Raw genomic sequence first — 72,089 nt, forward strand, 5'->3', positions numbered from 1 at the left:
TATTTCCGCTGTGTTGGTCTAGATGACAACCTAGCCGGGTGGGGTTTGGTTGGGTAAAACCTAGCAGGTCAGGCCCAACTAGTTGGCTGGGCAAGGGGGGCAGGTCTGTCAGCCCTTGGTAAGTGCTGACAGACTATGTCAGGCCCAACCGATTGTCTAAGCATGCAGTCTTTTTGATTTTTTTTTGCTTGGGCCAACGATCTAGACAACAGACCAATCGAGCTCGGTTCGACTGGCCAACAGGTTGACAGGCTCGACTTGCCAGACCTGCCAAGTCTACTGGGCTGGGCAGAGGGCTATAAAAATAATATTCTTGTTTAATCCTTTTTATTTTTTCTCTGGTCAGACTTGGCCAGATAGGGATAACACCATATGAGTGCTGACAGGCCTCCCTACCAGACCTATTGACCCTTTTTGGGCCCAGTCGAGTAGGCTCGGCTGGGCAGGCAGGTGCCTTCCCACGCAATATATATATATATATATATATATATATATATATATATACACAAGAGGGGTTTAAAAGAGTTTTTTTTTATACTCAGTGTTGGCTTAAATATGGAATTCTAAAGTTATAGGTATGTTAACTTTCAATTTGCTTTAAGTGTAGGTATTTTAATTATGCTTACATGCTAAGGATGGAACCTGGTTTCATATGCTTGGACTGAATATGATATGCTGTAGCAATATGTTATTGCAAGCAGTTTCAAGAGCAAATGCACATATAATAAAAGTGTGTTCAGTTATGTGATCTAGTTTCCAGATTTTACTGGGGTTTATCTTTATACATGCTGACATTGAAACTTTTCACATGCGTACTTGGCTCACCCTGCTTGCTTTTGTTTTGAATGCAAATTTGGTTGTCACATGTATACACAACTTCAAAGGTGGATTGTTACAATATGTGCTTATGTGGGAGTGTGTCTCATACTTACTTAATAAATGAAAGCATATACATGACATAGTGGGGCCCGAACCTCTAGCCGACGGGATCAGCAAGGCGATAGGCCTACTTAAAAAAAAATGTGTATATTTAACACCTTGTGTTTATTGAATCTGGAATTTGAAAGTAATAAGCACGATGATTCCCAGATTTACTACGTGGATGTATTACACGCTAAAAGTGAAAGATTTCACATGCTTGAACTTATGTGACATGCCTAAATATTATGCTGTTGTGAAAGTTGTTCCAGTGCATGTGCATACATGAAATCGATGTGTGTTTAGCATGCACAATCCTGTATAAATGTTCACATGTACTTATGAATCATGAATGAATGCATGTCTGTTAAGTGATTACATGAAAGCACTTTAACATCGATGGCGAACACATGCATATGATTATGGTAACTCATGCACATTGTTAAATTCGTATGAATGAATGCACATTTGGAAATATGTTGGTATCATTGCATATATTGCATATTGTTATGATTTTTGCATATGGTGCATCGCTGATCGAAGTGAATCATCGCAGGCCTAGAGAGCCTCAAGCACTTGACGCTTTTTCTTTATTTACTTTTTAAATGCATCACAAAAATCACATTTATTGCATTATATTGCACTATTATATGCTTTTCCACGGGCGGGAGTCCCTTGATGGTTCTTGCAGGGGTAGATGCAAGCTTTTGCCTTTTGCTTTTGTATGCTGAATTACAAAACTCAATAATTGGATTTTAATAAAAAGATAATGAATAAAAATAGTGTAATATACAATCTGAGATATCTCATCGAAAGAATGAGAATCTTAGAGATTTGGTTTTTGAGAACCACGAGTATACAAAAACTCTGTGTGCACTAATGATTGCCCCTGAACCCGATATTGAGGTTCTTTCTACTGACCACAGTTTTAGGGAGAGTCCACCACTTGACTTTGGAGTGATGTGTAGACACAAGTGTTATTTTGGTATACCAAGAAAATGACACTTATGGGCGTGGAGGGTCCCTAGTGTCCCAACATTAGATATGAAGGTCTAATATTTCGAAGATGATGCGGTCAAGGGATAAGTTTAGAACCCAGTAATAAAATATAACTTGTGTGCTAAGTTACCTTGAAAACCCTACTTGACCTCGAGAAATTTTATCCATTTAGTGTATCCGCGGGCAACGATAATTAAAAAAATGAGCTTAAATTGTATGTATTTAATAGGGCATGCATATGAAAAAAAAAACTTTAAGGAAAAATAATAAAGTGTTCATGCATTGCACATAAATCATGCATATTCCTGTTATGCATTAGATCATGCATGTTTACCTGTTCTCTTAACTGTTAAATGTTAGTGAATGCATACTTTTGTTCTTTAAAACATGTTAAATGATTGTTTTGCTTAAAATGTGATCCTTGTTACTTATTAAATATTTTTTCATGATTAACAATTGTTTTTTATTGCATGAATGCTTAATTAAACTATGTATTTGTCATAATTGCATTCCTCTAAGTTATTGCATGAACTCCTATCTGTATTCTTTATGATCATTTATTTTATTAGAGAGATTCGTGCACAATTTTTTTTGGATTATGACACCCTACTTATGTGGTTTTTCGTAGCCTCAGGTGATCAGTGAAGTGACTCGCTTCTGGGAGAGCCATGAGTGCTACACATTTATTAGACAGCTTCTTAGATGAACAACAGGTCTTTGCTTTTCTTTAATGTTCTTTACATTTAATTGTTCATGCACTCTGATTTTCCTTATGCAGTTGTCTTGGGACTATTCTTAATGATTTAATAAAATTTTGACTTACTATGATGTGAATGATAAATGTAAGATCCCTTGTGGTGTGATTGTTTTATCCAATTGGGACTGGAACTATAAAGACCCCGGATCTCTGGAAATATTTCCATAATTGATTTAAAAAAAATTACATTTTTGAGGGGTGTGAGTTGGGGTCGTTACAAAGACGGACCCTGCAGCTGGCGAGACATGGATACACGAGATATAGCACATTTTTCTTGTTCTGAATGTTCTGGAGGAGCTGAAGGTAAACTTCGGTACCTATCGCCTGAAAGACCACACTGAGAAGTGGTGGGACACAATCTATGTGGTTAGGTTCTAGAATGGGAATGTTAGTTGGAACGAGTTTGTGGAGGCTTTTAACTCTACATACTTCCCTTAGCATGAATGGAGTAAGAAGGTGTGGGAATTTCTAGACCTACAATAAGGGGCAACGACCCTGGCGGACTACATCACTAAGTTTCGTTGTCTAGAGCGTTATTGTTCAAATGTATACATCAGTGTTGTGAAAAGCATAGAGGCATAGCAAGGCACTCAATGGTATGATGTGAGTTAGCTTTATGTCGGTGCCATGATGGTATATTGAGATTTGGCTCTATGTTGGTGTCGTAATGGTACGATGCGAGTTGGCTTTATACTGGTGTCATAATGGTACAATGTGAATTGGCTTTATGCCGGTGCTATAATATATAGTACATTGAGATTTGGCTCTATATGTCATTATCGTAATGGTATGATGTGAGTTGGCTTTATGTCGGTGCTATAGTGATACGATGCGAGTTTGGCTTCACACTGGAGCTGTGATGGGATGTGTTTTAGCTTAATGTTAGTGTCATAGGTATGGTGATGTTAGTACTGAGGTGATATATTGTATAATGGTTTGATGCTATTACCTAGAGTGGTACGTTAGGTGATAGTGATGTTGGTATCATGAGGGTGCATTGTGTTGTGAAAAGAAGCACAGTGGGTTAACTTAGAAATTTGTTGAGGATCATTCCTGAAGCTAAGATGGTACATGGGTGGATGCTTTATGAGAGTCGACCCCCGATGAGTTTTGATCGACTCCTTCTTTGCTATTAGAAGAAATTTAGTACCTTGGTAAGGGTCGACACCTCTTGTGATCTTCTTAATTTATTGTGGTTGTCTCAAGGTTAACACCTATATGTGAAGGGTCAAATCTTTCTGTGTTAGGATTTAAGTTTTGGGTCATGATGGGCTTTCAACTGTTGATGCTTTATGATACTAGCTTAGTGATTCGTGTTGAGTGATTGGATCATACTTAGACATATATTGTCTCACTCTTTTACTTGTTTTGTTTTCTAAGGCTAAGTAGCAGGCAGAAAAATGGTACAACACGGAGGACTCGAGGACGACTATAGTACTGGACCTGAGACTGCTTTTAGGAGTTGTTTTTTGTTTTTGTACTCTGTCGTGTACAAATGATATATTTTGTAAACCTTTACATTAAGAAATGAATTAAAATAATTTGTGTCAAGATTTGTACATGATTGAAAGAAATGTTTGGGCTTTGAACGAGTGCCAGAATGGTATGTTAGGATTGGCTTAAGGCCGATGCCGAAATGGTATATCAAGAAAATAATTAAAATATTGATTTGCCAAAGATGCAAAGTGTTTGAAAAATTGTGGTCCAAGTTTGGAACTAGTATTTCAAAAAAATAAGTTTTAAAGAAAAAGTTTTTTTTTGTATGCTTGTCTTTAGAAAAAGAAAATTTTAAAACAAGTTTCCAAAAAAAAAAAAAGGATGCCAAAAATTGGTTAGCATGTCTACTCCTACCCATTCCCCTCCAAAACAGCTAGCAAAAATCCAAGAGAAAGCTATAGCATTATACATTTCGACATGGAGTCTTGCCCAAATAGGAACACACTAAGATTCCTCCAATTTCATCTTCGTACCAGGGGACCATATGCTCACAACCATTGTGCAATCTGCAAGATGCCATGCTCCCCTTTTCATCACCATCTTTAATTCTTCTTTAGAGAAGACTCAGATCAAGAAAAGACCCTTGGATATCACTGAGAGTTGAACCGAGGGAATAGACGCCTAGAGTTTCCTAAGATTTTTGAATATGAAAGAATTGTCCATGTTTTTCTTCGAATCACCCCTAGAAAAGCTTGCAACTGCAGCCCACAAAAGGGATTCTTCGTCAGTTTGTATTCACTGAAATAGACAACTTAATCAAAGACCCATTGGCACTGATCAATAAAGGATGGATATGTTGGGATAAGCCACGCATCGTGGCAGTTACCCACAATAAGGTAACTTTCCTTTTCGGTGTTCCTTTCGATACAATAGTGCCTGGACCCTTACTAGATCTAGGTCTAATCCAATTATAACTTGATCCAGATTTGACCCGGTTATCATCTGGATCCAGATCTGACCCGGTACTAACTGGATCTGGGTCAGACCCGATATTAATTGGATCTGGGTTCAACCCAAAAAATACTGGATTCGGGTCAGACCCGGTATTAACCGTATTCGTGCCTGACCCGGTTATCAACCGAATCCGGGTCTGACCAGGTATGAACTAGATTCAGGTTTGACCCGGTTATCAACCAGATCTGGGTCTGACCCAGAATGAACTAAATCCTGGTCTGACCCAGAATGAACTAAATCCTGGTCTGACCTAGAATGAACTGAATCCGGGTCTGACCCGACACTAATCGAATCCGGGTCTGACCCGATTTTAACTGGATCAGACCCATACCTGGACCCGATCTGGTTCCACCGACAAAAAAATATAAACAGAAACCCGACGGGTTTACAAAGTCGGTGGAAACAAGAAAAAAGGGGGGAGGGGTTTACCCTCTTAGCTTGAATTTTGTTATTGTTCATGCATTTATTTGTAATTATGCATGGATAAATGAATGTATAACATTGACATCAAGGATAGCTAGATGACTTAGTAAATTCATGTCACTAAAGTGACTGAGTACACGTATGTTGTCATTTTTTTTTGTACTATCATATAGATTTTGCCAATATTACTGTTGTACTTAGATTCATGAAACGATAAACGACCCAAAGGTAGTTTTATCATGTTTGAAATTTAGGTAGAGTAAAATGAGGCAAATGTGTTGAGATACACTGCACATGTGTATCCAAAGGTACCATGTGTTGATGGTCTAGCTTCACATGAGCCTCAGTTTTACTAACTATGGTCGGTAGGCATAGTTATTACGTGTGTCAAAGCGCTTAGCAAAGTAGGTTTCTGATGACCCTCTACACTCACCTGAAAATAAACATATTCAGGGCCTTTTATTTATTGCTTTTTCCATCGGGCTTGTCTCATATATGTTTTTTTTTATACATGTCTTTTGTCATGCAGTTTCTAGTTCTGTGATTTTAGATGGCTCAAGTTTTATACCTTTTCTTGATGGATCTAACTTTAGTGATTGGAAAGAAACTGTTCTATTTACATTAGGGTATATGGATTTAGATCTGGCCCTAAGGATAGATGAACCCGCTGTCCTGACTGATCAAAGTATTGTTGATCAAAAGATTGCTTTTGAGAAGTGAGAGCACTCAAATAGGCTTAGCCTATTGCTTTTGCAATCTAAAGTGACTAAGAATATTTGCAGTGCTATCACATAATGCACGATAGTGAAGAAATTTCTGAGTGCTGTTGAAGCACAATTTGTGAGTTCAAATAAGGTCAAAGCCAGTACCCTAATGTCAAAGCTTATAACTATGAAATATTTTGGAGGGGGTAATATTCGCCAGCACATTTTAAAAACGAGGAACATAGCATCTCAACTGAATGACATGAACTTGACTATTTCTGATTCTTTTCTAGTGCATTTGATTTTGGTGTTCTTACCTTTAGAGTATGGACCTTTCAAAATCATCCGTACTGTGACACTGATAATGTCGTATTATTCGGTGAAGCATCGCGGTTGTAAATCATCCGTACTGTGACGCTGCTCAAAGCATTCAAAAGGGTATCAGGTCTTTGGAAATCCGAAGAAAAATGTTTAACCATGCTCAACTCACCTCATGAGCTAATTTTCTTTTCTGAGCATATGTTTGGATGTCGTTGCGTGGACCTTGCTATTGAATACCTTGGGTTATCCATCAACCTTAGTAGGGCGGGTCCAGGTTTGTGGGCATAAGTAGAAAGCAAAATAGACAAAAAAAAATGCAAAACTGGAAGAGGAAATGCCTTTTCAAGCGAGGAAGGGATGTTTTAATTCAGTATGTTATGAATGGTAGCCCCTGCATTCGATGAGATTATTTCAGATCCCCAAGAAAAAATCAAGGACAAAATGAACCGGTCATTTAGATAGATCTTTTCTGTGGGGGCGATCCCAGCCCCACAAAAGCCCTGGTGGCTTGGAAAAGAGTCACTGCTCCAATTCCTAAGGGAGGTTTGGGGATTAGAAGGTTGGGTACGTTGAACCCTGCAATAATTTATGGGTGGTGGTGGGTGGAGGCTAACCACTAAATCGTCTCCAATAACTAGTTTCATCAAAGCATAAATACCACCTATCGAGCACAGTTGCTTCTTGGCAACCACATGCTTCTTGAAAGAAAGGGTCTGTTGTCTGGAAATACCTTGTAAAGGTATTTGAACTTTTTCAGCAGTGCACCAATATAGGGCCCAGAAATATCTTAGACCCTTAACAAGAAGGGAGACTTCACCGTATCGTCTGCATACATGGCTGACCTTGAAGTTGTAGCAGACTAGTTCCCACCCAAGGTGCTATGGACCAAGGGTCACTCCCCTCGTTCCATGTTATTCTTCACCTGGTTGCTGCTTGCAGGCAGCATCAACACACCCAGGATCGTTTGAAAAAAACTCGAAAACCATCTACCGAACTGATGCCCATTGTGTTGCCTCAATGAGGAAGAATTACCCATCCATCTGTTTTGTCATTCTCGTTTCTTCCAAGAAATTTTTCGTCGGACCTAGCTAGGTAGCCATCTCGTTCACCAGCGAGGTAGACTTCCGAATCATGCTGCTCGGACCTCCTTTGCTGCAGCACTGTAAGAGATGGCCGACACGGTGGATCTGCGCAGCTTGGTGGCGAATCTGTAAGGAAAGAAACTCCAGGATAAGAAGTCCATGCCATGTCAAGTGGTTCAAACCATCAAGAACGAGATCCTTTATGCAACTCGTGTGGCCTGGGCAGGACGTGAAAAGATCAGGTGCAATATGATTGAACAAATATTTGTGCATTAAGCACCTGATCACCCTCCACCTTGGGGACAGGGCCTGTCAGTTGTGAGAGCCAAGGCCTTGATGGAGGGCAATCAGGTGCTTAATGCACATATATCTGTGCAATCATGTTGCACCCCGATCCGGACTCTGGGCAGGACTGGGTTGTGCGCACCACCATCACCCACTGTTCACTCCCTACGGTCAGGTTCATGATTTGATTTCACACTTGTAATGTGGTGGTCGTTCATGGTTCGTAAGCCGTAACCACCACCTTATCATGAGGGGGGACCTCTCGTCGTGTCTCTGTACGCAATCCTTTTTTCAATATTATTTACACTTTCCCTGAAAAAAAAAAAGGGCTGAAGTAACTTTCTCCATTAATGGCGTTAGGAATTTTAGGTACTCAATTGAAAGAAAATTGAATGGAACATTGAATATTCACTTTCAATAAAGCCGCATACTCTAAAGTCTTATAAATGCCCCCAACAAATAGAACAAAATACTCCCAAACCTTTCTAAATGCACACCACGTGGACCCCAATTTTTAGCTAAGGTGATGGTCACCCTTCCTTCTACTGTCAAATAAAATTTAATGCCTTACATTGCCTTTCAAACTTTTTCCTTAGGGTGCGTTTGACACCGGATGAAACTTTTTCGTGATAAAAACATACAGGAAAAGTTCCTCGAGAAGAACTTTTTCGCTATAAAAACATCATGACAGAATTTTACTCTTGTTTGATACAGAATGGGGAAATAGATGTGGTGAAAAGAGAAGGGGGATGGAGGGATGGAGTTTGCCCAACCAGACAAGAAGAGAGAGAGAGAGAGAGAGAGAGAGAGAGAGAGAGAGAGAGAGAGAGAGAGAGAGAGAGAGAGTTTACTGATTCACTTGATTCAGTAGCTCGGGTTAGATTTGGTTGGCATGGACATTCTTTTTATTTTCAGATTTTGACATTATTTAGAATAGATATTAAGCTTTTATTTTGTTAGCATATAACCTTTTTAATAAACAGTAGACTCCATTAATTTACATATTTTTTATTGATGGGTAATTAGGCCTAGAATATTGATCATATCAAAACTCAAGCTGAAACCCGAATCGTTAAAACCCCAACTCGTTAACCTATATGGGTCTACTTTTTTAGTTATACCCAGACCCAAATCAAAATGGGTCTACTAAAGACTCGACTCGGTTATACCTGACCCAATGTATACCTGAACCCGTTAACCCAATTAGGTCCATAGTTTCTAGTTGTACCTGACCCCAAACCTAATTTGGATTGGGTAGGATTTAGGTCTTACTTTTAGACCCCCAAATGGGTCGCACGATACGATGGCAACTGTTTTTTTTAATAAGAAGTTTAGAGGGGCGAAAAAGTCATGGGGTGGGGGGACGCCCCCCCACTTTTTTAGAGAAATCCAGGGAGATCTTTCCTTGGAAATTAGTCATATGTTCATTGTCGCTGGTATGAATATGAGGGGTGGTTAGGTTATCGGGTAATTTACAAAGTACTCGGGGCTCACAAAACACAAAAAATTGCTATGCGCTACGATTTTGTGTAAAACACAGCACAGAAAATCCTACACGCGCCATGATTTTCTGTGTTTTGTGTGGTCCGAGTATTTTGTAAAACACAAAACACAAAAAATGGCTACATGCAAAAGTGATTTGTACTCGGGCTCAAACACGGTATCTGCTCTGATCATTTATTGGGCGTATGATCCCATTGAGTATCATACCTAACTGTCCGATCTGGCATGGGACCCATGCCAAATCTCTGGTTTTGCAAACACATGATCTCAGATCCTTGGTTCTGTGATCCCTAAATACATATCTCTGGCCTGACTTAGCAACAAAGCGGATCGGGTCAGAGATCCATATATTAGAGATCATACGACAGGATATCACCTTAGATATGAGATCCGAGGGCTTTACTAAGCTTGGTCCACATCGTACCAGATTAGGTATAAGATAAACTGCCCATCTAACACTGAATGTGATGGGCCTTACTGCCAATATATCAAATGCCTGCAATATTCTCAAAATATAGAAAGATAGCACGATAGGTCAATCTCCATTCTAAACGGTCAAATATCATGATATTTTCATAATATCACTGTAATATCATTTATTTTACATTTATATCAGCATAATATCTTTAAAAGATCAGTTTTTTTACTTTTGCCAAATTATTTAATTCCCCGTTCTTCTAGTAGTTCTTCATTTATTTATTGTTGCCAAGATTTCGCTGACAAAGGCGCGAGAAAAACAAAAGAAATTAAAATATCACAATATTATGATGGCCAATGAGTTGTTTAAGGGCCCGTTTGCTTGTCATGGAAAGTGGGTGCTTTCCGCTGAAAAGCATCGACGGGCGTACGTTTTCGTGGGGACCAAAATGTGCAAGCAAAACAAGAGAACGCGGATTTACCTCGATGGGCATGCAGAAACACACCCAGGACCCCCCTTTTCTGCGGAAAGCGTTCCCCATGGGGGGAGGGTCTGATTCTGTTTTTGCAGAAGAGAAAACTGCAGAAGAGGCGTCGTGGCTTCCTCTTCCGTGACATGCAAACGAGTGTCACTATGGTTAGTGCACTATAAACAGTACATACGCAGCAGCTGCGAGCTCAGGAGTGCAATAAGTTAGACCCATTCTTATGCCAGCACTATGCTGTTCGTGGGTACGCAATGAGCAACCTTCCAGTCTGTTGGACAACTCCAACTGATGTTCACTAGTCTCTACCGGTCGTTCCAACGCCAGGATAGCGTCAGTCTCTCGTCTAAGAGTAAAGGGTCGCGATAAGTTCCCCTTTTGCCTGTCAGCTATTTAATCTGGGACCGGATCGGAATCTAAAAAAAAGAAAAAAGAAAAAGAAGGGTGGCTCAATCGATCCAATGAGGCTGGGACCTGTGGTAAAGTCTCTGGTAATTGAAGATAATATCATGACCTAACACAGGTCTCACACTTCAAGGGGATCATCCCCTCCAAGATGACCGAGTTTACATCCGCAAAGCTCACTAATTGATTTAATGATTGAGCTTCAAGTGAACGAAAATATATTGCAACCAAACCTACACCTGCCTGTGTTGCCCGAGTGGTAGCGGGCTTGGGGAGAAGGTGCTGGCCCCTTCGGCCCAAGCTCAATTCCCACTGCGTGTGCGGGTGACTTTCACTAGTGAGCTCAGGAAGGGCTAAGGTATCAGAGACTCCACGGTGATTACCCACTTAGACAAAGAGCGCGCGCGCACACACACACACACACACACATATATATATATATATATATATATATATATATATATATATATATATATATATATATATATATATATATTGCATATTGCATATTGCAAACAAACCTTTATATAGCAAAACTCGAAGCAGGTTATATGTTCCCCCTCCCCCCCCTCCCCCCCCTCCCCCGAACAAGGGAGTTAGCTACATCTCATGTTCGGGGTCCCAAAGAGCACCACGTATGCAAGCATGTGTGTCTCGTATCCCCATGTTTGTCAGCATTAATTAGCGTTGGAGTTTGATGCGATTGGAAAGACTTAAGTACCCTCTCCTTCATTGGTGCCAAAAAAAATGACGATTCTTGAAAATGAGTGGTTGTAAAGACTTAAGTGTCCCGAAGATGATTATTTAAGACCCAGTCTGCACTGCAGGATTATCCGAGAAAGAAATCTCCCCTGGAGGAGGCCATGAACATCAACCCTCTCACTCTCTATCTCCCTTCTATTTTTGCTTTTGTGCACATCCAACAGAAGATCCTACATTGCTCCATCAAGCACTGACTGACCTGCACATTGACTGTTGTAGAGCCTGATTCAGAGTTTTTACCCTTACAAGAGGAGGGTTTGGAGGCTCATCCCAACATGGGTAGCATCATTCAACTAAATGAGTTGTAGATCCTGATTCATAGTTTTTACCCTTACAAGAGAGGAGTCTGGGGGCTCCTCTCAGTGTGGGTAGCATTATTCAACTTGAAGAGTTGTGGAGTCTGATTCAGAGTTTTTACCCTTACAGAAAGAGGGGTCTGAGGGCTCCTCCCAGCGTGGGTAGCATCATTCAACTTGATGAGTTGTGGAGCTTATTGATTTATAGTTTTTGCCCTTATAGGAGGAGGGTTTGGGGGCTCCTCCCAACGTGGATAAAATCGTTCAACTTGATTCATTATGGAGCCTGATTCAAAGTATTTGCCCTTACAGAAGAAGGGTTTGGGAGATCCTCCCAGCGTGGGTAGCATCGTTCAACTTGATTCGTTGTGGAGCCTGATTTAGAGTTTTTGCCCTTACAGAAGAAGGGTTTAGGGGCTCCTCCCAGCGTGGGTAGCATCGTTCAACTTGATTTGTTGTGGAGCTTGATTTAAAGTTTTTGCCCTTATAGGAGGAGGGTCCGGGGGCTCCCCCGGCACGGGTCCTGGGTGTCGTGGTGAGAAAGACATATGTTTGTTTTAAGCAAGGTTGGAAGAAATCAATGGAAAATCCAACAAAGAGCATGCCAGAATCAAGATGTGGATGTCAAACAAGAATGGTGTTGTGCAACTCAAATAACACAAAATAATAAGGGTCTGATTTTTAGTTAAAATGGAGAATGAAATGACAATAGAAATTGCTTAAAATTTACAAGAATAAACTAGACTCAATAACGAAGACACCACTTTTTACGGATTTGGAATATGACCTCCGGTTAGGGAGATATGACCCTGACAAGTTTGTCCTAATTCAGGTAGCGATTTACAGCGATTTGCTTATTGAATAACACTATAAATCGCTATAGTGATTTGCAAAAGACACTACAAATCGCTATAGTGAGATTCAAAAATACTATAAATCGCTATAGCGATTTGCGGAAGACATTACAAATCGCTATAGTGAGATCCAAAAATACTATAAATCGCAATAGCAATTTGCGGGAGACACTACAAATCGCTATAGTGAGATCCAAAAATACTATGAATTGCTATAGCGATTTGCAAAAGACACTACAAATCGCTGTTGAAAAGCCGGATAACACTATAAATCGTTGTGGGGCTCGTTGGAGGCCCCAAAAATACTACAAATCGTTGTAGGAAAGCCCGATAATACTACAAATCGCTGTTGAAAGGCACCAAAAAAATTTGGTACGGAGGGCGCTGCCCCCCGAGCCCCCCGCCAGAGGCGCCCCCCTTGGACCCTCGCCCGCTGACCGTGCAGCGGGATCCGTGCCGGGGGAGCCCCTGGACCCCCCTTCTGTAAGGGCAAAAACTCTAAATCAGGCTCAACAACGAATCAAGTTGAATGATGTTACCCACGCTGGGAGGAGCCCCCAAACCCCCTCCTGTAAGGGCAAAAACTATGAATCAAGCTCCACAACTCATCAAGTTGAACGATGCTACAGTTAGTGTGCAGGTCAGTCAGTGTTTGATGGAGCAATGTAGGATCGTCTGTTGGATGTGCACAAAAGTAGAGAGAGAAGGGAGAGAGTGTGAGAGGGTTGATGTTCATGGCCTTCTCCAGGGAGAACTCTTTGCCTCCCTTGATTTCTTCTCTAGAAAGAGAGAGAGAGGGTTTTACAATGTTTTACGTAGAAAGAAGAAGAAGACTTTGAAGAGTCAACATCATTCTCGACTTTCTGGATGAAGAACATGTTTGTCCTTTTTTTGAACTGTTTGTTTTTTCTTTTTTGAATGAAGGGCATTTTTTTTCATTTTCTCAAACCATCACTTTATGAGAAAAATAGCAAGAAAGGGTACTGAAGTCTTTGCAACCACAGCAGACTCCAATGCTTAGTGATGTCAACATACACGGGAATACGAGCCCCATGTGCTTGTATACGTTGTGTTCATTCAAAGCCCCGAACACAGACGTGGGATTCAGTGAATCATCGGGGGGGGGGAACATACACCACCCTCCCAGCAAAACTCGATGCCCATAAAGCAATTTAATTCTTCTTATTTTCTCTTTTTTTTTGTTTACTAAATTTCATGTGAAGGATTGATAATGACACAACTGCTTTTAAGATAAAAAACGCATGTCCATTTCTGGAAAAAGTAATCTCTTATAATTAGTAGATCTGTGGTTCTGCATTTAAGTTTTTTTTATCTTTAATGAAGATTATGCGTTATGTTAATTACTATCTTCCTAAGTGTTACGTACAATGTGGCAACTTGTGAATGTCACCAAGCTGAAGGGACACCACTTGTTCAAATCCCACAGGGAGCGTCCCTTGCCGCAAGGTCAAACTGGGTGTACTCTCCAGTGGATACAGAGAAACCTCAAGGGTTTACCAATAGGAGGTCTGCCAATATGCAGGCAGTGAATTTTTTTTTTGTTAAATTGCAATGCAAATACTGCCCACTGTTTTGCTGGTACAATTGAGAGGCTGACAACTTGGACTTGAAATTTTATTTTGGCCCTCCTTTAGCAGTTGGAAAAACAGCTAAAGATGTTTTTTTCATGGACTATAAAGCGTCCAAATTTCACGTGATTTCGTTTGTGATTCACGGGACAAAATTCTCAATTAGCTCCTTGATTTAGAATCTACAAATGAGATGGTTCCTTTGCTTTATGTTCTACAAGTGAAACGTGATGTTGCTTCACACACAATCACAAATGCATATTCAAGCTGGACTCCTTCACGCCAACAATTATATTACTCTTTTTAATATGCATACCACTAAACTTTCGTATGATGTGTTGCTCCACCCGTGAGGTGAGGCCATGCTAAGCCACATTGGGCAAGCACATGGCTCACATTCCAACTTATCGCTTCTGATGGACCGTATTCATATCCAAATTGGAGGTACGACAATAGATCTTGACCGTTGATTATCAGATCGGACTGCCCTGATAAAGAGTGGCCCCGTTGAAGATAAGATCTCAGCCATCCATCTTGAAGCTCACCAAACCTGATGGAGATTCCATCGAAAAACAAAGAAGGGCAAGTTGTTTGTATTCTAGGAAAATTTTGAAAATGGCAAATAATAAGGTTTTAACATAATTCAAAGTGTACCTAATGTTTTTCAAATTTTCAAAAAAGGAGATAAAAGTTTTGATTATATAGATAAAAAAACAAATCGTTTTAAATTAAACATAGTCTGGCGTTAATTAATTTATCTTAGGTTAGTATTAAAGTTTTAGTTTTTTACCCTTCTTATATCTGAAGTAGGTTTAGGAGTGCATATGAAGGCTCCTCTTATCTGGTAGGGACAACTGATCATCGTTCTCATTTCACAATACTCTCTAGGGAAAGAGAGGAAAGTGATCAATAAACTCTTAAAAGTCATATGTGCTTGTGATTTGCAACAAGTTTAATGTCAAAACTCTCTGTAGGTTGTTTATATATTATCCATAACAAACTTTAGGCCCATTTTTTATTTTTTTTTCAAAACATGTCTTTTTTTTTAAATTATGCTGAAAATATTGTGCCAATTTGAAAATACCCTATGTTCTTATTCCGACTAGGAGAGAGAGAGAACCGAGGGACAACATTAAAAAGCCTGCCACTTCACTTCGTCACAGCTACTTCTCAAACTCATTCCTCTCTCTCTCTCTGTAGGATGAACACTAAGAGTATGAAGATGGCCGATTTCTTCTGCCGGTCGCCATCGGGGACGGCGATTTGCTTGGCGACGGATCGACGCTCGGTCATAAACCCGATCCGCTTGGTCGACCACGCCAAGCTACTCGACGTCAAGTACTCGCGGTTGATCAAGCCCAGGCCCTTCGACGTCCAGCCCTTGGCCAACAAACCACCACAGCTCAGGCGATCAAGGTCCGAGAGGAGCCAAGCCTACCCACCAACCAAGAGGTCGGAATTCGCCCGGCCGACGGCCGATGCCTTGTTTCAGGTGAGCCTAGATACCGTTTTTTACTCAGACCCAGTGACTCAATCGGATTCCGGCTGCAGCTAAATAAATAATAATGGTGGAGTTATACTGCTTCAGGTCGTGGTCATGCGGGTCTCTCTGCACTGCCAAGGTTGTGCCGGAAAAGTTAAGAAGCATATCTCCAAGATGGAAGGTACAAAAATGGTGTTTGGTGATTCTGTTTTTCTTTTCTAGTGAGAGAATGGACTCTTTTTTTTTTTGAGGTCTAGAGAGCTAGAGAGAGAAGGCATCCACACTGGATCATTGGTACATTCTCCATACTTAATTATCTAAGAGAGGACAATCATGGACTCTCCTCACCTATGATACAGTGTGTGGACCGTTCATTGCAGAAACACTGAATTATTTAGCCCTCTCTCTCTCTCTCTCGTTCTTGGTTCTGTTAAGGGTAATGATCCCGGTGCTACTAGCCAGATCTTCTAAAACAACAGTTTCAAAATGAGCACAGAATGAACCCCTTCAGAACGGAATTCTTTAGATGCTGATGAGATGTAGAACAATAGCAGTTAAGAGTGAATAAACAAGGTGATCAACAGAGGGTTGCCGCCCAAAAAGACCCTTCATAAAGTGGGTCGGCTTGGACCACAACCAACTTTTAGCATTTTGGGTGTTAAGCTGTGAGAGCCACCGACCACATGAATGTCCTATTGATTTTCGTAGTGGGCAATTTAGTGCTCTCTGGCACCCCCTAATAACCAGATTGCTAACTCTTGGCCCTACATCTGTCACGTGAATACGGCTGTGGATACGGAAATACCGTAAAAATCATTTTTTTGTGGAGTTTTTTAATTATATTAGTAGCATATAAGGGGACATGGAACGGGAGACCAAATAGAGTATCCTTGTGAACATAGCCCTGAATGCAATTGAAGTGAAATTAAATGTTACTTTTTTTTCTTGACCGAAATTACTGTTGGTTCTGTGTTGAAGGGGTGACATCTTTTAGCATAGACTTGGAGACGAAGAGGGTAACGGTCATGGGACACGTCTCGCCGCTGGGGGTCCTAGAGAGCATCTCAAAGGTGAAGAAGGCAGAGTTATGGCACCCTGAGAACTGAGGCAACACCATAAATAGGAATATGGCAAGAATCTGCAGGATGGTACATTATTATCATTTAATTGACCTTGGATTTTAACGTTTGCCTGTTTTATTGGATTTTTTTTTTGTTTTTTCCTTGAGGGATGAAATGATGGGGTCGGTGTATAATGGGACTGTAACTGTTCTGTGATGATTGAGTCTCTCATGTCACCACCTTTCTCGAATAAGCAATTCTAGAATGTTTTAGTGGTTTGATGATGTTGGTGCTAATTAATACCAAATAAGCCAATAAATTACATCAGAAATTACCTTAAATTACATGATAATTTCCTAGTCAAAGACTATCAGAGTCTCCCCAATATCCGATGTGGGATGTGGGTGGCCATTTTTTTAAAGTGGGAAAAGCATTTATCTTTTCTGGATGTCTGGTTTCTTGGTTTCTTCCTATTGGAAATTATGGGAAGCCAGGTGATGTTGGTATTTCTGTCTACGTGCAGGGGTGGTTTGTGTGTGGACCCACCTATAATTAAAATTTAAAACTACATATGGCAATCTCGATGAGCATCATTGATTTGAACAATGCATAGTTCTCGACAAGTTGGTCCTTATTTTCATATTAAAAATTACAAAATCCTTGGATCTTTTGTCGGCAAAGTTTTGAAAATTTGGCACCAACATGAAGTAAAATTACAGCCCTAAGAGACCGGGAGAGAATTGGCTTGGTGCGGATTACAGCTGAAATCAAGGCCTAGAATCTGTTCGTACTTGGTCCCATGGTGATTTGCTCATACACAAATATGTTTTGTTGGCATCTCATGTTATCAAATGTGTTCAAATCGCATATTCCACAATGTGATTTGGAATCGCATGAGATTCACTTCAAATATGAATTCAGATAACATTTCGTTTCTCATCTGCATGAGATTTGAAATCACATGTTTGGTTATCTGTGTAAATTAGATTTATTCTCTCATTTGCATGAGATTCTAAATTACATGTTTGGTTAGTTGTGCAAATAAGATTCATTCTCTCGTTTGCATGAGATTCCAATTCACATTTGAATGGAACCAAGTCTTGAGGGAAAATGGCATAGTGTATTTTCATGTTTTGTTCAGGATTATTGTTTGGTGCAATGGCAAATTAAGCACTCCGGTTGTCAATGAGGCATCACAAGTTCGAGTCCACATCTTACAGAAAGCAGAAGACCGAAGTTAGGATCGCTTCAATTCTGACCCTTTCCATTACCTTACGATGCAGGACTGCACTAAGAATATAGCCTTCTATTTTTATTAGGGCCTGTATGTTTCACTCATTTCCATTGCATAATGTGCCGTTTTCATATGAAAATTGACCATTTTAACTCATGGCATGCATCGGGTCATAACCACATCTTTGTGACATATAATGCTCCCTTGGGATTTGAGTGGGGCATGTTTTCATATGAAAAGCGGATTTTAGTATGAAAATCTTTTTGTAAGCCCCTTGGGAAGTGGTTTCTCGTGGGGCTCACCGGGCTTTGTGCATTTTTTTTAAAGGCCATAGAAAAGTTCCTAGCCATTGAAACAAACCGGCACATAGTGTTTGGCATTTCTGAAAACATCATTTAGATTCTGAGAATGCAAATTTCCCATGCGACCTGAGAAAGCTTCTATTTGTAAGAAAAAGCCATAATAAATTTGACCAAAAGTGGATGTAGATCTTTGTTTTTCCATGAACAATACACTAGTGAGGCCGGGATCTTAATTCATCTGAACTGGGCTAGGATCCGATATATATGCTGATAGTGCCAAATTACCAATTATTATTATTATAGTTACAATGCCATGGAGATTAAAAAACAGCACATGATATACAATCAAATTGAGGAAAATACAAGTTAGCATAAATACATTTCTTTTGAAAAAAAAATTTGGTAGTCATTTTTAGACTTAGGTCTTCATTTACATTATATTTCATAAGTCTTGTAGCACTGCATTAAGTCATCTTTGTCATGTCTTTTGGTTGTCATGAAGTTTTTTAGCATCATGATTTGATTGTCTCATCAATAGCATTTATATTACAATCAATCATTCAGGTTGTGTCATTTGACCCATAAAGGTCTACAAGTGGATCTTATAACAAGATTTGTTTTGGTAAAATTTATTGTAATCTTTTATTGGTTTTATTCAAAATTGAGTTTTTTGCAATACATGAATCATTGTCATAGATTTTGCAAAAAGTATCATTTTGAGTTGGTTTTTCAAAATATGTTTTTATCTTATTGCATTTTATTTTGCTTGTTTTGTCTTGAGATTGATGGTTGATCATTGGCAAGACCTCCAACCTTGAACGACTACTCATTACGTTGAGGAAACCTTAGTATAAAACAAGGTTTTCTTTAGACCGATGATTGGTTGTCGGCAAGACCCTTCTGCCTTAAACGACTGTTCATTAAGCAAAAGAGTGAAGAACATCTAAAATTGAATTTTATCAATATAATAAATTTTCATCAAAAATGATAATATCAACTTCAAGAGAGTTGATTTCAAGTACCTTTCGCATAGTTAAGTTGATCTTCCATGGGTCAAAACATTTGTCGTAAGAACTTGTTTCATGAACACCTTGATCAAAATCGATCAAATCAAAGCATTTCATTATGCGTCATTATGTTATGTAATATGCATTTTTCTGCATATTACTAACAAGTTTTCTTGCAGTCAACTTAGTTTTTAAGAACTCAATTGTCCCAATAAGAAAAGTTAACCTAATCATATCTTAGGATCATCCTGTACATAGATGAACATTAGATCCGTAGGTTGCCCCATTGATTGATGGAGCAATCTGAAAACCCATTTGATGAGTGCATGGACCATCTCATTAACATGTATCTCTAAAGCCTGTTTAGACTAGGGATGTCATGTCATACGTCTTTGTTTTATCTTAATGCTTTTTACCCAAAAGTTTGTCTTTGTTCATATCTTTTCAAAGAAGCCTCTATCTTTTAAAAACTTGCCAGTCATCTTTTGTGCAACCTTATGTAATGAGGCATTTGTTTCATTTTTCGTTTAACTTTGCTTAGTAAAGACTTTTCATACTGAGTTCAAGAAAAAACCCTCATGTGAAATAAGGTATTAGCTTAGTCATTAGTCTGATCTCTCTCGACAAGGCCTTTTTGTCTATATAGACATACATCATAGAAAGATCCTCGTGTTAATCTATGTTGCATAACTTGTTGTCATTGTCATTCTTTTAAAGGACTTTTTCAAAAAGTACAGTTCTAGAGTTGATTCTTGGTCTTTCCAAAACTGGTGTGTCTACTTTCTTTGTTATTGACTGAGCTCGCACACTCGACAATAAAGTGGGGCATATGCAAAAACACCAATTTTGGCCGAATCATTTCGCATCAACAGTCATATGCCAAAATTCAGTATTTTTTACTTATTTCAGAGTTATTATAATTTTAATTGCATTTTTTGCCTCCAAAACAATATCCTTAATATTTTTGCCTAAAAATCAATTAAACTAGAGGATTTTAACTTTTCAACAACTCAAAGATTAGGTCAATAGGACATCAAACTAGAAAGTTATGATCAAAATAAGTTGACTTGTTCAGTAAAATTTTGTTTTTCAAGTTGGTCCTACTTTTAACAAATTTTTATTCACTAAAAAGATCGAATTAGGTTTTGCACTTAAAAGATGAATTAAAATATATTGTGTTAGTTTTTCAATACATCAAAATTTTTTCAAAAAGACATTGAGATATAAAGTTATGGTTAAAACAAGTTAACATATTGAGCCTATTTTGGACAGTTTTGCTAATGTCAATTCATGTGTCGTTAGGAAAATATTGACAACACATGAATTGTTGTTAGCAATTTTGTAGTGTTAGCAGTTTTTTATGTGTAGACATGAGGTTCAAAAAATGATGATCAATGTGTTATTAGCAATTTGAAGTGTCGTTAACAAAAGTGATGTGTCATCATCACTTTCCTAACGAAACAATGATTGATGTTATGAGATCTCAAGTGTCGTTAGCACTTCTGATGTATCAACAACACTTTCCTAACAACTTGACTGTTGTTACTAAATGTCAAGTGTTGTTAGTATCATGTGTCATTAGTGTCCTTAGTATCTGTCATCAATGACTCATTTGATTAAAAAAACATGTGCTATTTAGAGAGAAGCAACTCTAATCTTATCCTTGTCTCACAAAATCGTGAGATAAGACCTACCCTAATTATAGGACCCCTAACTCCTATCTAGCCCACCTAGTCATGGTTTCAGGCTAAAAAGAACTTTTGACACATAGTCGAAGCCCTTTCAAACTCAAACCAATAAGATCCTGCTACTCAATTCCTAGACAGATCGGAATATTCAAAAACTGTACTATGTACTAGGTTCGACCCAACTTAAAGAGTGGATCCCACAAAATCTCATATTCAGATCTAGTTTTGATCAAAATAAAAAAAAAACCATCTTTTTTTGTTCTTTTCAAATTTTGGGGATCCACAATATGTTATGGGTATCCTTGGTTTCTCAAACACCAAGGCCCATCATATAAAGGAGAGAGACTAAAATCCTGAATCTAAGAACAAATAGGTCTGGGTCTGTTCTCAAATCCTAGAATCTCAAATCCACTATCTCCCTTGGATTTGAAATATGATGAATTCAAACACACCCTAAAACAAATCTTGGTCCCATCTCATCATTTTAGCTAGAAAAATCCAAAGCTTCTCCATTTTAATGTGGAGCTTAAACAGGTCCAATGCAGTCTCGATCTTTGTTAGATTCTAATATGAATCCGAAATGTAAACTATAGATTTGAATCCGAATCTGAGTTCAAATAAGATCCAATATGGTAAGGTTGAATCTGGATCCAAAATACGTGGTAATACTGAATCCTGTAAAAAAAAATAATAAAAACTAAGCTCTATCTTCACTAAAAAAAATTCGGTTCGTATTTTGATTTGGATCCAAATCAGATTCAAGCTGAAATACTTATCCAAATCCGATCTGAGTCTCAAAAATTCTGGTTTATCAAATCCGAGTACACGTCCGGATCTTATTATAAGGATCCGAATCCGGAATCGTCGTGTCAGACTCCGACCGTATACCCGATTCGTTTGCGTCGCTAATCTAATGAGTCCCACACACACCTGACCTAACCTTAGCCAGTTCGGTCCGGACCGCAGCTCGGCCTAAACCGACCCTCCGTCTGCGCGCAACGAGAGAGAGAGGATGGGTGCTGAGGAGGAGAAGGAAGAGAGCGTGGAAGCGGTGACGAAGCCCGCCATCACCCATGCCCAGTTCCTCTCCTGGAAACGCCGAAAGGTCCTCCCTCACTCCCCTCATCCCCTTCTTCTCTCTATCTTTGAAGCGATGCTGTATGATACGACTCCCCAACAAACAATTGAAACTATTTGGGGTTGCTTTTCTCTTTTCTTCCTTTATTTCTGTGGAAGAGGTTTTTGTTCGTTTCTTGGCATTCGATTATTTTGGTTTTCAGTTTCTCATTATCCATTTTCACCATATTAGAATCTGGTGGTCTTCCTGTTCTCGCTGATATTTGAATGGGCTCAAGATTTGGTGGCAAAATCGTAAGAAGATGTTAGCAAATCCTGCAAACAAGAAAAGTTGAAAAGGAAGAAGAAGGAAAAACAAAAGAATCATGTTTGAAGAAGAAGGAAAAACAAAAGAATCATGTTTATGTCTTTTCTAATAGTATATAAAATGTCAAAAAATATAATTTATCAAATTAAAATGTATTAAAAGAAAAAGTATTACAAAAAATGGAAGAAACTTAAATAGCGAGGATGTGTTATGATAATTTGTTGATGGCATGCCTACTTTTTTTTTCTTTTCTGGAAAATCTTACCATGTTGCTGAGATATTCTAAAATATTACAGAAGTTGCCAAAATAAAGCCACATATAAATTTCCTTATCTTGGTCTCCGTCAAGAGTGCGTTTTCATCATTTAGCTACGATAGAGGCAAAGATATTCAAGAAGGTGAAGAAGATGGACTGGCTGAGGGAAGTCACCAGGTTTAAGGCAGTTGGTGGGAGGTTCAGTTAGAGAATTCCTTAGGGATACTGTTAGATTAGTGGTCATATACAGTTGTCAATTACCAAGTAGATTCTCAGGTTATGTGAGATGACCTTAATTCTTGTATGCGATATAAATAAGTGAAAATTAATTGGGAAAGGCAGCTCTGTTCTGGCTGACCTATTCTTTTCTTTTCTTTGGAGGCTGGTGGTCCTCTCAATTCCATCACTGCTATTACAAGATCCCAATCCAGAAATCAGACTTCTTCTTCCTCTCAAGGAAATAACAACTTTGAATCTATCAAATTGGTTTCTAAGCCACCTCCGATCCCTCGACAATTGGCCATGTTGCTGGAGGAATTTGAGCACCTGAAAGCATTAATCAAGGCTGAACTAAGAAAGGAGTTTTTGACAATGCACAACATCAAAGAAACAGAGGCATCCTCCAATAACAATGATAGAGCTTCTACGTGGCCAAAGAAATTTGATTTTCCGACATACGATGGAACTAGTGATCCATGGGAGTGGATCTATAAAACAGAGAATACTTTTCCTTCTATCAGATTGCTGAATGCCATAAGTTACCTACTGCCTCTTTCCATCTTTTAGGTGATGCCTTACAATTTTTTTGGTGGTAACTGGTTCTAGATCAGCATTTAGCTGGTCAGATTTGGTTGATGGATTAGAAAGAAGGATTAGCACTTCATTGTGTGAAGATCCTCATGGGGCTTTGAGCAAACTTCGTCAAACTGGTTCTTTCTTGGAGTATCTGCGTGAATTTGAACTATTGTCCAACAAGATCAAGGGTGTGTCTGAGCAACGTCTGCTGGGCACGTTCTTGAGCGGAGTTAGAGACAATCTTCAATTTGAGCTCAGATCTTTTAGTAACTTTATATTGTCAGAAGCAGTAGAATTGTCCTGATTGCAAAAATCAAAACTTCAGTCTCAAAAGAATCTTTTTATACCCAAGGGTTCTAATTCTGCAAAACCTTTGCTTCCTATTCCTTCACGTCAAGCTCTTCCTATCAAACAATGATCACAATCCAAATATGATGAGCGTTTGAAAAAAGGACTGTTTCAAATGTGGTGAGAAATGGAATAGAGCACATAGATGCAAATCTCTTGCCATCATCTAAGTCATCCCTGATTGCCTTGATAATAGTTCTGATGATGAGACTGAACCTTCAATTGAAGCAATTAGTGGTTCGGTTTCTCCTAAAACTATGAGAGTTTTGGGCAACTTATGGGGCCTTCCAGTTACAATTTTGATTCATTCAAGGAGTACTCATAATTTTTTAGATCCCAAGTAGCCAAGAAGGTGGGGCTACATGTTAATAAAGATAATCCTTTTCAGGTGATGGTTGCCATGGGTGAGCAAATTCAAATTGTCACTGGCAGTGCATAAATGTCTAAGCAAATGGATAAAATTTTTACTGTCAAAGAAACCTGATAACAGGTACTTGTTATCTTAAAACTATGAGAGTTTTGGGCAACTTACATGGTCTTCCAGTTACAATTTTGATTCACTCAAGGTGTACTCATAAATTTTTAGATCCCCAAGTAGCCAAGAAGGTGGGGCTACATGTTAATAAAGATAATCCTTTTCAGGTGATGGTTGCCATGGGTGAGAAAATTGAAAGTAATGGTACTTGTTATCAGGTTTCTTTGACAGTTAAGAATTTATCCATTTGCTTAGACATTTATGTGCTGCCATTAGGGGGTTGTGATGTGGTTATTGGGGCTACATGGTTGGAAACACTTGGTATAATTCAATGAAACTTTAAGAAAATGTTTATGAAGTTTTTGTTGCAGTCGGCTAGGGTTTCTAGCAAAACAGAGAAGAAGAAGAGAGAGAGAGAGAGAGAGAGAGAGAGAGAGAGAGAGAGAGAGAGAGAGAGAGAGAGAGAGAGAGATCGTATTTACTCATTAGGTCTAATCTCACTTAAATAGAGAGATTAGACTGAAACACCTTATTTATAATAATGCCGCTGACCTCTTGAGTAGTTACCAAACTACCCATACGCATATGCATATGTGCGGTGACTGCTTCTCAACACTCCCCCTCAAGCTGGAGCATATATATATCAATAATGCTCAGCTTGTCACAACATTTTGAAAAATGTAAACTCGCTAGGGGTTTTGTGAAGACATCAGCAATTTGGTTTCCTGAAGATATGTGCATGGTGCAAATGTACCCAGTCTGGACCAGGTCACGTACATAGTGACAATTCACCTCAATATGCTTTGTCCATTCATGAAATACTGGGTTATTGGCAATATAAGTAGCAACTCTATTATCACATATCATCTCCATAGGTAATAAGACTTTCACTTGGAGATCAGTCAACACAGATTTAACCCACATCATCTCAGCAACAGTTTGAGCCATAGCCCGATACTTTGACTCAACGCTCGACCTGGCAACAACAGTTTGTTTGTTACTTCTCCAAATAACCAGATTCCCTCCAACAAACACACAGAATCCAATTGTGGACATTCTATCAACAACCGACCCTGCATAATCTGCATCTGAATAGGAAGTAACATCTAAAGAAGGGTTTTGTTTAAACTATAGTCCTTTACCAGGAGAGAACTTTAGATATTTGAGAATCATCATTGCAGCATCCCAGTGAGTCTTTGTAGGTTTGTCCATAAATTGACTTATCTTGCTCACGGCTAAAGATATGTCAGGTCTGGTCACAGTCACATATAATAGCTTGCCAACCAAGGAGTGATAACGGTTACAATCCACATACTCGGTTTTTTCATCAAACAGATGAGACTTGGGATCCATAGGAATCCTTGCAGGTTTGACACCTAACATCTCTGTTTCCTTCAGCAGGTCCAAGACATATTTTTGCTGTGACAAAACCAATCCTTCTTTACTCCTTGCAACCTCTATGCCTAAGAGATATCTGAGTGGTCCCAGATCCTTAGTCACAAAGTGTTTCTGAAGATGGGACTTTGTGTCAGAAATGTCTTTTTCACTGCTTCCTGTGACTATAATGTCATCAACATATACTATCATGACAACAATCCCTGTGCAAGTCTTTTTAATAAAAAGAGAGTGATTCGAGGCAGATCAGACAAACCTAAATGCTGACATGACCTCAGCCAACTTGGAGAACCACGCACGAGGACTCTGTTTGAGACCATAGATTGCCTTGTTCAACTTGCATACCTTCTGACACTCCCCCAGAACTTCAAACCCCAGAGCTTGCTGCATGTAAACTGTCTCCTCTAAGTCTCCATACAGAAAGACATTTTTCACATCAAGCTGACATAGAGACCAACCATGGTGCACTGCGACTGACAAAACAAGACGAATAGTCCCAAGACAAGCAACAAGAGAGAATGTTTCAAAGAAATCCACCCTATAAGTTTGAGTATAGCCTTTCGCAACCATACGAGTTTTAAACCTTTCAATTGATCCATCTGAGTTATACTTAATAGTATAGACCCATTTACAACCATGGTGTTTCGAAAGATGATTAAAATTGATATTTTTTATAACATTAGTGTGTCTTCATTACAAGCTCTCTTACTTTTTGTGTTTCCTTCTATTATGCCTCTTATCTAAGTATCATTATATTAGACAAGAGATGTTGTTCACACCTTCATGTGTGTTTTTAACTCATCATTGGCATTATGCTCTTGATTTAGTCACTGATACACTTGATTTTTTAGTGTCATTATATGTAGACTATGTCACAGGGATTCGGCTAGCAGAGTGCCGCACCCGCATCGACGCGACTCGACGCGGGAGAGGGTGCGGGTGCGGCACCGGGTGCGGTCAACCCGTTCCTGGGTGCGTTGACCGCACCCAGGATCATTTAGGTCCATTTTCTTTTTTGGATTTTTTTATTTAAAAAAAATTGCCCTTTGAAATGGGCTGCGAAATTTTTAAAAAAAATTACTGCTGACAGCTGAGACAACAACTTCTGTCAGCTGCTGAGCTACGATTTTTTTTTTAAAAAAAAATCTGCTGACAGCTGAGACAGCAGCTTCTGTCAGCTGCTGACAACTGCTGAGCTGCGAATTTTTTTTTAAAAAAATTTCTGCTGTCAGCTGACTCTGCTGTCAGCTGCTGACAGGAGCTGTCAGCTGCTGACAGCTGCTTTTCAAAACCTTTTTTCGTAAAGGATTTTCTCTCTTATATATATATATATATTTACATTTTTGCCCCTGCCGCACCCCCGCACTCAGGTTTTTTGGAAGTGCCGAATCCCCGCACCCGCACCCGCACCCGCACCCGCTCCCGTACCCGCACCCATGTGACATAGTATGTAGACAAGAGATATTTATTCACACCTTCGTGTGTGATTTTAGCCCATCGTTGACATTATGCTCTTTTTCTAGTTATTGATACACTTATTTTTAAGTGTCATTATATGTAGACAATAGATGTTTATATACAACTTCGTGTGTGTCTTTGGCCCTTTAGTGGCATGATGATTATATTCTTGTTTTAGTCGCTGATACACTTAATGCTTGAGGTTTCAAAGCCTAGTGAGGTGATTGCTTGTGGTGGTCAAACTATTGTTGAAATTTGTAAAATATCACTTCTTGATATTTATGAGAATTTAAATCTCTTCATATTTTTCTCAAATTAGTGTTAATTTGCAAGTATCATTCCCTTTCTTATGAGGGATTTTTTAGAATCTCTCCATGAAATTTCAAAATGTTTTTTACTTGTGCTTCCTTATATAGGGAAAATTGTTTATTGATAAAGATTTCATGGATTTTGCATACTTGTGATGTTTAATAAAAATTGTATTCTTTATATTTGTGATCCTTCTTGCGCGTGCCCCTTTGTGGGTGTTGAGAGTGTATTCCTTACGAAAACACTTGTGTATTGTCCACTTGAATTGGTGGACAATTTTATTCATAATTAAAGGTTATTTGATTTTTTACATTAAAATCATGCATTTTACGTGCAATTTATTGATAAAAATAGTTATTTTTTATTGTCATCTTATGTGCATAAAATATGCTTTAATTGCATGTTGAATATATATGTGTTTGATATGGATTATCTTGTTCATATTGTTGCATGCATAAATTTAATTAACTCCTTTTTATTTGACAATTATTTTTTAGTGTTATACTTTATATGCATGTTGTTTTTTAGTATAAATTGATGATTTGTTTTAATTGAAGGGATTTTCTAAAATTTTGGAATATTATTAATACATCATTGTTTATCTCTTCTTGATAATTGATTAAGTTCCCTTATCATCAATATTTATGTTTTCTTGAAAAATATGTTGATTTTGAGTTTATGATTGTCTAAATTTGATTTCATAAAAACTTCTCTTTTGAGGTATGCTCCTGTCTTTCTTAATGGTTATCTAAGTATTTCTTAAAATTATCACCACTTTGCTTAAAATTTTTTCCTTAATGTTATTCTTTTTCAAATTATATATATTTATTTTGAAACTTCATAACTATTTTGTTAGAATACCTTCTTTTTGTAGTTGGGACCTGTGTTTTGTTTTCTCTGCAGGTTCTTAAAGATGTGATGGACTGAGAAAGGAATATCTTCAATGCATCATGAAGATGGAGATAGCCGACGAAGGCGATTGGGGATGATCACCAATAAAAGACATTTGAAGACTTGAGTTTGCAAAACTCTCTAATATGTCCTAAAAATGGAGATTTTCATTGAAGACACTTGAGACTTGGATCCTCCTCATTGAATCTTTGTTGTATTTTCAAACTTTTGGTATATCTCACTCTAAGTTTGAGGGAGAGTGTTAAGTTTATATATATATATATATATATATATATATATAATGATGTAATTGGTAAATACCCTCTTGGAGTATTTTTGTCATTTTATTCATGTAACTGTACTGTTCATTAGGAACAAATTTTCTCTTATTTATTATTTATTTTTTCTATCTTTTTATTTAATGTATTTTTTATAAAGAACATGGGCTTTATGGTCAAAATACCATAGATTTGTCGAGGGCTCCCCAATGGTCACATTTGTGACCGTTGGAAGCTCCCAACGACTCAATTGGGAGCCCCATGCTCTCCCCTTGTCTATAAATAAGGGTTAAATCCCTCATTTGTAACTAATGCTTCTCTTAAGCATTTATGCTCAATAAAAATTAATATTTTTTACATTTTGTTTTTTTCTATTTAATTCATTAATGTTTTATATGCACTTAGTGCTTGTGTTTGTCCTTTGTTGGCTATTGTTTTGTCCTATAATGGACTTGTGCATATTGTGATTGTGATCTTGTAAGCTCTTAGTGGCATTGGTTTGTGCTTATGCACTTTTATGATCGTAATCTTGTAAAGCGCTTAGTGGCATTGTTTTTTACTTTCCGCTATTTCATTATAGTAGAAAGGACCCCTCATAAGTTGCTTGGAAAGAGAATGGTCAAGGGGAACAACAGGGCAGTCAGCCAACTTCTCATCCAATGGGTAGGTCATCAAGTGGAGGATGCATCTTGGGTAGATTATGCTGATTTTGTGCTAGAATTCCCTGCATTTGACCTTGGGGACAAGGTCACTCTTATAGAGGAGGGAATTGATAGAGGCAAACATATTCAAGAAGGTGAAGAAGATGGACTGGCTGAGGGAAGTCACCAGGTTCAAGTCTGTTGAAGTTAGTCAGTTGCTAGGACCGTAGGAGGTTCTATTAGCGAATTGGTTAGTTGAAAACTGTAATAACAAACTCAGATCAGTAACTCGTAGGGATCCTGTTAGATTAGTGATTATATACAGTTGTCAATTACCAAGTAGATTCTCAGGCTATGTGAGATGACCTCAGTTCTTGTATGGGATATAAATAAGTGAAAATTAATTGGGAAATGCAGCTCTGTTCTGTCTGACCTATTCTTTTCTTTGGAGGCTGGTGGTCCTTTAAACTACTATTTGTCTCTTCTTTCTCTTCTCAATTCCATCACGGCTATTACAAGATCCCAATCCAGAAATCAGACTTCTTCCTCATAAGAAAATACCAACTTTGAATTTATCAAATCTTGCTTTACTTGATGCCTAATAATTGTAGACTGCAAGTTTTTGTTAGAACTATCGGCTTTCTTACTGTCATGCTATTGTAGCTTATAATTAGACTTGTTTTTCCAATGTCTTTTTGAAGTATCAGCTTTGTTGATGTTGTATCAATTCTTTGCCTTCTTACAGACATGTATGCATGCACTCATGCACGCTAAAATAAAATTTTGATCAATTTTCTTTTCAAGTTAATAGTTGATTGATACCTACTTCATTCTTCTTTTATTCCCTTATATTCATGGCATGCCACAGGATGCTGATGCTGCGGCTAAACAAGCTGAAGCTGCTCGTAAGCGTACAGAAGACATAACAGCAGGAAGAGTACAGATGAATGGCCGTGAGCTTTTCCTGAACGGGCCTTGGGTGTTTGATGATTCCTGTTTCTGAGCATTCAAGTTGGCGATGCCATACTATGCTTGACTATGTTACTATAGTATTTGTCAAATTAGAATTTGCAATTAGAGCTTAAATAAATTACATTCTGATATGTTACAATTTGATGTTAGTCATCTTTTCTCACCTCATCTTTCATTATTTGAACATCCTCTCTTACTCCCATCTCAAGTCAAGCGATACATAAATAGATCCATTCCTTTTCATCATTCTGATTGGACAGTGGATGGCATTTATTCAGCTTATACCATTTTCCTTCTCTTCACTCCATCTCCTGCATTTTGCAAAATCCTCAGCATAAATAAACTTTTCTTATTCATCCTGATCCATTTTTACAAAAATAAGACCATTATTTTTGGTTTGTAGATGTTTTGCGTTGTATACTTGTATGTTAACATTTGTAATGGAAAGGTTTCTTTATTGAGAATGCGTTCAGGAAATTGTTAAACATGATCTACATAACATCTCCAGAATCTTAAATTTGACATGTGCGGACCTCTGAAGCCCATAAATGCCTAATGTTCACAAAATTTAACAATTTTATTCAAAATTTTGTAGTTTCAGTTCTTGTGACTGACATTTACACTTAAAATGTTATTTGTTCCAACTATTTCACATACAATGGGCACCAGTAATATTAAGAACACCACAATAGTGCAGTTTCGGTTTTGAAGAACAAATAATTTTGTAGCATCTCAAGACATGAATTTATCTTTCAGATGCCTGCTTGGATGATTGCACTAAATATCTAAAAGTTGAATGCTGTAGCATTTTGTGATGAATAAACCACATTGGACAAATGGGTTTGGTAGCATGAAAGTTTTAGCAGCTGAGTTAGCACAGTATGTCCAGGTTAAGATCATTCAGCAGTTTACACATTAGCATTTTTTTCTTTGTGGATATATATCAATCACCTGTAATTTGTCCTTGTACCATCATTTAAATAGTTCTATGTTTGTTGTAAAAGCGAATTTAAAGTCCTAGTTCCTACAGATGTGCAATTGTTTTTTCATTTACTAATGCTGCTCTTATTTGAAAAATTCTATAACATTTCTTATTGGGAAAGTGCTTCTATCAACTTCATTGCAACCCCTTGTCCAAAAAAGTGCAATAAGCTGATATATTGCATTCTAGATCATAATATTCTCCCATCTTATTCCACTTTTCCTGATAAGTGGTTTTTCCCAAATACCCGTTGCAATTATTAGGCTAATTGTTGGTAGTTTATTCATTTCAAAGCCATCATGCTAGCTTTCTTTTTATTCTCATGAGACTCTTTTGGAGACATACAACTGAAACATGAAAACGAACATGCAAATGGGTTGCTTTTCTGCATTTTGTATGATTTCTTGATTTGTTGGCAACGTCATATTACTAGGCATGGACATAAAAAAGGTTAATGTTTCACTGAATGTAGGTGAGAAAATCAAATAAATGTAGTTGATTATTTGTTTGAATTGCCTACATAATAGGATTCTTTCAAATGAAACTTGGCTGAAATTTCTGCGGGTGTTAGGTCATCATAGTTATGTTAAATTGTATCCTATCTTTTATATATATTTGTATATATATATATATAGAGATACATATACATATCTCGTATATATATATATATATCCGTACCCGATAAAGGTATATTTGTCATTTCACCTAATTTTACGCATATTATTTTTTTATAAGAATGTGTATGTAATTTTCATTTTTATTATTTTTTCATTTTTTCTTTTTGTGCTTTTTGTTTTTTAGCACATGGAGGGGCCCACCCAACATGATCGTTGGGCCCTCCAAGGGTCCTAATTATGACCGTTGGAGGGGTCCCAACGATCATATTGGGAGCCCCTCCATGGTCTCCCATTTTGTATAAATAGGGGTGTTCCCCCTTTAGTTCTTTTATGCTTTTGTAAAGCCCCTTTTGGGACCCAATATATTGAAGTTTATATTTTTTATGCCCTTGTGTATGTGTATCCGTGCCTTTGTGCACTTGTGAGAGTTTTCCTTTGTGCCTTTGTGCACACTTCGTGCTTCTAGCATTGTGTTTATAAACCAAATCTCTTTTTTATAGAGATTTTTACATGGTATCAGAGCAAGGTCGCTTGGAGAAAGAAATTTGTGCCGTTCCTCACAATATAAAGTGCCTCGTGAAGCACGCCTTCAACTTTTTGGTGATTAGCTTAAAGACTTCTCTTCATTTAATATTTTAGAAGGTTACTACAAGTAAGATTTAAAATCTTATTGTGGTACGTCTCCTTTTTTCTCATTTTACCTCTCTAATGGGTGAAAAAGACTCCTATTTTTCTCTTGGTTTCAAGCTAAATGACTCCAATTATCACGTATGGGCAAAAAATATGGAAGCCCACATTAAAGGAAAAAAGCTTTGAGGTTATGTTCAAGGCTCGATTCTGGAACCCGACCTTAAAATTACATTGATTTAAGAAGGCGAAATCAAAATTCTTGAGGGAGATGAAAGAACTAAGGCTCTTGAAGAGTATAGTAGGAAACATGAGGAGTGTGAAATGAATAACTTCAAGATCTTGTCATAGATTTTTTCTTCCGTTGAAACAAGAATTAGCGTCAATGTTATAAAGTTTAAAAAGGCTTCTCAAGCGTGGGAGTATCTTGAGAAGATGTACACTTCTAGGGACTTGTCTCATAAGTATTACCTCTAAAAGAGGGTGCTAACGCTTCTTCAAGAGGAGATGACTATAATGGAGTATTTTGTCGAACTCTATTTCATTTAGGATGAACTTGTTATGCTCAAACCCAAGTGCAGTGGAGAAGCCATAGAGCTTCGTTATAAATAACTAGAAGAAGATTGATTTTTTAATTTTTTGAATGGGCTAAGGCCAGAGTTTGAGCAAATTAGATCATCTCTCCTATCCTCTTTTACCTCTCCCTCTCTTGAAGACGTCATTACTAAATTAAGTGGAGAGGAAACTCATATGGGCATTAGCAAGCAAAATCCAAGTGTTCTTGCAGTGCCCACAAATCAAGAAGATTGTGATGGAGCAAATGTCGTTTCTAGGCCCGGGAACAACTCGAGGACATATAAACCTCCTCATTTTAAAAGACAAAATCAAGGAACCAGTGGTGGTCAAGGCGGAAGAAGGGACTATAGCAAAATTGTGTGTCACTTTTGCAAAGAGTCGGGTCATATCAAACCAGTTTGCCCTAAATGAAAAAAATTACTAGCAATGACCACCACATCTCAACCACAAAAAGCGGAATCTACAAATGAAGCTCTCTCTCTAAATCAAATTATGGAAGCTCTTCAACCTCTTCTTAAGGGAGCTATTTTCGGTGCCGCCGTGTCTACTCCTTCTCTTCCAGGTAAAACTTCTTGACTTTTAGATTCGGGCGTTTCATTTCATATGACTCCAAATATTTCTTCTTTTTCCTAATATCTTGAAAGTTCGTCACCATCTTTTGTTTCAACCGCGGATGACACTTCTTTTGAAATTAAGGGAATTGAAAATTTTAAAACCCAAAACTTCTTTATTCCTAAAATTAGATTTATATCAAAATTGAATTTAAACTTACTTTCCGTCCGTCAACTCTCGGACCTTGAGTGTGATATTCAATTCTCATCTAATATATGTTTAATACAGGATCACCGGTTCAGGAGGTTGATTGGAGAAGGCTCTAGGAAGGGAGACTTATACTATGTGAACTCTCTTCAAATTCTTAACACCCCATTTTGTAATGTGGCCCAACATAAAGACATAAATGTTTGGCACAAAAGACTTGGTCATCCCAACATCACCAAGTTGTCTTATTTGAATTTTGTTAAAAATCTTTGTAAAAGTACTTTCTCTTGTAATGATTGCATTCTTAAAAAAATGAGAAGTATGCCTTTTGAACAAAGATCTATGTTTACCACTAAACCTTTTGAAATTATTCATTTGGATGTTTGAGGACCGGCACCCGTCATATCCAAGGGAGATTTTGCGTATTATGTGATTTTTGTGGATGATTTGTCTCGGTATTGTTGGATATATTTTTTCAAACATAAGCATAAAGTTTTTTCATGTTTTAAATCATATCATATGATGATTAAAAATCAATTTAATAGTAATTTAAAGATATTTAGGACCGATTCTGGAGGTGAATATCTCTCTAATGAATTTAAAAAATATCTTGAAGACTATGATATTGTCCATCAAATATCGTGTTCTAAAACCCCACAACAAAATGGTTTGGCCGAAAGAAAGCATATGCATATCATTAAAACCACTAGAACCCTTCTTATTTCCTAAAGTATTCCAAATTTTTTTGGGCTGAGGCGGCTCTTGCTTCCATTTATCTTATTAATCGTCTTCCATCCAAAAATTTAGATAAAATCTCTCTTTTTGAGGCTCTATATAAAAAAGAACCCAATTATAGTAGACTGAGAGTTTTTGGTTGTACGTGCCTTGTCCTTACAGATAAAAATGACAAACTCTCACCCAAAGCCATTCCTTGTGTTTTTCTTGGTTATTTTGAAACCCAAAAAGGGTTTCGATGTTACGATACTAAGAATGATAAGTTATATGTTTCAAGGAATGTAATATTTTTGGAAAATGATAGTGGTTTTAAAAAGAATGAATCTCATTTAGAAAATGCTGACTATTCATTTTTTTTTGATCTATTATCTAAAGATGATGATATCTCTAGTGATGATGAACCAACATATAACAGTTACAATGAAGTGGTTAAAATCAACAATAATTCTAATCCTATTACCTCTCAAGAATAAAATATAACTAGGGACCCTATCACCTATACTCATAGAGATAGACACACCTTTAGAAGTGCTATTGAGCAATATAGTGAACCTAGCGAATCTATCTCCTCACATGATTCAAACCCTAGAAGAACCAAAAGAACTAGAAAAACTTCCTCTAGATTCGTTTCCTTTGATTCTTTCTCTCCTAAATATCGGGCTTGCTTAAGTGCCGTTCAATTATATTTTGAACCAAATTTTTTTGAAGATGCCAAACGATGTATTAAATGGAGAGAAGCCATGGAGAGTGAACGCAAAGCTCTTAGGAAAGCCAACACTTGGGAATTTCAAACGCTTCTCAGTGGAAAGAAAACTATAGGATATTAATGGGTGTTCAAAGTCAAAACCAAGAGTGATGGATCTCTTGAGAGGTATAAAGCTCGTCTAGTAGCTAAAGGGTATAGTCAAGAATACGTGATTGATCATGAAGAAACATTTGCTCTAGTAGCTCGTATGGTTATTGTCAAATGTCTAATCACTATTGCTTCCATTAGAAAATAAAATATTTACCAAATGGATGTCAAAAATGCCTTTTTAAATTGTGATATTAATGAAGAAGTCTACATGGATGCTCCACCTGGTATGAAAATTTCAAAAAATAAAGTTGTTCGTCTTCGTAAAACTCTTTATGGCTTGAAATAAGCTCCCAAAGCTTGGCATGATAGGTTTAACAATGTAATGACTGAAAATGGTTTCTCTTCATGCTATATTGATACTGCATTGTTTGTTAAGAAATCTGATGCAGAGATTGTTATATTACTGTTATATGTTGATGATATGTTAATAACAGGTGATTATACCAAAGGAATCAAAAGCATTAAATCTATCTTGACTTCAAAATTTGAAATATCAGACTTAAGATTTCTGACATATTTTTTGTGAATTGAGGTTGCCTATTCTCACAGAGGCTATTTTTTGTTTCAAACAAAACTTGCTTGTGAGATTCTTGACAGATCAGGAATCATAGATGACAAGGTCTATGAAACTCCTGAAATAGTAGGTTCGAAGATAAAGATTGATGATGGGATTCTCCTAAAAGATCCCACACCTTACCGACAACTGGTTGGATCTTTAACGTATCTCTGCATTACGAGGCCTGATATTTCTCATGCAGTACATGTTGCTAGTCAATTTCAACATGCACTTACTACAGTTCATATGAGTGCCATTCTCGACATCATCAGATACATTAAGGGTACAATAAACAAGGGGGTATTTCTATTTTCTTCTTCTGAATTAAAGTTAATTGCTTATACTGACTCTGATTGGGAAGGTGACCCGAATAATCGTTACTCCACCACTGGTTTTCTGCATTTTTTTAGGAGAATCTTTAATTTCTTGGAGATGCAAGAAACAACAGAAGGTCTCATTGTCATCCACAGAAGCCGAATATAGAGCTATGACATTTACTACCATTGAGATTGTTTGGATTCACAGCTTGCTGAAAGATATGAATATTCAAGTTCAACGGCCCACAAAACTATGTTGTGATAATAAAAGTGCAATTTACATATTTCACTTTGATGAGATTTCAGAGCCTATATCAGTCATCTTTTTTTTTTCTTAAAACTGATCGGTTAGGGGACTATTATGGTTCACATAGAGGGGTTTAAGTCTGCTAGCATTCAACACAATGTTGTACCCCTATTTGTTTTTTGGCAAAAACCAAATCTTCTTACCGAAATTGAGGTTTTTTTTCTCGTAACTGATTTCAGGTATTTGCCGGATTAAGACCTATATCAGTCTCAAACTTGTTAAGGCTGATATTAGGTTCCAACATAAACTCTAAAACCCAAAAATATGCTCTTCTATATAGACTTTAGTCTACATGTATCATATTAGAACCCCTACCTTAAGAAAAAGAGATCGGTAGATGAAGATGTAAAATGTAAAATGTTGAAGACAGTTGCACCATCACCCGCTTGTCCTCCTTGTTGCACACTCCATGGCAGCCACATACACAACACCAATCTAACTTAGGAGAAAATGTGAGGAAGAGGGAAGAAGGAAGGAAAAAGAGGTGAAAAATGGCAGCCCTAAGGAAAAAAGGATAATGAATAACAAAAGTGGTAAGGACTCCTCCCTAAAATCGTGTGGGAGGAGAAGGCAAGTCCAAAATTTCCTCTTTTTTTTGTACCTTATGTATTTTAGCAACCCCTCTCCATTTCCTTGATTTATCAAAATGTGAGAAAGAAAGGGAAAGAGGGAGAGAGAGCAAAACGTATTGCCCTTTTTTCCTTTCTTTATTTCCTTGTTAAATTTATTTTTCTTATTCAATACTTACCATAATGATTTTTTTTTCTAATTTTTTCCTTTCCACCTTGATTCCCCTTTTCATTAAATTTTTTATTTAGTTACAACAAGGAAAATGCGTGCTATTTGGAGAATGTCTCCATGTTTTAAAATTGGAATTTTAAATCTCCATTTTGAATGCCAAAGTTTGACTTACCTGTAAACACCCCAAATTTTCCAGGTTCATTTCGGACACCCCCGCTTGCAGATGTCAACCCTTGTACTACAATGTAGGAGTGTAACCCCTAAGTCCATTCCAGTTTAGGTGTTATTTTCTCATTTTATCAAAAAAAATTATCATTTCACCCCTAGGTAACCTTAGATCTCTATTAGTTAGACCCAACCAAGCTCATTTTAAGCTTAAAAGAACTAGAATGTCAGTCATTTCTAACTCCCCTGAGCTCACGATGAGTAGATCCCATTCATTTTAGCTAAATTTGGTTCATTTCACATAAAATGAGCTCATTTCTAGCTCAAATTCAATTCCAGTAGATCCTATTCTTCTGAGTTTAACTTGAGCTCACCAAGAGTTCAAGTGGTCTAGTTCCATTTTAAATTTGTTTTCCACATTTTTGGAGTTTATTTTAGCTCAGTTCAACTCATTTCAGCTAAAATTGAGCTAACCTCTGTCAACCCAGCTAGGTCTGGATTTAGTTCACCTTAGTATACTTGAGTGGCATTTTAGCTCACACCCAGTACACTCTTGTTACTTACTTCACTCTATAGTGAATTTCTCATCATTTCATGTAGAATTGTGTTTGTTCTCAATCATCTGGTCTAAGAGTTTAGTTGAGCTAGTGTCTTTTTAGTTCACCTGAGTTCAGAAACCTTAGAACCCAATCCAAACCAGTGTTATTCTTCATTCCATTTCATGCCTCTGCCCAAGAGGGCAAAATTGTCCATACTTGTATCTCAATCGGGGGCAGTTCGGTAAATTTTTAAGTCAAAAGCAATTCCAGTCTGGACTTGGATCAATTCTTCTTTTGAGATTATATCTAAATCCGAGATCCAACTCATGTCTCAATTTGGACATTAGATCCAATGTTGGATCTGATGCCCAATATCCATTTTTCTATTTCAGACCTCGATCTTTTATTTAATTCATTCTATTATCTATATTCAGGATCCAATCCGTTTTCTGAACCAGGATTATTTTATCAGATATCCAGGGTTCAATTATCTATTATTCCAGATCCGTTCTTCAATTCTCATTTAATATCCATGATCCATTTCCACATAATTGTCTTGATCTGGATCCACTTTCTATCTTTGATTCAAGATCCATTCTTCAACTCTTACTTAATATCCAGGATCCACTTGCTAATTCTATCTTTGATCCAGGGTTCAGTTTTTAGTCTTATCTTTGATCCAGGATCTGTCCACCATTTTCAAACATGAATCCATACTCATTGTCTGAGATCCAGATCCATTTGTCACTTCAGATCCAGATTCGAATTCAAAACTTTCTTCCAATTTCAAACCTCGATTCAAAACTGATTTTACATTTTAATCTAAACCTAGTGTTTTATATTTGACATTTTGAAATACCTTTTTCAAAAAAACATCTTTTTCAATGTGTCAGATCTGGATCCGGATTGGATTCTGATTTGGATTTTTGTCTGGCTTGAACTTCAAAGTGAATCTTAGATCCAATCCAATTCATATTAGATGGGACCCATCTAGGTGGCATTATTTTTTGATCATTTCTTTCATTTGATTTTTCTAATTCTTGTCATTTCAGAAATATAGTTGATTTAGGAATTCATTTTTGCCTTTTGTCTTTCAATTTTATCATTGTTTTTAGGCTTTTAAAATCTTTATTTTAATTGCTTTAAAATCAAATATGGACCTCACTTAGGTGGCACCACATTTGGGTTTCTTTGTTTAGATTTTCAATTAGGTTGAAATAAGAAAAGTCAAAAAATAAATTCAAATAGGACTCCTTTGAGAAAATTATGTACCCCTCCCTAATTTCCTAATTATTTGCTAATTAAATGTTAATTAGAGGATCCCTATACTCTACCAATCTTCTCTATAAATAGGAGCCTAAGGGTGGACGTCCAACATGCTTTTCCATCCAGCCCATGCCATATGCCTTCCCTCTCTCTCCCTCTTCTTAATTCTTCTTTTTCTTTTCTTTCGTAAGTGTTCCCCCCTTCTCTTCCTTCTTTTTCTTTTTCATTTATTTCTCTTTTACTGTTGCAAGGGAAGATCAAGGTAATCCCTCTCACCCTCTCCTTTATTTTTATTTTATTATTCTATATCTGCTGTGTTTTTATTCTCTTGTTTCACAGCCACGTGAAGTAGGAACTCAATTTTTCATAAACCGAGTCTCACCTTCAATCGGCTACAACAAATCAATCTCATGCATTCATTGTTTTTATTTCTTTTTTTATTTTATGCATCTTAGATTTAGATTTATGTTATTATTTTCATCCATACATCATCAAGATCGTTTTGTCTTTTGTTTATTTTCTTTTTCTTTTATGCATGTTTAGATTAGGTTTTTTTAATCTTGTTAACAATCATGCATAAATCTTGATTCTGACATCACATTAGCATCCTTATTTTTTGTGATTATTTTTGATGTTTTGAGCTAAATTTTTTATGAGAGATATATTCATATGTTTACATGAATCAGGAAAAAATTTATAATTTTTTAGGAAAATTTGACCCATTTTTAAAATCAAGAACCAAAACCTATTTTTTGCACCATGAAAACGTTGTGTAGAATCTGTATCAACTTGCCAGAATCATATCTTCCCAAGCATAAATCATTTTTCAGATCCGTAAAAAGTGACTTCTTTGTCTGCATATATAGTTTCTTTTGAATGATTTTAGTGATTTTTGACATCTGTCTACTATTTTATTTTAACCTAAAACCAGAACCTGCTTTTCTTGCAACGTCAGGCATTGATCAGAATTAGGAGCATCTTGCCAGAATCATATCTCCCTAATCGGGGATGATTTTTCTAATTTGTAAGAATAGATTTCTTCATTATCATGTCTAGTTTATCTCTAAAAAAATTCATGATTTTTTATTTCTGTTTGATATTTTATTCTGATCTAAAACCATGATACGTATAGAATAGCTCTCTGCCAGGCCCTGGTTGGCCACCGAACCCAACCGAGTAGATGACTGGGCAGATACCTTTTAATTTTTTTTTTAAATATGTATGCTTTTGTGCCAGACAACTTCCATTACTTAAAATGTCCAGATTTCAGTCCATGCACCAAAAGTTGTTTTCATAACCAGTTTATGCTCAACTGAATTTTGAATTTGACACTTGACCAATTTTCCAGTTTAGGCCTATTGTTTGACACCTAATTGAGCTGAAATAAATTCAATTATGTATGCGAATTTTCAGATTTACTATCCACATTATGTTTAGCCATATGCATACAAAAGAATGATATCGTATATATGCCTAAACTTGTTATGTCATGCATGCTCATGATATTAATGCATAGTTGTTTCCTATGCATGAGCATACTTGAAATGAATATGGTTTGCATGCACATAACCGCAAGAGTGTTCACATATTTTAAATTGAATTGGTTCATGAATGAAAGTATGCATTTGGCATGGTGATGTGAATACATGCATATGAATATTGTTGTTTCATGCACATATCTAAATTGACATACATGATTGTGTATCAAAAGGTGTGTGATATGAAAAGAATGCATTGGAATGTTTCTTAAGATTTTTGCATATAAATGCATAGATGATCAAGATGGATCATTGTAGGCTGTGGAAGCCTTGAGCTGGTGTTGCTCTTTGTATTACTTGTTTATGCATTAAAAACATCTCATTTGATATTGTGATTCTAATTGCACTGTTCTATTGATGCCATGGGTGGACCGTGAAGAGCTTCGCACGTGGATATACGAACTTATGTTATTAATTTTGCATGATGAATTGCCAATAATGAAAATTGATATTAATAACAAGATATATAAAGAGAATAATGTAATTTGCATTCCCTTGATGTTTCTTTTGTAAAAAAGTAATATTGGGTTTAACGGTTTTGATGAACCTTAATGATACTAAAACTCCGTATGCATTATTGTTGCCTCTGAACTCGATATTGGGGTTCTTTTCCTGACTACAGTTTTATGAAGAATCCACCACTTTGCCTGGGGTGGTGTATAGACACAACTGTTGTTTTGGTATACCAAGAAAGTGACACTTATGGATTTGAATGTCCTTGGTGTCTCGACATTAAATTCAAATGTCTAATGCTCCGAAGGCTGTTTCGATCAAGGGCTACATTTGAAACCCAGTAATAAAATATAACTTGTGTGCTAAGTTATCCTGTGAATCTAATTTGACCTCGAGAATTCTTACCCGTTTGAAGTATCTGCGAGCAACGATAATTAAAAAGAGAAACTTAAATTATATACATTTAATAGCGACATGTATATGAAGAGAAAACTTTGATAAAAGATGATAATTTATTCATGCATTGTACTGAAATCATGCATATTCCTGCTATGCATTAGATCATGCATATTTACTTGTCCCCTTAATTACTATATATCGGTAAATGCATGATGTTTGTTTCCTAATACATGTTAAATGTTTTGATGGCTTAAATTCTGGTCTCTGTTATTTATTAATTGTTCTATCATGCTTAATAATTGTTTCTTATTGCATGAATAATTAATTGAATTATTAAATTTGTCATAATTGTATTTCTTTGAAATATTGTATTAATCTTATTTATATTCTTTTTACTTATTTATTTTATTAGAGTGACTTATACATATGATTCTTTAGATTCTGACACCTCTATTTTTGTATTTTTCGCAGTCTCAGATGCCCAATAAGGCGACATGCTTTGAAGGAGCTACGAGAGAACTATACAACCATTTGACAGATACCTTTGAACAACACGACTCTTCTTTTTGCCTTGTTTATAGTTTATTTGCTTATGTCCCAGACTCTATGTATTTTAATAAATAAAGTTTGTGCTTGGTTTGGTTTGAAAGATGAGTATAAGATTTCTTGTGGTAGTGCTTGTGTTTAAATTATAAAAGCCTCAGTTTTTTTAAAATGTTTTCGCACTTGTTTAAAAAAATTTACCACTTTTTTACGGATATGAGTTAGGGTCGATACAGAGGAGCTCACAAAATAGAAGGCAAGCACATTATCACAAAATACATGGCATAGAATTTCAAATGGGAGGAGCTCACAAAAGAAAAAGGTCTTCGTTTAAAAAGTCTATTGTTGAATATATTGAAAAGATAGAAGTTATGAAGAAATTACAAGCACAAACTATCAAGTTAAAAGACAATAACAATCTCAACCTCATGTTCACATGTAATGGGAAGTTTCAAGAAGTCCTTTGCAAAATGGCAACTGCATTTATGAAATCTCCCTTTCCATATGGATTTCCATCTTTATCACAAGTAACCAATAGCAGACATTGGATAAAAAAGAAAACAGAGAGAACAGCTTGGAGAAGCTTTCCAGTATGTGAACTTGTGATAACATATCGATAATACAGGCTTCAAAAAATGTGTGAACGCTCTGCAACTGTGCATGTTGATCAAGAACAGTTTCATCTGAGTGTAGTTCACTGAAACAAATGGATGGTTAGGTCACACTATCATAAACGAGGGATCTCGGGTTTGAAACCCATGTGGTTATTCCCCTCCATCTTGAAAAAAGCAGCAGTTCGTCGGAGCCTTATCTTGATTTGAGTCATCTTGTTCAGGAATAATCAGGTAAAACAGAGGCAGAGATAAGTAAACTGAAACTACCAACACGATATATCACATCTGATGTTAATGTTTAGTGTAAATGGTGGTTCCGAATTCCGAAAAAGAATGCTATGTTACAAGAGACACAAAAACATACAGAGATGCACATTCTTATGATCATCTTATTGTTTCTGGCGGTGGTATCCTCACTTCTGCTTCTTCCCTCCAGCCAAAATTCATGAAATTTGCAAGCCCCGGCTGAATGCTTGGTTGAAGAGGAGCCGTGTTTGAAACTCCGATACAAAAGGGAACCAGGCAAGAACAGAAAATTATAAGTCGCATAATATACTCATATCCCCTGCAAGTGCTTTTACCGAGCTCCAAAGGCCCTGCATTTTCATCAGGGGCCTGCATGCTTGTGCAATCTGTAGCAATATTTTACAAAAACGTGACAGATCAACAAGGGTTGCAATGCATAACACTTGTACAAGTCGGTCAAATAGTCAAAGGTGGACAACCATTATGATGAGGGCGGTTGACAGTTGGAACCAAAAGACTAGGTGGTCTGGAATAATGTTTGACCGCCTTTAATCCAGTCAACAGCGGTGACCTAAGCAGGCTAGGTTAAGGGCAGTGGTCAATCAAAGGTTAAAACCATCTCAGACAGTAAAAAGCTGAAGTCAAACTAAATATGGCCTGATCTGATCAAGACCATGCCAAACCGGCCAAGCTGAAACTAAATCCAAATTCAAATCCAAGACCAAGTTTAAAGCCCAAAGTTCAACGATATAAGTACCTAAGGGTCTTGCCCTCTAAAGTGGACTATCACAATGAACAGCAAGGAATGTGCACTTTGGCTCTTGGGGTTCTGCTCATCTGGTAGGGGCAGACAAGGCACGTCACAAAGGTGAAGGAACACCATGAGTTCAAAACTCAAGGGATGCAACTTTGGTCAGAAATAATTCTTCACTTTAATAGAGCAATATTTCAACCTGTTTGAGTCTTACAAGCCAAATGCAAATACTTGGCTGAAGTTGATCCTTCACCTAAAGGAAAACCCATCTTGACAATGCACTTCTATTTACATCCTACTAAACCATTTTGCTCATGCATAAATGGACATGAGACTTTGAGCCTGATGTTGTAAGAAATTAGTGTGTTGACAATACTGTAACTCAGCTCAAAAAAGGTTGGCATAGAGAGGCATTAGATGTGTTGATGCAGTGAGTTTTAATGCAACTTCACTTTCAGGATACAATTGAGCTTTATAATTACACAAAATTTGGCCCGTGTCCTAAGTAGGTGTGACAAAAAAACCTCGACATGATCACTTTAATAGCCTCTTCACACTATAAAAAGTCTCACAACATCAGAAGAATACGAGAGAGAGAGAGAGAGAGAGAGAGAGAGAGAGAGAGAGAGAGAGAGAGAGAGAGAGAGAGCTCTGTCAAAGGCAGCGGTCAAACAAGGGCTAAAATTGTTACAGACGATAAGAAGATAAGATCAAACTAAACCTGGCCTAACTTTACCAAGACCAAGCAAAAGGAGCCAAACCAAAACCAAAGTCAACTCTAAATTAAACTCAATTGATAAGTTTCCTAAATCCTAATAGCTTTTCCCTTTAAAGTGGGCCATGACAATATAAAAATGGTGGAGTTTCCTTCCGATGCCAAAGCTTAGGTAAAAAGGTGATGATGGACTGAATATACTAAGGTATCCCACATAATTTTAACATAACAGATGCTACAAAATTCCAAAAATTTGGAGACGGTTCTGTAATTTCTAGCCCAACCATATGGAGAAGCATAATTTTTCTCTCAAATTCCTTATTCACCTGCTAATTAAAGAACGAGCCTCCCTATTTTGCCAATCTTTGGAAAAGTTTGCTGGAGGATTTCGATGGCAGACAAAATTTTTTATAATCATATAAACGTGTAGAATATTGTCGAGGAAGTAGAATTTGCATTCGACAATTGCTGAACTTGCATTATTTCCCATTTTCACAATCTCATGGCAGTGTAGTTTAAGATTTTAACAGATTTGAGGCAAATTGATAAGTTGCTCTTGAGCTATGCACCAAATCTTATCATGGATCTTTATTGAGTAATTTACAAAGAACCGCCTAGATTATCAATAATTTGCAAAAAAACTGCCCAATGTCTGGATTATTACGTTCAACCACCTACTTTATGTGAATGAATTTCAAATACCCGCCTGAGGTATAAAATGAAAATTTTGCCCTCATCTTACAAAGCAACTCATTTTGTGGACTTCCATTGAGCAAATCAACAATGAAGACATTCTAGCCACTTGGTTTGACCAAACAAAGGTCCGCTTCATAGCCAAGCATGTGACTTTGAAAGGTGGGTAATTGTAATAAGCAAAAGATTGGGCCCCATATTGGTGACACTGATCAGCAAAATAACCTGGTCTATTCCACAGCTGACAGGTGAAACTGCAAAAGGTTTGAGTGCACACCAGATTGTGAGTCCTGGCAGTTATGCTGTCATCAAGATACCTTTGCTTTTGTGGGAACTATTCACAATATTCTCGACCTCTCCCGTTGATGATTTTCCCAATTAAGGTAATTGATTTTGTTTGTGTTGTTAAAGCCATGAATGCAAATAACTCATTTACTGATTCCTAACTACTAAGCTGACTCTCGACTTAATCACAGTCCATACAGTTTAACCAGTTGGTCAGTGTAGCAACTATAAATGGTAGTGTTGGAAGGAAAACCTATGATAATTTATTGCTCTTTCTATTACAGCCAGTTGGTGAAATTCTGGTATATTGGAAGTATTCATTCATTGGTTTAAGACTGTTTTTGGTGAACTATAGTTATTGATTTTACTTGTGAAATTCTCAATCTTGCTTGGGAACCATGCTCCCCCTTCAAAGCAACCAAAATTTCATGGCTGTTATGAAAAAGTATAGGACCCAAGTATTGTCTAGCTCTAGCATGGAAATTAAAGGTCATGCAGCACAAACCTCAATCTTGCTTATAGATGGGCAACACCGGTTCCCATGTAAAGGAAAGCCTTTCCTTTACATGGGAAAGGGCATCAGCTTAGCCTTTCCATGTAAAAGCTTTCATAAGGGGTATGAAAGGATTTGCACAAAAAATTATAGGTGGTAAGAAAAATTGAGGTCGGCTTGTGCCAGCATGATACTTTGCCACCATGACAATTTGATGTTTGCTTCATTCATGGTGAAAAAGGATTACATCAGTTATGCCAGCTTAGCACTTTCCCATGTAAATTGCATGAAACAAACAAGGCCTTAATATGCAATAACCCCCACGACCACTGATTGACAGCAATATTAACTACCCTTTTGGAACAAAAACCATGCCATATATAGGGCGCGGGATTGGCCTTATCCCATGCCAAACTTTGTCCTTTTATATCAAAATCCAGATCACGCCACGTGTTCTCTGGTTATCAAGTTTGGCTTTGTTAAAAAATTTCAAGGGTTGAGGGCCACGTGGCACAATCTAGTTGCCCGTATCAATGGTCAACATTGGCATATGATAGAGTTCCACCGTAAATACCATACGACCTGATCCGCCTGGCTCCTCAACAAATGCTGCACAGCCCCATGACATTATAGGCAGCCAATTTTATCCCTAACCAATTATATTTGTAGGTCTGAGTTATTAGCCAACCATTTTTTTAAGGAAAAAAAATGTTAGGTGATTCCACAGTATGAAGTAAAATAAAAAATAATTTAATATACTTCTTCCCCATCATATTTACATTCAGCTCAAACGTTCATCACATCCTTCCCTCATGCACAATTTCTTCAGTCCCCTCCAAAAGTAGAGAAAAGGAAAGAAGGGAAATGCAACAAAGAAAGGTAAGATCCAAACGAATGTATCAATTAAAGTGTTTTCACAAAGCAGGTTGAGGCACATATATACCAAACACCATCTTGATGCCTTGTTCTAAGTTGTTACCTCTCTAACTCCATTGCAGTCATGAGTCCTTTTCCTACATGAAGGAAACTATCAGACTTCTGCATCAACCCTTCTTCTTCTTCTACCACCACCCTCCTATACTCAACCTCCTTAATATATATCTTCAGCATAACCACATAGAGAATCAAGGTTAGCACAGTAACCCCTGCCAAGTACCAACTGAACTGGATGTTTACCAAGGCCTTAGCCCTATGCAAGGCCCTGTGGTCAATGCACCTAACCACCAAGTGCCCATCTTCCATATTCAACCTGCACCCCTTAGGAACAAACTCAGGGATCCATAACATACAACCCATGACCATGAACCACACACCTTGGAACAATAGGCTGAAGGACCTAACGAAGGCCACCCAGAAGCTCCTAGGATAGGCTATCCCCATAAGAGTAGTTAGAAGGGTGACAAATATAACTATTTGGAGGAGCCAATGGTATTGGCCTTCTACACCCATGTGGTCAGCTGAGTGGAGATGGAAGAGGAGCAGTTGTTGACCAAAGGCAAGCCCAGCAAGCAACTCAGCGAGCCCAGTGTGGACTTTGACTTTGAAGGTGTCTATCAAGAAGGCGGCGAAGGCATAGATGAAGAGGAACAAGGAGATTGAAGAATGCTCAAAATTTTGAAGATGGTCAGAGGGTATGGTGCCATCATCATCAAAGGGTTGGTGCTTCTGTGGCCCTATGAAGAGCTCCATGGCTATGGAGAGGGAGGTGCCTAGCATGATGGCATAGAGCTCAAGGTGCCTCACCAATTTTGATGGGAACCATGGTAGGGAAATGTATGAATTGGGGTGGAGACTATGGTTTTTTATGGTGTTGAAGAGATGCCATAGACCAATGATGAAGAAGCCAAACCCTGGAGCAACATGACCAACCAAAGTGCCCATTGCTTCCCACAACCAAGAGAGGTTTGAAAGACACAAGGGAATTTTGGGGTTCTTATATATGGTCGAGGCAAGTTGGGGAGCAGATTGAGGGTCAATTTTTTCTAGAGGCTCCTCTAGAGAGAGTATGGGGTTTGGTTTGTGATTTGGGGAACTTGGCTACCTTGGACGGTACGCTTTCTCTCTCTAGGTTTTGAGTTTTCTTTGGGTATCCGGGGAGGGATGATGTATTATGTGACATCATCCCTTGATGGAATTCCCTAAGAGTGAAAGATGTATGCCGGGCCACATGGTGCAATAAAGGATTTGTTATTTGAGATGGATCTCAACATGGCTGCTTGAGTGTAGTTCAGGGTGGGACCCACTACCACAACTCATTCTGAAAAGATTTGCATGGCTGCATCACGACTCATGGATTCTAGAAGCCCTCCAAACATAACCGTCACAATGTCAACGGTAATTTTACATGACCTCAGGAAACAAGGAACAACGGTGATTGCATTTTGGGTCCATTTTGTATCTGCGTGTTACATGGGATTCCCGAGGCTAGAGGAATAAGTAGCATACATTGGTGTCAAGTCTATCATTATCAAAAGCTTCTTGAAAACTTTCAAGGAAGCTGGCTTCCAAAGTAGAAAAAAGAAAGAAAGTGAAAAACCATGCGCTTTTTTCATGTTTTCAGAACTTCATGGGAAGCTCGTTTGAAAATAATGAAATCATGTTTCTTTCAGTATAAAATTGATACTTAATAATGAAACTACATTTTTCATGCTAGAGAATTTGAACATTTTTTAAGAAAATTATGTTTTTATTGTAAAATATAAGATTTGTGTCTGGTAAAAAAAAAGGCTAAAGGATGGATTTCGGTGAAAATAGAGGGTTCTATTTGCTTTTAATATATATGTCAATTCATACTCGTTTTCACTGTGGTTTCTTACCTTCCCTTGTGCTTCCTAAGTGCTTCATTAAGCCATTTGTAAACATTTACTTCTCTTCATGTATTGCTTTTTGCATTCACTAATTATGGCCAATTCTCTTACTGGTTATTAACTTTGATACAACCAAAACCATCCTCTGTAAAATAATTCGCTACGTTCTTCCCAAGGACTAGCAGAATTGAAATAACTAAATTCTTGGGTCATCTCAATTGGTTCAGAAACCATACATTTTTCTAGATCATCATATTGTACTTCCACGTGTACTCAGAGGAAGAAACGTGAAGCATTTTCAGAAAGCAAATTATTTTTTGTATCAGACTAACTTGTTATTCCCAATGTTTACATGCCAAGCTGAAGATCTTGCTCAACTTTAAAATAAGAAATCACAAGGTTGTCCATGTACATGAAATGTGGAGCAAACTGCAAGTTTCTTGCTACATGGAAAAACTAACTGTAGCTTGCTTCAGCTTTATGCTACCTTCTAAAACTCACTTCCTGCCATCTGCTTCACGCATAGCTTCTCGTATCCATTTCGTTTCCTGGTCACTATGACAATGCTTAATTCATACTCCAACATTTTTTTTTTATAATTAAAGATGCAGATGGCTCTAGATTTGGGCATGAAACTGAGTTTGGCTGCAAATTAGAAAAATATGACAAATCTGTTCAATTGATTTTTTTCCTTTTGTCGCTTGAAAAAATAAGTAACTTGGTAAAATCATTTGTCTAAGTTCTCGGCTAAAAAAATCAGGCGTTATGTAGATTGTCGCCTAAAAAGGTCAGGCACTATGTAAACTGTTGCTTAAAAAATTAAGCACTACAATTTCGACCAAAGCGCCTGGATTTTTAGGTGGCAAAAGGGCAAAATTGTCAAGAACAAAAAGTAAATTGGCTACATTTGTCAGATTTTCTAGTTCACAGCTAGTTATGATATTGTGCCAACTATTAGTTATTATTATTATTTTGATAGACAAGCTGAGCTACAACAGTTAGTAAGCATTGATTCATCCATAAAAGCACGGGTAATTTAAGTTAGAACATAACCATTATAATCAGTTTTTCGTCAAACGAAGAAAGGAATTCACGTCAGTTAATTCTTTTTAAGTTCTTATTATGGATCCATTCACACAAAGGAGACCATTGCTAAATCACGATATTGTGGAATTTAAAACAGTCAACTAAACTATTGCATCCCCTTTCTATTTTCCTAATATTGTAAATATTTGTCACAATCCTTACCCTCAAACTGAATTGAATGCTTCTAGAGCTTATCCCTATAAAATCAAGTACACGGATCACATTTGTACGGTCAGAATTTTATAAATAAAATAAAAAAAAGACTAAAAAAACCATTTAGTACGCTCATTTAGCACTTAACGTGTGAGCAGCTACCAATCACTTTACATTTAGGTGTCTGATTTTTCAGGCGACAACTTACATGGCTGCTGATTTTTTCCGGCGGCAACTTACATGACGCCTGATTTTTTTGACAAGGCGGCAACAAAAATGGCACCTAGTTGTTTTAGGCGACAACATAGACAAAATGGTTTTAAGGTGCCTATTTTTGGAGGCGACAAGAGGGCAAAAGTATCAAGTACACAGTAAATTGGCTATGTTTTAAGGAATTAATTGACCATGTTTTGCAGTATTTTTTTTCAATTGCTGTCAAAACTCAGATTTGTGCCAAAAGTGAGTACCATCTACGTCATTTCTGGAACACATTACAGCCAAATTGTTTGAAAGGAACAAAGTAAGGGGTTTTCATCCTCTTAGAAATTTCAAACCAGTCTGGTCTTTGCTTTAGAAAAGGCTCTTATTAGTAGCTATTGACGGCCGTTGAATAACTTAACCCTCAGTCTCCAATGACCCACCCTCAACTTGCAACTAAACGTATTGGATGACGTCAGCGAAACCCTTGTTTTGAATTTGTGACTTGTTTCACTTCGGTACGAAATGGTTGATGGATTAATTAAAAGATAAATGTTAGTTGGTGCTATACTATTATTCCATATGACCAGAAAGAGTGCTTATGTGGGCATTGACTGTTTTGTAGTGACTTGCATCTAAAGGGATTGATTGGCTCCGGGCATTGACTTTTAACAAGTATTAACTCATTCACCTAAACAATCTAGCTCATAGCTCGGCTCGCTGAGCTCAATTTCCAAGTGGGGCGATTCGGCAAGATGCTCATCTCGTTTCTCAGCCCTAGAGTTTGTGCCTAACCTCAAGGGTTTTACCAACCGGAGGCCAGCCAATGTGCTGTCGTTAGTGATGGGTTTTTTTTCCCTTGTGGACTATCCAAAAAAAAAATCAAGCCATAACTCATCTTTTGTGTTGGGTAGGTTTCATTGTCATTACCATTAAGAGAACTTATATGGACTTTCATTCACTTTTATTACATTCTAAAAGATGAATGGATATTGATCCGACCCTTGATTGCATCAAGGATCAAATGAGCAACATCTACACTTCTCCAAGCAAAGTCACTATTGCTATTCCATGTGCTCTTATGGAGTACTAGGGTGAACAGCATCAAAAGGTTATAGTTGATCTTCAGCATGCCATTAATTACCAAAGAAAGAAAAGTAGGTGTTTGGTGTTGTGGAATCTAGAAAGAGAACTAGGGAATGACAGGTTTGACATGATATGAGTTAGGTTTTGATGATGGTGTAATTAGTTTAATTGCAAATCGTAGTTTTAGCTGGGGCTATCATGCAAGTGATAAACAGTATGATGGTGACGAATAATCTCTTTAATCAACAAACATTAATGTGTCCTAATCTTACAATAAGACCATTTCTTAAAGTAGAATTTGATGCATTCAGTTGAAAACCCACCTGCACTGCAATGTGATATCCTCCAGGGATGCACCAAAATGAGTTCCATCCATACTGCATTGGGGCGTCCCTTCTTCCAAGGTGACCTTGTGAAGCCTTCCCTTTCTGATATCAATATCTTCCCTAACACCTGCAACCCACAATCAGATGCAATGGTATCATGTTTGCAACACATACACCACCTATTCCTCAAGACATTTTAGGTAATACTCCACTCTTAATCAGAACTTCATATGTCATCATCGCATGGGGCCTCTTAGCCCTGGCTCTGAAATAACTAAAGCCCACAATGTATTCTGCACCTTCAGTGATTAATCTTCTGCAATCATAGTGACCATATCTTTTATTGTCAATGAAAGCAAGAAATGCTTGATAATAAGGAACTCTCTTCTAAAACAGGAATTGGTTAAAACTTCTGCCATTTGTCAGTCTGTCTTGATCTCCCTGTAGCAGCACCTGGAGTTTCTAGAGAGGTTTAGCTCTTTGCACTGTCGAAATTTCCCCGGTGGACAAGGATCAACTTGTAATTCCTTTTATGGTCAGATTGAAGTTTCCATGAGTTTTCCCATATGTCGTCTGTGAATGTAATGAAAATGAAAAGATAATATGATGCAAAACAGCAACCATGAAATTACTCTTCTGGATTGATTACTGTTGCTCATCAATGGCACCTTGGAAATTTGGAACTTCAACGGCAAGTGTCAAATATCAGTAAGTTCCTGGTGCAACAGGACAACATCAAGTTGATTCAATTGTTGCCAGAGCCTTTCCTCTGGTTCCTGAAGCTGCTGTCTTTAGATAGCAATCTGTCCACCAATAGATGCCATCAACAACCTTCTCACATGGAGTTCAGTATGCTAATGATCTTTCCAAGAAATAAAAATAGAATGGCAGCTGTCCATAGGAATGAAAGATCCATCTCAAATAATGTTTCCACTGTAAAAGCCCCTCAAACATACCACTTAGTAAAAATTTAACATCATCAACTTCCAACCATAGGAATGAAACATCCATCTCAAATCATGTTTCCACTGTAAAAGCCCCTCAAACATACCACTGAGTAAAAATTTAACATCATCACCTTCCAACAGTGGTTCCTGATGATAAAAATACCAGAACACAAGCAGACAGGGATAGAAGCTGTCCAGCATGTCCTTCCTAACCAATGATCACAGTGGCAGATAAAACAAAACGATGCCAAGGAAAAGCATGAAGACATAGCCCCATATTTATATCATCTGCAGTATTAGCTGGCAAATATTTGGTATCAGAAAAAACAATCTAAAATGAGGATGTAGATTAGGCCGGCTTTACTATATGGTACGGAATGTTGGGCTGCCAAGAGACATCATATTCAAAAAATGAGTGTAGCTGAGATGCGTATGCTTAGATGGATGTGTGGAAATACAATAAAAGATAAGATTCAAAACGAGGAGATACGTAAGAAGGTATGCGTTGCATACATTGAAAATAAAATGAGAGAGAATCATTTACGGTGGTTTGGACATATTCGGCGAAGGCCTAATGATGCTCCAGTTAGAAGGATGGAGAAATAGGAAAATATATTAGTTAAAAGAGGTCGGGGTAGGCCTAAGAAGACTTGGATGGAGATGATAGGAAAGGATATGAATGCTTTGAACCTCACCGATGACATGGCATTGGATAGTAATGATTGGAGGAGAAGGATTCATGTGGAAGACCCAGATTGATTTTTTTTTTGGTTCATATCGCTGACCCCAATTGTTTTGGGATGAAGGCGTAGTAGTAGTAGTAGTAGTAGTAGTAGTTGTTGTTGTTGTTGTTGTTGTTGTTGTTGTTTGTATACCTCCAATGGCTTGATTATGCTTCCAGCACAAAGTTAGTTGTGAAAAGTGTGCCTTGCCACAAGGCAAGGGCCCTTGGGTCTTGAGGCGCACTGAAAAATAGCGAATGCCATGAGGTGTGCGCCTCATAGCCTATGAGGTGCACTCCTCATGGAGAGGCACACCTTAAGACGAGGCATGTGCCTCATTGAGTTTGGGTCAAATGGTGTCAAAGCCCCCATTTGATCCAAATTAAGGGAGGCCCCGACTGATTAGATCACTACTCCCCTCCCCTCTCTTTCTCCCTCTTGCTCTCTCCTTTTGCCTTTCCCTCTCGCTATCTCCCTCTCATCTCATCTTTGTCGTCTCTCGCGTGTGTGTCTCTCTCTCTAATGTGAAATCTGAAATAATCAAGGCCCTTGAAAATAAGATTTGAGTTCTCTATGGCTATGTGGAGGAACAACTCAACACAAGAGTCGAACCCTAGAAGTTTGAAACTTCTAAATGAGGCAATCAAACATCTCCGCTATACACTCTTTGGGACAAATGTTTTAGAAAGATGCATTCATTTCATTACTCAAGGAGACCAAAAGAAGATGGCAAATTTTTCGACATACGAGAATGCATGGTATGATTGGAGATGGGAAGCTCGAAAGGCACGATGGGTTGCAGATCAAGTACTACAATATATGAACCTTATTTGTGAGACCATGTGAGAAATGCTTAGCTATGAATTGGATATTGGATCAAGCCAATCATAGTTTCTTCTTTATGGATCCAACTATGGAAGAAGTACATGAGAAGTCTTCCCAAATTTGTAAATCTTGTAGATGTAAATGAAAAATGTAGTGAACATCAAAGGTTTTCCCTATGCTTACTTTGTAATATGGAGTGTCAACATAGCCACAATTGTAATCTCATCATGTACATTATAGTGGAAGACAAGAAAGAAGGGGAGAGGAACAAAGTGATCCATTTAGAGAGACCAAAACTTTCCCATGCACATGCCAGGGAAAATGATTTCTCAAGCACAAATATTGGCAAAGACAGGTCAAATAACTTGGGTTCTAAAACTGAACTAGTTCCTTATAATAGAAAGCTACTAAATGAGGTGGAGTACAAGCCTAGAGTCAAGATGAATGCCTTTTCCCACACCTTTCATGGATTCTCTCTCATGGAGATGAAGATTTCTCTAGTAGGGTAGAGTAATAAAAGAATCATATATATGATTTATAGTTTGAATAGCTTCTTGTATGTTAGATTCCCTTAAGATGTAACAAGGATGAGTTGAAATCTTGATTTTTGGGTTGGGGTTACTTATGTACTTTTATTGAAGCAATTCTTTGTAATTGGGGCAAATATAGTAAGTGGGAAACTCATGCAATTGGAAGGATTTCAAGTTGTACAAGAGGCAAGGATGACAAAGTGGACCCAAAAGAAAGTGAAGATAAGAAAGATCAGCCCAACACCACCTCCTACTATTACTACATCAGCCTTGAGGGTAAGGCTATTGGAAGCGTGGTGGAATGATAGCAACCCATGGAGGATGTCCCATGAGAGGAGGAGCTCACTGTGCTAACCTAGATCACCTAAGGCTCATTAAGAGGATTGACCACACTAGTATTGGATTTGGGTCAACAATTATAAGGGAAATTGGGTCAAATGTACATGAGATGCACTAGCCTATGGGTGAAGGGTATAATAGTCATTGTACTAGAGTCATAGAGTTTATAAATAGGCTCATGCATACTCATTTGTATCATCCATCCATCATTTGCTTAATGAAATGACTAGTAGCCTTTGGGCCTCTCTCTAGTGTATTTAGGGTAAAGAATTGGGCGCTTCTCTAGAATCCCTCTACAGTGGAGATTTCTCTCAACTTGTTCCTTCTCTTCTATCTCCCTCCTGCATTTCTTACCTCTTCCTCTCCATTTTCCATACCTAAGGTCTGGTATCATAAGCCAACTTCAAACCTGAGTTATCAGTCAGTTTGGAATTGGATGACACATAACTTAGTTTTCATAAACCAGATTTTAAAGAAACATGGATTATGAAAAAATGGCCTTTAAGAAGCTAAGATCTTGACCTAAAACTTCTCTATTTTGAGTCAGAATCGAAACCCTCTCCAAGATTATAATTTCTGGGTTCCAAAAGTGAGGCAGTTTTCTACCCTACAATTTGTAGCCATCAGACAACCTAATTTCCAAAAGCCATATCTATCTAACTGTAGAGCATATCAGGGTAATTTTGGTGTTATTACAAAGTTGGTTTCCTGATATTTTTCTAATCTTTTTATTGTTTTGCTTGATTTCTAGTGTTGGTGACCAAAAAATAAACTAGATATGTCGGAACAAGGACATGGGTGCTTGTTTTTCTCTTGATATAGGTGTGTTTTTGGGGATATATTTCAACACCCATCTATCATTTTCGTCGAGTCAGGTGTCTTTGAAAAGCTCTCAAAGTCTTATTTTTCTATTCTTTTGGGAGTTTTGTTTTTCAAATTTGTCTGTTTTCTATGGTCAAAATTAGTTTGAAAGTCTAAAATTGATTCTGGACTGTAGAAAATTTTTTGGCAACTCCTCAGCTTTTGGATCAAATATTGTTTTTTGGGTATCAAAATCCAGCGACTCCAATACCCTTGGGTTCTTGGTTGTTTTGATATTGTTATCTATGTGCTCTTGTGTACCGCCTCAATCCAAATAGGTCTTTGGGGAGGATCACTTTCGGATCCAGTTTTGATCCCGCAAATTAGGTTTCGTGAGAAAGCTACTTCTCATTAAAATAGATTTCTGTTTTCAAAACTTTTAATTTAAATAAAAAGGATTCAATGTTTTTTTCCTACTTTCTTGGGTAGAAACCCTAGCTAGATTGTTTGCATGCATGATTTTAGCTAGGAAATTAAACTAGAAATCCTTGTTGGAGCAAGATCTTGTCACATAGATTTCTTAGGAAAATATTACAACCATTAAGAAGTTAGTTTTTTATTTTGTGTGGGACATTGTTTGCATCATATGCACTTCTCTCTCTTGATTTTTCCTCTTCTTAGGACTTTGATCATAGAGCTTGTGTTTTCTTGCTTGGTTTTTAAAAGCCCCAATCTTGTCATACTATTTGGATCTTTAAATCCTCCACCCATACCGGGACTGTTAATTCAGGTATATCTACAAAAGGTCTAGAAGGAGTAACCCCTACTTAGTACAACCCATTAAAGTAGCCTCACAAATTCGTGGAGCATTAGAGGAGACCTAGGAAGCCCATTGTTATTAAAAACTAAATTTGTGTGTTGATTGTCGTATACAGACTATTGCTTATGGGTAGAACTTAGACCTATGGTCAAGGATCCGAAGGACTCCTACGTGGAGCCTCGCAAGAATCCTAGCCAGCGGAAGTTGGGTCAGAGTTTTGGTAACTCTCATCAAAATTTGCATATTGAGTCCTTGATCCAAGACCCATCCATGCATCTTACCTAGAAGCTCAAAGCTACCTTGGAACTCCAATACCTGCGATTAGGAGATAATTTCAATCTAGGAAAGGTGACACTCCCACTTGAGGTAGATCCTTTTGAACAATTAGATGGAGAAGAGGAGGACCCAAATGATAAAGAAGATGGGGTTCAATCAGGCCATCAAAAGACAAATAAAGGAAAGGGATAGCCTAAGGGTCCACCAGTAGGTCCGCATACGAGGACTGAGAAAATGAGAATGCTGCCTTGAGGATAATAATGAGAGAAATTCAGTGAAAGTTTATTAAAAATGAAGCCAAGTTCATAAACATTTAGCAATCATAGTCACAAAGACAAAGGCAACAAAACATTTTAGCCAAGAAAGTTCAACCCATGTACACTCTAGAGGTTGTGGTACTGGCAAATTGGATCCCAAACCCTCATCCTAATGAGTATGAAGAAATGGTCTAAAACTTGGAGGAAGAGCTGAGAAATATGAGTTGTTAGATAAAAAAATATAAAAGGTGAAAGTAGACACTATGAGATCTAGGATTTTACTTTTAACTATAACAATGAGCCTTTGAGAACCACCCACAAAAGTTTGTTAAGTTCAACAAGATTGAGAACCCAGAAACCCGCGTGGCTAAACTCTTAGATGTCAGTGGAGATTGCTTGAAAAAATGACTAGGCTTTGATTGAGTGGTTTCGTAGAAGCTTAAAAGGAAAGGCCTTGTCTTGGTTCTCTACTCTAGACATCTATCATATTAGAAAATTCCAGTCCCTAATAAATTTATTCATAAAAAGGTTTTGGTATAAGATCAATGCCTTTCCCACTATCAATTAACGATATAACCTTAGGCAAAAGAAAGATAAAAGTGCTTAAGAGTTCATTAATGGAAAGTTATATACCATCGGATGAAGGATCCAATACGTGAATCTCACGTGCTTATCATCATCTTGGATAACTTCAATCAGCCGTTTAAGGGTTTCTTGGCTTCTCAGAGGTGAGTCCTTTTTCGATCTAATTGACATTTTCACCTAGATAAAAGACAATCTTAAAAGAGGCACGTATGATGGGATTCTAGTTAATACTGAATCTAAAAAGGATATGTCCAATAAGAAAGAATCACCTAAGAGTCAGGTTAGTGTGGCTATTCCTCGAAGAGCAAAGAGAAAGTCTGAGTCTCATAGAAAAAACTAAGGGCAAACCCAAAATCATAGATAGCTCAAAGACGAAGAGTTCACAAAGATCCAATAGAATCAATCTTAAGTCCTTGATATTCTACAAAATAAGGATTTTGAATTGTTCAAAGTGTTAAATCCTCTCCAAATGAAAGAAAAATACCTAAAAAAGTATTGCAAATATCATTAAGCATTGGGTCATGACATTAAAGAGTGTATTCCTCGTAAGAACATAATTCAAGACCACATTGACAAATGTGAATTATTCTTGAAAAATGAAGAAGCTCAGGGGGAACCAAGTTGTATTCAGAATAAGTAAGTCCACATGATTAGCAAAGTTGAATCAATATAAAAAATTTATATTATAATTCTTAGAGTCTACATTGACTTTACTTATAAAAAAGGAGTCTTATAGTTGTCTGAATTACCACGGTTAGCTCACACTTGGGTCCATCAATCTGAGAATCAAGTCAGAGAAAAAGAAGAGAATGATTATACCTAAGTCTTGAAAAAGCATTTGTGCCTGAGTCATTTACTAAGGTTGTCGTTATAAATGAGAAATAGGAAGGTTCTTCCAAGGCTCCATAAGAAGAAGGCCCTCTGAAGTCTTCAAAAGTTGAAGGTCCTATCAAGGCTCTAGAGGAAGAAGATCCTGCCAAGGTTTAAGAAAAATAAGCTTCTATTGAAGCTCCCACTCCAAAGGAAGAATATGTGTTCAAAATTAGTATGAAAGAGGAAGATTTTGAATATGTCGATGAAATTAAAGATTATGGTTCATCTACTTTAATTGAGGTAGATGACTTTACTGGGATGAATTGTTTAGATGATATTATAGAAAATTCAAAAGTCAAAATTCCTCATGTCTCTTTGGAGGGAGGACAAATTTCTGTTGATGAGGTTTCTCTATATAGCTCAAAATGTGTTAAAGAAAGATGCAACATCATCATGCTTATGTTGTTGGTGGTCCTTAATCTTTTGATCATAGCTTGGACTATGAGTAACATCCAAATAAGAACCAACATCTTCGCAAGTTTGCTTTGAGTTTTTTCTCTTTTGTTCAATATGGTGAAGGAGTCCTCTATAATTTGTATTATACAAAACAAATCTATGTTGGGTCAAGAGAGCCAAAAGGTCAGCAAATTTTTTTAATAATGTGGAATATCAACATCATTTGCCATTTTAAAGAGCCAAGTATATGTAGCAACACTAGAGAAAAAGTCTTGTTCCCAATCCCTTGAAAGCTTGATGTTAGAAGGGAGGACATAATTGGAATATGGGTCACCTTATACCTCAAGATGGAAATACCATGGACCTATCCTCATAGTATTTGCAATCAACCAGTACGGTTGATTCAAAGCTCTCCCTATTCACCACATTGGGTTAGAGAGTCATACGAGGTAAAATTGCACCATTTGGATCAGGTTTGCTCTCAACCTCTTGAAATTCAAAGTCATGCATGCATCATTCTTACATATTTTAGGAATGTGAGTGATTTGTTTTGAGGATCTTTTGTGAATAGCTATTTAAAAAAAAAAATGTAAAATTAAAAATCTAAAAAATTAAAATTTTTGAAAATTAAAAAAAAATACAAAATTTTCAAAAAAAAAGTACCATCTCATATTAGGAAATTCCTACCTGTTCTTATCTTAGGATCTTCTTGACATAGATGGTTGGACATTAAGTCTATAGGTTGTCCTATGTATCAATGGAACAATCCATTACTCAATTGACAAGCATGCTAACCATCCTTATTTTCTAAGCGCATTTGGACCAAATATATCTTTATCATTTTCAAAATATGTTCGTTATTATCCTAATTCTTTTGCCCCATAAAGCTTGTCCCTATCTCAGCCTTTTCAAGAAGCCCTTGTCTTTTGAAAAACTTATTAGCACTCTTATGTACAATCTTACGTGACAAGGCACTTGTTTATTCTTTTGTTTGACCTCCTTCCGACAAAGACTTTCTCCTTTCTTAATAGGGTTCAAGAGAAATTTCTCATGTGAAACAAGATACTAGTTTAGTCATTGGCTTAGTGTCATTCAGACAAAACCTCTCTCGTCATATGAAACAACATTATAGTGAGGCCCTCGCGTGTGGCTATATATATGCCATAAGCTATAGAGCCCACATTTTTACAAGACTTTTTTGAAAAAACAATGTCTTTGACAACATCTGTCTTTTAATATTTGGTGTGTCTACTTTCTTTGTTATCAACCAAGCTTTTCACCCTCCAACAAAGACGGGTATCTATGGATACCTCAATTTTGACCAAATGGTTTTCTAAAAAATCTTCTTTCCAAAAATAAGGTGTTGCGAGTCTTTTTTGAGTCAAAACTAGGTTCAAATATATTTTTAGCCTCCAAAAAAGGATCTTTAAGGTTTTTATCCAAAAGATAAATTAAACTAGAGAATTTTAGCTTTAAACAAAACAAAAATGAGGTCAATTAGATATTTCAATCCAAAGTTATGACCAAAACAAGTTGACTTGTTTGATACAAATCCTATTTTTCAATAGGGCCTAATTTGAGTATATTTTTTACTATCAAAATGATTGAATTTGGTTTCATACTTAAAAGATGAACAAAAGTATATGATGTTAACTTTCCATCGCACCAAACTACACCTTGGTCTGACATTTAAATAGAAAGTTACGATCAAAACAAATGAACTTGTTGAGCCTATTTCAGCCTATTACTAATGACAATTAGGGATTGTTGTTAGGAACAAGTAACAATACATGAATTGTCGTTATTAGCTCTTGAATTGTCATTAACAATGTTTTTTGGAGTGTCATTAAGAGGGTCCAAAAATCATGAATTATCATTTGGAAACCCCAGTGTCTTGTTAGCACTTTCTAATGTGTCATTAGCACTATGTCCTTAGCACCATGTGTTGTTAGTGCCTCATTTAGTCCATATTCATGCACCATCTGGAGATAAACACTAGAAGCCTTTTATCTCTATCCTAAACTCTCAAAAATTACATTCATTGAACCAACACTATATTCTGAAATCTTGTTAACTCATCTTGCCTATCCCTTTATCTGAGTTTCTTAGCTCCTAAGCTAGGTAGTAATAGCCAATTAGGATGAGACAACCAAACCTCAAACCAATAGGATTGTGACACATCATCAAAAGCCAAATTTAGATATTTAGATCTAAACAACTTAAGATCCATATCCAAAGCCACTTAGAAAATTATAAATAAAGGTCCTCCCCACTATTTTAGCCATCTAGAACCAGAGTAAGGAGACCCTGCTGTGTTGAGAGCCCACCCTAGCCTATGTCAACCCTACTCTATTGAGCCTACTACCCACTATCCTAGTTCTAGGTCCAGTCCTAAGGTCCACTCTATAGGACACAAACCTTCTTAAGACTTTTTCGTTGTGCTCATCATCATTATAGGAAATGACTACCTAAGTCTGAGGTGAGATTCAATTTCCATTAACTTTTTATTGCTTTTACTTCATTTAGTTATAAAAGTGTGGATTTTTTCTAACATTGAGCATATTTGTCGTATTTTGTGTTTTTGAGCCTGGATGGTAACTCACACCATAAGTTCACTTTCTTTTAGGATTCACGTATGGGGTACGAGTCACTTGTAAGCTAAAGCCCAAATATTAAAGATTTTGAGTTCTTGGTGCTATTGATCCTTGCTCAGCGAAGGAAGAAAGATGCATAATTGAATAGCGGCCCCCACCTCTTATGCCTTATCTTCGGATCTGATTTTTGAATCCAAATTCTTTTTTTGACTACCGATGTTTAAATTTTCAAAATTTCGGGATCTATAATCCAAGGTCTAGATCTAGTTGTTGTGCAGCAACATGAATCCTATTGGTTGGTCTAAGCAACCTAAAACTAACCCAGTTCAATGAATATAAGATGAGAGTAATCCCTAAGGTTCATTGAATGTGGACCTGGATATTGAATTTTGGATCAAGTCAAACAATTTGGACAATAGTTGGTTTTGGACCAGGTCTTATGTTTCGAACAACAATTGGATATGGATCAAATCTAAAGATCTAAATGCCTGGATTTGGATCATATCCCATTATCTGAATGACAATTGGATTTGGATTAGATCTAAATATCTAAATAATAATTGAATCAGGATTAGATCCAACAATCTGAATGACAATTGGATCTAGATCAGGTCCAAAGATCATTCAGATTGAATTTGGATATGGATCAAAACCCATTTTGATATCAAAAATTGCTTTTGGTTTGGTGTCCGTTTGGTTTGTTGGACATCTTATGATGTCTTCAATTATTTTTTTGAGTAAAAAGCTTGAAAATATAATTTTCTAGGCTAAAAATGCATTTGAAATGGATCCATTCATTTTGGACAAGAAACATCAATGTTGTGAGAAAACAGACATTTGGATACAATCCATAGGATTATGATTGATCAAAATTGAGGTGTCTACACTTATGATTGGTCAAAATTGGGGTGTCTGCACTTGCATTCATCTCATGTTCAATGGAAAAATTCTACTAGAAACATCATAACCAGGTGCCTTGCCTTTAGGAATGGACTTGATTGCCAACGTGACTTCCTCAAGTGAGAACGAGCTGTCAAGGAATTGCTTACTGTCATTACTAAGAGTTGAAAGCAAAACCTTGAAGAGACTGTTCATGTGCTCCATTGGATGTAAATTTCTGCTTGAAGTACTTTGAAGCCATACGAACAATTTTGATCACCCTCATATCTCCCGCCATCTTTAAGTATATACGGAGCATGGTTAGCACGTTGGCTAGATGAGGCATAACAATGGAAGTATAATATTTATGAAAATTCTTTAGCATAATAAGATTTCATGTCCAAAGATTATTAAGTGGAACATGATATCTTGACGTAGGCGTGAGCTTGAAAATTCGAAGTCCTTCAGCTCTTACAATCACTTTAGCGACGGTTTGTGACCGTCGCTAAATATTTTATTTTTTGCTAAAGACGCTAAAATGCACAAAAAATACATTTTAGCATTTTTTTTCCCACTTTTTTGTTCTGGCCATCCATCAAGTCCGCGATTAACAGCCAGCACGAGTTCACTGGTAATTGCATACCTAAGGGTTGTGCAGCTCTCTCTCTCTCTCTCTCTTGTCTCTCCCATCCAATATTCTGTTGGATGTTTTTTGGTAATGTTCTCTCTCTCTCTCTATATATATATATATATATATATATATGGCAGCCTATGTCACGGGAACGCACCCTTTTTGCTCTTGGGTATGGGAACAGGATGGCACATCCATGCCACATACGGAGTATTTTATTATTTACTAATAATTTTTAATAATTATAATACTATCTTTAATGATATACATCCCGAACCACCACCGCCAAGATAGTTTAGCCGAATTTAAACTGAAATCCTCAATTCTCATCTCAGCTACCATCTTCCAAACAAAGCCTTAACTTAGAAAACATTGCTGATTTGGTGCACATGGCAGCACAAAAATCTGGATGGATTTCTCGATGGAACATTCAATCAACATATTGCTACTCTTCAAATAAACAAATCAAGGAAAAATCAAACTTACAGTACTTTATGAACTATACAAGTGATATTCCATATCTACCTAGAACCTTGTGAATAGGGTTGAATGTACGAACCCATTGCTAAGGTGAACAGGAGCAGAGTCCAGATCAGGTGCAATCACATGGCACCAAATTTTGTGCATTAACCACCTGATTGCCCTCCCTCAGGCCTTGTCCCCACAACTGACAGGTCCTGTCCCCAAGATGGAGGGTGATCAGGTGCTTAATGCACAAATATTTGTGCGATCATATTGCACCACTTTGTAACACGACGAGAGGCTGTGCTCCATCATGACAACTGGTCCACTCGTACCTTTGTATCTGGCAACTATGTCTTTGTTCGTGAAAAAGCATTATAATAGCACCTTGTGAATAGAAATGTCATGAATCAACTAGTCCAAATCTCTCTCTCTCTCTCTCTCTCTCTCTCTCTCTCTATATATATATATATATATATATATATATATATAGAGAGAGAGAGAGAGAGAGAGAGAGAGCTCTGCTAAAAAAACTCAAATCTTACTGTAATGGATGCTCAGGGTTTTTTTGTGAAAAATGCTGAAAACCACAAAAAAATCCTTTAGTAGCACTCAAAACTGCCGCTAAAAATAATTTAAAATTATTGGGTGCATTCCGGCTGACCTTTAGCCGCGGTTTTAAGCGCTGCCACTAAGGATTCCAACGTAAAAAAAATCTTTTTGAAGTGCCGCTAAAGGCCTTTTTGGACATTTTTTGTGCACTGACGGTCTATCACGTGATTGTGTTCCTCTTGAGTAATATATATAGGATCCCTGAAATATGTAAACCTGTGAAACTTGTAAACCCATCTGGACTAATGACGGCCGTCCGATCAGGTCATGAGTGCCACTTGTTTCTCATGGTTTTCACCTTTTGGTTTTAATGCCGTTAACCTTCAATCCTTTTCGATGTTTGAAAAAAAAACTAAAAAAATATTGTATGAAACCCCAAGGTGCCTTTTAGGGTTTCCCCCCTTTCCCTCTCTTTTGCTGCATTTCTTCTGGTTGGAGAGCAAGAACGCGAAGACAAGGTTTTTCTATAGAAGTTCTGGGAGGCTGCTGCTCATCAATGACCTTTCCTTAAGGAGGTGTCAGAAGAGATCATCCTTCGCCCTCTCCCTCTACATTTTAAAAGAGTAACCACATAAATTTCCCCAATACTGGATAAAGCACAAGAGACAAGTCTCTTCACTATATAAGTGGTTGTGAGTTTTACCTTTCAAGATATTTATAGCCAAGATTCCCTCATATATTATGAACTAGTACAACTTCTTTGTCTTTGGCTTTCTCATTTCTCATGTTGCGCCCTTATCTGCACCTTTATTTTTTGCAGTTGTTTTTGTCTTCTTTCTTCTCACATGAAAAAAACTGGGGACCCCTTAAATGATTCATGTGGCTCGTGCATCTCACTAATAAAACAAAATATTGCCAACAAAGTGCTATAAACTTTCCCTTTTGATAATGACTGGTCATAGGGTTTTCCTCTTGATCACAGAGGGAGAGAGTGTTATCACCAGTGGTCGCCCTTGAGGTTGGCCAACAAGAAGTGAGTTACATTGCCAACTGCCAATTTTTACCACTAGGCTCCGGTGGGCATCACGTGAATGTGACCAAGTTCATGAACTCCTGTCAGAGAGTAAAACTATCAGTGTCAATCTCAAAAATCTTAGGACAAGCCACAGTAACATGTTATAAGACCATGTAGAGAATGTTTTATCTTTTTTAATAGTTTTTAATAAATTTTGATAGTATTTCAATACAGATATATATGTATATATTGAAATATAAAAAAAAAAATTTTTTAATCAGTTAAAAAACAACCTTGTCCTCATGTCTTGTTCTTTAAAAAATTTGTGAACTAAGTTAAGAGTTCATGCCCGTGTCTTTGTGACATAGTCGCTAACCCAAAAAGTGTGACAGAAAATGAGTCTTCAAACGTCCTTCACATTGTCCAAGCTAACAAGCAATCCCCATTAACATTATTGTAACTATAACTGTCCCTACAACTCCAACTATTAACTCAAAAATGATAGAAGAAAAACTAGGATCTTTGGATGATTCTTTGACCAGATCAAACCTGTAATGGTGAGCAAAAATAGTGTTTTTTTTATTTCTTATTTCTTCAAATCCAGAATAGTTCCTTCTCGTTTTATATGCATACAAAAAGTTAAAGGTGAGCTACCATTTTTTCATTCAATTGTTCAAACTACTAAATTTTATTAATTAATGTTTATAGCAAATAAGTTTCAACTAAAATATTTATGTATTTTGAAACCATTTTGTCTTGTATTAACTGGGAAATATTGGAAATTTCCTTCATAGTAGTTCATTTACCCTTTTCGTGCACCTGGCTAGGTGGGTTAGCTTAAGGCTTTTAAGTTGAAGGACATCAAAAGTTCAATACCTCGAGTGTGTGTCTCTTATGGTTCAGTTTCGTTCATCCCAATTGTCATCCCCCGTCTTCATACCCTTTTAAATCTTATCGATTCAAGTTGTTTTGATCAAATCTGACCTTAACGATGGATTTAACATGGTCGATTTAATAGTAATCAACCTTTGAATTATAACATTTCAATGAAAAATTATTATTTTTTAAATAACAAAATTTTGTATTTAGTCAACTGTTGATTTTTGAGTCGCCAAAAAATCCTGCACACAAGTTGGATTCTGGCAATTTAAATGTTGATCTTCACTAAATGAATGATGCAAATCACATGCATGGAGTCCAATTTGATCAACACAACTTCCACCAGTGAAATTCCAAAGAGGGGTTGTTGACACCCAAAATTTTCTTGGATTCCCAAACCAACTTCTCGTGTTGGTCCTCGGCACATAGTCATGTCATGACTCGTTGGAAGTCAAGATTCGCTTGTTCGTACACACAAGGAGTTGGGGCATGAATTTTGGAAATACTTTGCTATTCACCGAGAGTACAAAGTATTTCAGTAAGAAAGGAATTCTTCAAACAGGTACTATTCTCCCAACCATGTCCAAGCACACTCATACATTTTTGAAGGGTATTTTTAAAAGACCCATTTGATAACATGTGCTTTAAGCATATTTCCAAAATGTTTTTGGTGCTTTCAGATATTTCAAAAGAATAATCCAGTTTTACCGAACTTTGGCCCACAAAATATTATCCTCAACCTCTTTCAACCAAAAGTAGAGGTTTCTAGCTTTCTAACTAGCCAAAAATCACTTCGATAAGATGTCAAAGAAAAAAGTTATAGCGAAAACATGATTTTGGTTTTCAAAATAACCAGTTTTGAAAGCAGGACCCACTTTAAAGGCATTTTTGACAATTCAAATGGTTGAATTTGGTTCAAGCCTAGAAGAACGATTACATCCAAAGATGTTAGCTTTTAAACACACCAAACCATTTGTCAACTGGATTTATAAAACTCAAGTTATTGACATTTTCCCAAAATGTGTCAAAATGGGTCCAGAGTTTTTGATTCGTTCCAGATCCAGATTCATTTGATCGAAGCCAGTCTATTAGACTGGTGAAGATCTAAGTGGTTCAGGTCTGAGTTTGATCCAGATTCAACTCAATCAGGATCTTGATTCAATGGATCAGAGCCAGTCTCAAATACTTGCACTGATCTAAGTGGGTTTGAACCTGATCCAGACCTTGATCTGACCTGATCCAAATCTAAATCCAATGGATCAAATCCAGTCTCTTTGAGTGCTGATCTAAGTGGGTTTGGACCTGATTCAAGCCCATATTCTACCGGATCCAAATCAATATCCAATGGATGGGAGGTGGTCTCTTAGATTAGTGTTGATCTAAGTGGGTCTTGGCTCAATCTGAACCCAAATACAACCTGATTTAGATGCAGATCTAATGGATTAAATCTAGTATCTTACACTAGAACAAAGTGGGTTTGGACCCGATCCAATTTAGATTCAACTCTATCTAGATCATATCCAGCAAATCAGAGCTAGTTCCAAAGACTAGTGTCAATCTATATGGGTCTAGACCTGATACGAAACCATACCCAAACCCAGATTTGAACCATTTGCAGGATCAACTCTAGGCAAGGAGACTGGAGCCAATCCAATAAGCTTTGGTCTCAAAGACTGCTGCTGATCTCTTAGATTGTATCAAGATTCAGATGTGGACCAACTTAGATCCGACCTGACAAGAAGGGATCATGCCTGTCTGTAAGACTCGTGCCTATTAATCAGTGCCAGTGGCACTAACTGGCATAGATCCAGATCGGCTCTAGTCCATTGAACTGGCATTGTTTCTGATCAGTGCTAGTTCTCTTATTTGGCACCATTCCTAGATGGAGTTTTGATGAAAAGCTAATAAATACCTCCTTATTTGCTCATTTTTTTTACATGTCTTGAGTTTGGGTGAACTCCTCCACTTGAGTGCTTTAGTCCTACTAGAGAATTAGGAGTGTCCACCTTCTTTCTTCCTTTCCTTCAAGCCCTCCAAGTAAATTTTTTAAGTTTCTCCTCAAGCTAGGTAGCTTATCTAAGTAGCTTTTTAGCTAGTTTTCTTTGGTTTTAGGCTAGATTTTCCACCTGGTTGACCACTAAGCTTGGAAAAGAGGACAAAATGCTAAGCACTCTTCCTAATTTTCCTATGGGGAATGCCCTTCCCACATAGGAATCTAGGTTAGTGTGGGGAGACTTTGCCAGAATTATAGCTTGTGGTCGAGTGAGGAAACTCTATTGGTTCATCGAGCAAAGGCTAGGGCTCGCTAGAAGCTCGAGTAAGTATTCTCTCTACTTCTCTTATTCTTTATTCTTGATTTTCTTGTGAATTTCTTTCTTTCCCAATTCACTTTCACTAACTTGCACACATTTGTTTTTGTCTGTTTGAGCTTTGGGTGGGTCCACCACTCTGGGCTTACTCCACAGGTGCTAAAGAAAGCTTATGAAGGTTACTTTCTCTAAAAAATCTCAACCATGGTTGGGTTATCCTTTGCCACTTGCGGAGGAACAACTTGACCTCGCACCAGTGAGAACCACACATTTCTTCAAAAAGAAGTCAATTTCTCAAGAAATAATTTTTTAAATTTTTTGAAAATAAAACTTTTGTTTTCAAAAGTAGGATTTTGGTCCTATAACTCTTTTTTGGCATGCCTAGTGGGACTCAATATTCTCTTGTTGAGGTTTTCTTAGGAATTGGTTTTCATAAGCTTCCTTTTGAACATCAACACATTACTAGGGCATTGCATGTCACATAGATCATAAGAAAATATTTTTCTACCCTCATTAAGTTTTCAAAAGTTTGTATGAAAACAATGTTTGCGTTGTGTTTGCTTCTCTCTTTTTTTATCCTACTTCTAGGTTTAGAACCACTTTGTTTTCTTGTGTGCTCTTGTTTTCCAATTTTTCTATACTATTTATTTAGATAAAAAGATCCCCTTGCTCATACCAAGAGCATTAGCTCAGGTGTATTTGCAGGTGGTTAAGGAGTCAAAATTATTTCACATGTACCAAAAACATTATCTTGGGTATATTGTGGACATCCGAAAGGGAGTCCTTACCTATTAGAAACTTTAAGTGAGCTTATGTTGAAAAACTTTTCCTTAGTAAAAACATTTCCTTAGTAAAAATATTTCCTTAGTATATTGTGTGTAACCTTATTTGTTGTCCCAAACCATGGGTAAATTTAGGAAAAGGTTTGTTGTGGAGTCGACCAATGATGTCAATCTCGAGGTTGAAAAGCATAGGACTAAGGAGGATATCCTATAATGGGATCCTTAAGGGTACTCACAAGGGCGCAAAGGGCTATTATCCTAAGATATGAAATTCAAGAGGAGATCCCAAAAGAAGGAGAAGATCTAAAAAACCAAGATAAGAAAAATAAAAAAGATGAAGAAGATGAGATTCTTAAGGAAAGAAAATCCTAAGAAAGTAACAAAAAAAAAAGAAATAAAAAGAAAGAAAATAGAGGAAGGAAAACCCAGCTATAGAGGGAAAGACTCATCAAGTGAAAGAGACGAGAGAATGAAATCCCATAAGTTGTGAAAGGAATATCTCATAGAAGAGATGAGAAAACTCCAAATAAAAATAAAAATAATGTGATGATGAATCTAGTGGATAATAATATCCTCTAAAAAAAACAAATCTCACGAGAAAAGAATGGATGAATGGATTAGACCCAGATGGAATACAAACACATTTTATGATTCATCTAGTGATGAGTTATATTTTCCAAGGAAATTTAGATCCCATTTGAAACCGTGTAGGGATGAAACTGATTGGGAAATGAGAAGAAAGTATCAAAATATGATAGATCTTTCATCTAATGATGAGTATGTCCCTAGAAGGTCAAAATATACTGAAAAGTCATACAAAAGAAACTATGATAGGGGGCATAAAAAAGAGAAGATCTAAAAAATATGATGATTCATTAGAAGAAGAGAAGATTCCCAAGAAAGTTAAATCGCATGTCCAAAGTCCCAAAAAAGCAAAGATGAGTCGGATAAGGACTCGAGGAAAGCCATAAAGGGAAAGAAAGTGATCCAATGAGAGGAAAGTTCATCCTCAAAATCAAACTCTAAAGAACCCTTGAAAAGAAATGAGAAGCATTGAGAAGATTTTCTCAAGAAAGAAAGTTGCTTGCAAAAGCAAGAAATTGAGAAGGAAGAATCACCCCAAAAGGCTATTGAGAAAGGAGAGACATCCAAAATCCCGAAAAAAAATCAAGTAATAATTGAATTGCGAAACTATGTAAACCAATTGACTCTCCAAATCAAAAGACAGAATGCCAAAAGAGAATATTCATAAGGCTATTTTTTCCTTCATGGAGAAGATGTATTGAGCCTCCAAATAAGTTCATCAAGTTTAATGGAGTTGGAAATCCTTTTACTCACATCACCATGTTCGTAAATGACTGCTCCAAGTATTATGAGAATAATCATGTCATGATAAGCTGGCTTCCTCAGAGTTTGGAGAATGATGTACTAATATGGTTCTCTATAATGGACTTGCAGAGGGTTTAGGCCTTTAAAGAATTAACCAATTTGTTCATAGATAAGTTCAAATACAATATCAAAGCACTCCCAACAATAAACCATCTCTATGAAACTAAGCAGAAAAAGGAAGCGAGTGCCACCAAATTTATTCCCAGATGGATAACCATTTATAACTAAATGGACGAATCGATTTCAGAGAAAAATGCATTAACCATTATTTTGTATAATTTTGCTCAATCATTAAAGTCTTATTAGTACCGTTCAGCCCGATAGCTTTGTGGAGCTAATTAAAAGGGTAGAATGGATAGAAATTGGAATTAAAAGAAGGCTCTACGAAAGAATCATCATAAAGCAAAGAAATAATAATAAAGAAGGGACTTCCAAAAAGAATGACTACTCAAACATCAAGCGAATGTTGTAAAAAATGACTATCACAAAAATAACTGGAAATCAGAAATGGAAAAAGAAAAATCAAGGGAAAAATCAAGTTCAACAAAAGCCAATGTTGCTTATAGCTCCTAATAAGAAAAAGTCAGCTTTTCAGCTAAAAAGGTAGTATGAATCCCAATTGTCTAGGGATAAAAAATTCACTAAAATCTCACAGTTCTATGAATAAGTGATGAATACCCTGATTCAAGCAAGGATCTTAAAATTGCCTGCTATTCCCAAGCCACAAATGATGAAAGGAAGAGATTCAAGCAAGTTCTATAAATTCCACAAAATGCCAGGTCATGACATAAAAGGATGTTTGATATAGAAAATTATTGTTTAATACAACCTAGAGAAGGGTGAAACTATGTTGACCAAATTAGACTAATCTAGCATATCAAATTAAGATCTAGGTATTTATGAAAATCTTTTCCCATATCACCAAGGGCAAAATAGTGTAGGGGCAGTTGAAGAGATTCATAGTTGGCTTCTATGCATGAAAAGAAAATAACCTTCCAGTTCTCCCGAAAAAATATGTCTATCATTTTCCTAGAAATTCATGAACCAATTGAGTCTTTTGAAAAATCTCAAACTTTGCTTTCTCTAGAAACATTAGAAATCACTTCTTTCCAATACTCTTCAGACCCATTTCTTAAAGAAGATTTTGACCAAGCATATTCTTTTTCCTTAGATAATCTCTTTTCAAAAAATTGTATGAACGAGTCCTATCTTGAGGATTACCCTTTTACAACACTACTATCATATTCAAGAAAAATCCAAATTTGGTGTGACCAAATGGAGGTTTCTTTGTTAGGATCATCCAATGGGTGAAAATATTTATGATCAAGAGGAAAACTTATTTAGGGAAAAATCATGGGTTACCATATAGAGATTGTCTCACCTCTAATTGTTCATACTTTCAATTTTGTGATTATCCCAAGGGTTCAGGTTGACCCAAAAATACAAACCAAAATAGTTCCCAGGTGGACCTAACTCCCAAAAATTATGGTTGGCCCCCAAAGGATCAATTCCAAGTTGAATGTTACTAACATACTCAAGGCACCTCAGCCAACTCCAAATCCTACC

General features: G+C 37.1%; 2 protein-coding genes across 2 annotated transcripts; one reads left to right on the top strand and one right to left on the bottom strand.

Annotated features, from left to right (window-relative positions):
• Positions 1-21,980: 21,980 nt before the first annotated feature.
• On the top strand, positions 21,981-30,359 carry LOC149841076 (zinc finger CCCH domain protein). The gene is made up of 2 exons (XM_090004647.1): positions 21,981-22,131; positions 30,125-30,359. The coding sequence occupies exons 1-2, from the start codon at positions 22,039-22,041 to the stop codon at positions 30,257-30,259; spliced, it is 228 nt and encodes a 75-aa protein (XP_089860773.1). The 5' UTR covers positions 21,981-22,038; the 3' UTR covers positions 30,260-30,359.
• Positions 30,360-46,733: 16,374 nt separating this feature from the next.
• On the bottom strand, positions 46,734-47,904 carry LOC149841077 (uncharacterized). Its single transcript, XM_090004650.1, has one exon. It carries the CDS (start codon positions 47,883-47,885, stop codon positions 46,980-46,982), a length of 906 nt encoding a protein of 301 aa, XP_089860776.1. The 5' UTR covers positions 47,886-47,904; the 3' UTR covers positions 46,734-46,979.
• Positions 47,905-72,089: the final 24,185 nt, after the last annotated feature.

The sequence above is a fragment of the Nuphar pumila genome, chromosome 4, assembly GCF_984573655.1.
Source record: "Nuphar pumila chromosome 4, dmNupPumi1.hap1.1, whole genome shotgun sequence".
NCBI classification, from domain to species: Eukaryota; Viridiplantae; Streptophyta; class Magnoliopsida; order Nymphaeales; family Nymphaeaceae; genus Nuphar; species Nuphar pumila.

Coding starts and splice junctions, on each gene's coding strand:
- LOC149841076 (XM_090004647.1), top strand. CDS start 22,039: ATGGGTGCTGAGGAGGAGAAGGAAGAGAGCGTGGAAGCGGTGACGAAG. Junction 22,132..30,124: donor TCTCCTGGAAACGCCGAAAG/GTCCTCCCTCAC, acceptor GGCATGCCACAG/GATGCTGATGCTGCGGCTAA.
- LOC149841077 (XM_090004650.1), bottom strand. CDS start 47,885: ATGGGCACTTTGGTTGGTCATGTTGCTCCAGGGTTTGGCTTCTTCATC.